Genomic DNA, 71,673 nt, shown 5'->3' with positions numbered 1-71,673 from the left:
GTTCCCGTCCTGACAACCAGATGGCGCCGCTATAGGCTGAGTTTATTTTTGCGTCTCTGCTAGCATACGCTGAAATAAACGTCGGAATGTGCCCTCTCCGTTCGATGACGTTCTACGTCACACCTGCGGTAACTCAGGACGTTCTACGTCCGCCGCTTACGAACGTGGGCGGCGCTGATGAACACTCTCAAGGTTAGGTTACTTGTAAACATAAATACCCCCGAAAGCAGAAGGTTTGACAGCCGTCGCCGTAGCTCAGCGGTAGAGCACCGGACGCGTAATTCGGAGGTCGTGGGTTCGTATCCCACCGGCGGCACGTGGTTGTTTTTTCTTCTGCTTTTCTAATCAATTAGCTTTAAGCGATAGCATATTCAGTAATATTCTAAATTGATCAACACCACAAAATAAATAAATTAATTACAAAAAAATTCCCCTGTGCCCCTTGGTTTCTGTGGCTGTTGGCTTCTGTCATAAATGTTCATGTGATTTACAAAATAAAGCGAGCGGTACGCTTTCTACAGTTTACTAGAACAAAACGTACGTTTCTGTGACATTGGGGCATACTAACGGTACTTAGTATATTCACTTATGCTTCTACAAAAAAACACTACCTCCTGCACCAACAAAATGAACGCTTGGGGTCGCCACCATGCATTTTTACGCGACTTTCAGCGCCGAAATAAAATATAAATTCCTGCCTAAACTGGGAGCAGATCCCTCGTTATTGATGTTATAGGGTGCCAACTACCAGAATATGCCATTATTTATACACTCATCTCGGTGAGTAGACTGACCCTTTAACGTCCCAAAGGGACTAAGGCCATGAGGGATGCCGTAGCGAAGGTCTCCGGAAAATTCGACCACCTGGGGCTCTTCAACGTGCACTGCCATCGCATACGGGCCTCTAGAATTTCGCCTCCATCGAAATTCAACTGCCACAGCCGGGATCGAACCCGCGTCTTTCGGGTCAGCAGCCGAGCACCATAACCACTGAGCCACCAGGCATCAGTGGAAAGGTCGAAGCCATTTCTTTGCATTTTTGCTTCTAACGATATGCACAAGTTCTTCTGAGGGAATACTCTCGTTAGACATCATTCGCCAGAGGGGAAACCGTTTTCATGGCCACCCTATGCCGCGTTTATAGTCCGACGTTCGCGGCGCGCTGGCAAGCGTCGCTTGCGGTGCGTCACGCTAGCGGTTTCGCTAGGCCAGAGGAAATGCGAACCCTTCTATGCTTCGGCGCTGCGCGCCGTCGGCGGCTATCCAAGGTCAATATAAATAGGTCGTGAAGCCGGAGCTTGAATGCGGTCCAGAACCAAGTGCTAGCGACATCAAATTAGTGGTGGAACTAAAGCTCCAAAATGAAATGAGTGGACAAACACGACTAGAAGAGGAAAATAATTAGACATATTTTGTGTTTCAAAAGCATTCAAACACAATTGCAGTGATTCATTTTTAAAATGTTTTAGTTGTGTGCATTTTGTTGGAAAGTATAGCGCTTGCTTTGTAAAAATTTTATGACAGCGTTCGCTCAGACCAGCGGCAATGGCAGCGGGACGATGCCAAGGTTGACGGTGCTCTGATCCAATATTCTGGTCGTATCTTTTGACCATTCTGCTTGCTTTTGTTTGAAACTCGAGTCGATTCTGCTAGCCCTACTTTTTCCTCGTTGCTTGTTGCTCGAGTTCTTGGTGTGCATCGTCCGTGTACACTTTCCGCTTTTCCCTTTTGCCAGCGCTTCTGTGTAGTTTCGTTCGGTTGGGTGCGGTTCTGTCGCTTTTGCCCCAAAAGGGCATCGTCTGTGGCCATGGGGCCCCCGTACGCAAAAAAAGAGGTGTGCGGTTGCACGATGTGCGAGCGATAACCTGTCTGGCAGCGTCACATTTCATCGCTTTCTCAAGGACGTGACAAGGTAAGCTCTGTGTCTCCTGCGCCTGCATGTTTGTGCGGTCATGTCTTGTTTTGAGTGCAGTTAACTGCTTGAGTGCGCTTAGTGTATCGAAGTTGCATGTGCACGATACACAGCCGTGAGCCGGTGCGCACTTTGAATGCATGCCGCTGTGTCATTAGAAGTAATGAATGCTTAAAACAATTCAACTGCATTTTCTACGTTCGTGTCCTCTTTAAACTGCGCCCGGACTCTTGTGTGGCTGTTTCATCAGTTGACGAATGCAATGCATGCCGCTATGTGACGAGTACTTAGTGCTGAAAACGATTGACATGCATTTTTTACGTCTATCGTGTTTACTTTTAAACTATGCCCGGACTTTTCTGTGGCAGCTGCAAGAGTTGACGATGGCGCAACTGTAATGCGTCTCGTCTATAACGAACCCTGAAAGCATGTGTAAAGTTTACGTGTCCCGTGTACTGTCCCTCATTGTCTTGTCACGTTTGTCTCTAACAGATATCGGTACCGGCAATCTTGTGTACGTGCGTCAAACCTGAGACGCAACGGCATAAGTGCCGCGGCCTAATGGCAAACCACGCTGGTGGGCCAGAAAGGCCAAGCAGTACAGTCGTGGGTAAAAAAGATTAGCGCACAAGACGGAACACCAGAGCGCCGGAATGACAACGCGTGGCGCTGCGGGTGGCGAAGAGGCTGATACCGAGAGTGCCGGGCCGTTCCCATTCTACAGTATTAGGGGTGTTCAGCGGACTGTCACTGACAAGCAAAATTACTGGCTAAAAACAGCGTTATTATGTATTGTTCCCGCGAGTTCTTTTTGACAAACCATCGCGGACATAAAAAAAACGTAATAAAAAGAAGCTGTCTTTCCTCATGATAACCGAGCCAAAATAAATGCCGCATGCGCAGTCACGTAGGGTCGGCACTTCGACGCTCGGGCGGTGCACGCTTGATAAAGCTTACTTCCTGCCTTCCCCCCCCCCCCCCCCCCCCAGGCTGCAAACATGGAAACGGCCCGTTCGGCAGGTCTGCGTACCGCAGCGCCGCATGGTGAGATATACAAATTCTAATCGCCAGTGATCTGTGCTAATATTTTTTGCTCGCGACTGTACATGTACGTACTATCGCGCTCAATATGAGTTGCAACGCGCGGTCATCGACTGGGGCTCGTTCCGTGGTGTGCCTCCTCCAAACAGTCGCTCGGAATTCTTGGAGAAACTTTTTCCTGAGCGGGGGTGCTGTTGTTTCCTGGAACAGCAGTTTCTCCCAGAATTCCGAGCGACTGTTTGGAGGAGGCACACCACGGAACGAGCCCCGGTCGATGACCGCGCGTTGCAACTCATATTGAGCGCGATAGTACGTATACATCATCGAAGACGACACGACGGCAGCGGAGGCACGCGGAACACGGTCACCAGAACATGAGTGAAGCACCAGTTCCATCTGCTCGTCGGCACGTGAAGCCTGCAGTTGAAACAGGCGGACCACGAAGCATGATACGGTTCCAGTGAAGACCGGAAGAGTGGAACCATCGTATTTTGTGAGCATCTGTGTACCAATTCTTTCTTTATCTGTACTGACTGTTTTAATGGGCTTAATAGCCGCCGTTTCTGTGTGATAATTGTGTATAATGGGTGTTTTTCTGGTGGCCTTCCATTTAGTCTGTATCCTAGCGTTAAATTGCTAGATTTGTAGGCTTACATTCGCATATATTTTTGCGTTCCTAAAGACGGAAAAAACGCCGCTTGTCGAAGCGTGCACTCACTCTGTGAAAGATGTGATGTGTTGTCAAGCAGGCCAACTTATTAAAATCGCTTAATTTGTTTTATGAATTCACTCCCTAACTGATACACACACTGTAATAACATTTCCCGTTTAGGTGCGTGTCATTTCATTTGCATGTCTGGATGGGGCAATGGAATGTTGTTAATCTCTTAGACAAGAAAATATGGCCCTCCACAGATTGTAGTCGTCTCGAGCAGTTGATGCGTAAACTGTGTGTCATTGTTTCCTGCTGCTCATTTTACACTTCACTTTGAAAGTGCATACAGGTTCTATGACAAAATGCTACAAAAAAGGGCAGAAAGGAGTGGGTGCCATCTGCAATGCCTGCTATGTATCTAATGCGCCTGAGCTACAGCCAGCCTGACAGGAAGTAGACAGGGGAGAAGATGGGATGAATAGCGACAGAAATCATTTACTAGTATATTGTAGCCGCCGCGGTGGCTCAGTGGCTATGGTGCTCGGCTACTGACCCGAAAGACGTGGGTTCGATCCCGGCCGCGGCGGCTGGAATTTCTTTGGAGGAGAAATTCTAGAGGCCCGTGTACTGTGCGATGTCAGTGCACGTTAAAGAACCCCAGGTGGTCGAAATTTCCGGAGCCCTCCACTACGGCGTCTCTCATAGCCTTAGTCGCTTTGGGACGTTAAACCCCATAAACCAAACCAACCACTAGTATATTTTAAAGGCTAACGATCTTGAAATAGCTCAGGCACCGTGTGTTCGCTGTGCCCCATGCACATGTATGTCAGTAGTTCAGTAATCGCTCGCATACGGTGCAGAGCATTGCCAGAAAGCAGGATTGTTGCCATGGTTATATTATTAGCGATATGTAACATTTCACATCCCAAGGTTGCGCTTGTGCTATGGCAGATGACGTAGTGAGCTGCTCCAGATTACTTTCGATCGTCTTGCAACATCAGCACAGGCACAATCAGGATTTCATCTGAGTACCTGGTTTCCAACAGCAGAATGACAACCACTGACACAGCACCATGCGTGACTGCAGATGAGGTGTTTGCCATTGTGCAGATCCGCGGCCTGGGTTCAGTTCTGTGCCAACGCAAGCCTGCAGCAGTTACAGCCGTGCCAGCTGCGGGAACGTGTAGTCTGTTCGCTGCACTTCAGGCCATCCGAATTCTCGCGTCCTGGACGGCTACACCGCGCCGCTTGCCCATCTGTTCCTTACAAGAAAGATAACCAACAGTGCAAATGGTATTTCCAATCAAGCATAAATGTTCCAAAGTATAGCCAGTGAGAGAACATTTAACATGTCTGTGCCATTATATCTTCGATGTATTTATGCCGATTATGTGATACATTATGCAGACTGGTCACTCAACGAAAGAAGCAGCCCCGCTGCTGGCCTCGACATTGCTGCCTGCCACAGCAGGTTCTTCTCCCTATTTGGTAATTATGTATGAAAAACCTGTGAGAAAAACCCATTATCCTCAACCAAAAAGTCGTCGAAATACATTGTGCTATTAGGCTACCAACCGCCCCTGTGTTAGCAGTAGCGCTTTCTGCTATGGTTGGTGGTACTGTTTGACAGCAGTGGTGTACCCTCAAGCGTACGTGACCATGTTAGGACCATGGGGGGACGGACCAATTATTGAAGGTTATTTAGTTTCCTTTCTTGGTGTGTAATGCAGCTGGTACAGTGGTAGCATTGTTCATTTAACTTACAATGTGTGTGTAGGCAGCCGTGCTGCTCCCCATTCAGACTGATTTGTCCTTTGTTCTCTGTGTAGTTGTTCACAGCTATGCGGTGAGCGCTGAGGAGGCCGAACCGATGGATGGCGTAACATGTTCGTCTCCTACACAGCCCCGGGTAGATGCTTGCCCTCACGCCTCTGCTGCAGCTGGTGATAGTAAGTAGCGTTAATCAATAACCAAAACAGTGGCATTATACCTTTGGAAGTATGAAATACTGAAACCGCTTGTGTCAGCCCTTATAAAAATGGTCTATAGACTTTCTATAGACTTTTTATAGACTCTATAGACATCCTATAGACTTTTACTTTTGTCTATAGACAGTCTATAGAAAATCTATGGACTAAAGTCTATAGCTGTCTCAATTTCCTTTTGTCCATAGACTATCTATAGACTCTCTATAGACTAAAGTCTATAGCAGCCTCAATTTCCTTTAGTCTATAGACGGTCTATAGATTCTCTATAGACTTAAGTCTATAACTATCTCAATTTCCTTTTGTCTATAGACGGTCTATAGACTATCTATAGACTAAGGTCTATAGCTGTCTCAATTTCCTTTCGTCTATAGACGGTCTATAGACTCCCTATAGACTTAGGTCTATAACTACCTCAATTTCCTTTCGTCTATAGACAGTCTATAGACTCGCTATAGCCTAAGGTCTATAGCTGCCTCAATTTCCTTTTGTCTATAGACTCTCTATAGACTAAAGTCTATAATTGCTTCAATTTCCTTTTGTCTATAGACGGTCTATAGACTCGATATAGACTAAGGTCTATAGCTGTCACAATCTCCTTTTGTCTATAGACGGTCTATAGACTCTCTATAGACCAATGTCTGTAGTTGCCTCAATTTATTTTTGTCTATAGACGTTCTATAGACTAAAGTCTATAGCTGGCTCAATTTTCTTTCGTCTATAGATGGTCTATAGACTGTCTATTGACTAAGGTCTATAGCCTCAATTTGCTTTCGTCTGTAGACGGTCTATAGACTCTCTATAGACTACGGTCTATAGCTGCTTCAATTTCCTTTCGTCTATAGTCGGTCTATAGACTGTCTATAGACTACAGTCTACAAATACCTCAATTTCATTTCGTCTATGCACTGTACACTAGAGATAGTCTGCTGTCTATAGACCAGTCTATAACAATCCTAATTTTATCTAACAATGTTCGATACACTGACTTTCGACTAAGTATAGAACAATGCCAATTTATTTTTGCACTGCATGCTGCGGGACCTGCATCTGGTGACCGCAACTATGTCGGGAGTCCTCCACCTCCTTCGCTATTACGAAAATTAAAAAAGTATTGCGTGAGGACATTACAACACCCACCTGTATATTTTCAGGAGCCTTGACAAGCTCCTTTTCGTTATATCGTGACGTATATTGTCAATGCAGTTAAATATTTAATGCTAACAAGTAAGCCGCGGAAAGGCAGCCGTTCTTGAAGAAAAGGCGCCGCAAACTGTACTACATCGAATGAATACGCTGTCCCTTAAAGGAATCGCTCGACACAGTTCCATTCCATCTTTCGATCGTTACTGTCCAACGCGCTGAAATCAGACACATTTCATCAACGCTTCTACATTTCTCTTTTAAAACGTCCTGAAAATAAAGGGGGAAAGACGGGTGTGAGAATTCAAGGAAGCGCCCATCGCTTAGAAACACCTCAGAATAGTCTCAAAGAGCCTGGTCCTCTGTGCGATTAACATCTCCCATTTATACCTTTGCAGTTTGTATTCACGTGAATAATTTCACCGACGCAACAATCAGAAAGCCAGTATTTTTTCGTTCCTACCCTTGCACCTGTTGCTTCGGAGCCGATGACACGCTGATGTCGAGCATTTCAGTTTTCTAAACACGAATACACGCAAAAAAGACGTTATGCTATGCAACATTATAATTATTATTTCAGAATTGTACCACATACTATTCGGTGGGAGATGCGGCGCGTATACAGTCAAGCAGTTAGATTTCGGTTCTCTTTTCACGAAAACAATAAGGTTTTTAGAGGGTATGCGAAGAATTCACGCTTATAAACCAGTTACCTTCTGTGGTCTTGGATATCAGATCAAGCTCCACACGGAAAGAGTGCGAGCGATAAAGATACGACCGTGAAATGGGTTTCTGTTTCACGTTTTACCGTTTTACCACGAGACGGCGGAAAATCATTCGGGCTGCAAACAACCCTGTGCGTGGCTGCATCGGTGGAGTCGGCGTTTTTTTCGCGGATTACGTTTTCTTCAAAATCCAGCTGCATCGTCCGCTTACGGTAAGTCTATACGTTTATATTTTATTCATTTGGTCTCCTAAACCACTCTAAGCAGAGCTGTGTGTGCAGAACAGATTATGTGCGCAGTGACAAACGTCCTATCATCGTTTCTAAGGCGGAAGCCATCGGGTTCTCGACTAATGCCGCTTATCTCTGTGCCGCTGTCTTTACTAACGCGCGGAAAGGCAGTCTGTGCGATGCCCTTGATGATAAGCCGCTCCTCGCGAGCTGTCTACTAGAGTTTTCGTGTTTCAAGGTAGACGCGCGGCCAGAAATGTCGTTTAGCCTGTGAATGACGGCCGAAATGGAACTGTGCGGTAGTTAGCGCCGTGTGAGCTCAATTTACTTTGCACCTCCGAAAACGTACTTACATACACTCTCGTTCTGTGGTGGATTACATTTATTTTCTAATCTTTGTGTTATCGCTTGTCTGGACCTTGGAGTGCTGTTCTTTTTGAGGTGTGCATTTCCTTCCTACGTATATGGACGCTCGCTCGGTGCGCGTCGTGGGCGCCGACGTTTCAGCAAAGGTGTCTTGTAACGCTACAGACTGGAGCGCGAGACGTTTGTCAAAGTTGTAGTTAAGCAGCGCTGAAGGAATTCTTTTAGTGTGATGGTATAAAATTCATTGCCCGCGCGATTGGCCGGCGTGCTCAAACACCGCGAAGAACCCACGAGCTCCATCCCGTCTCCCCGTCGTTGCACACGTACGGATTCCTCCATGTCTGTCATCAGAGCCGTTGGCCGCCACCGCTCGCCTGCGGGCACTTCATTTTGAAAGCTGGGTAAAGGTCGGCTCGACAAGAGGTGGCTTACATTTCTTTCCGAGTGGTTCGTTCATGAATCCCGCTCACGCGTGCACAGATTTCTCTAATACCATTTGCGCGAGAGGCAAAGTATGTGTTTCTGATTTCAGACTGCTAAGTTACGAAAGCGCCGATGTAATTCGCCGCTTATTTGCGCCTAAAATTAAATTAAAGGGGCCCAGAAACACAATCTTAATTAACTGTTTTGCCTGTTGATTGCATACAGTGAGTTATAATGGTGCTATTAGCGTCGGTAATACCGCGTACATTCCGTTTTTTAATATTTTAATGTCCTCCCAAAAACAACTTCATGGCTCTGATGGCGTCGCCACACAGTGGCGGGTTTTTAGCAGCGGATATGACATCACCTGGCGCAAGCTTGATGACCGGACAAACAGTAAATATACTACAAATTGCGTGAATAAATAGAGACACATTTTTTCACCTGTCTGCGTTTTATATTAGATCGACAAAAACAATTTGTTTGTTTTAGATAAAAACCCTGCAAATCAAGTAAAATAAAAATACACCACCAGGGGCGCTCTAGCATGGAAACAACGCTGCCAGTCTCACAGAGAGCAGGCAACCATGGTGTACAAACTTCCGCGACGTGCTCTGGCTGGCTGTTTTGATTGGTTGCGCCAGGTGCCGTCATTGGGAGAGCGAAATAGGAGTGGGAAGCCCCGCCAAAATCGAGTTGAGGGCAGCGTTTTGTTTGCTTGTATTTTGAAATTTCTTCACTGAATAACTCCCGTTCCTGTGCATCGATTCCTGTAATTCTTTTTAAGTCAGCATCTGTGTGACACAAAGAACCCACCTGAAGTATAGCCGGTATTCCCCCAGGCAGTGTTTCGCAGCCCCTTTAAGCTCTCGTGTTACTATAGCTGCACCTCTTGAAAGCGTTAATTGCTTCATTTAAATACTTCGTACTTTGAGCGCGTACGTTCAATGCTTTCGTTGATTTTTCTAGCAGCGTTGGGTTAGGCTACCTCCATGCAAGAAACACACCTCTTTACGGCGCTGTTGGGGCTGCACTTGAAGGAAAGACTAATTGAATTTCAGACGGTATTTTATCGTGACAGTAATTTGTTGTCTTAAACTCGCGACTGCTTTTGAAACGGCGCAGCTGCAGCCTCTGTGTGCAGTATGGGTTTTCTGAATAATGAGCGCGGCATGGAAGCGCTGCAACCCGCTTGTTTCTAAGAGCACGCGCAGATGTATGAGTATGCTGTTCCATCTTTGTGCTTCAAGTTATAGGCGCAAATCTGTGGTGAACTGGTCGCTTCTGCCTGCCGGTTTTGTATAGCTTGTGCCCGTTTGAGTATCGACTTACGTACACCCGGCCAAATCTTTAACTGGCTCTGGTGTTGCATCGATAAATGAACCTTGTAAAAAAGGTGCCTTTTGGCTACACTGCTGGCATATTCATGTTGTAATTTGACACGTGAGATGGCATTTCATAGTTTCTTTTTGTTAATATAACGTTTGAGTGGAGTACTTGCGTGTTTCGATCAAAGTTATCAGAAATATTCATCGTCTGCTGCTACGAACAGCCGAAACAAGCGGAATACGCACCAATGGTTCTGGTGGCGCATTTGTACTTACTCTAGGTAAACGACTTGTCCACCATGAAAGGAGTGGTAGTTTACCCAGAGGATGAGGCCATATGGACCAGATTCATTGCTGCGTCGGCCGCTTGTTTCAGCTGTTGTAGTGGCAGACGAATATTTCTAATAACGTTGATCTAAACACGCAAGTACTGCACTCAAACAATATATGAACAAAAAGGAACCACGAAATGACATTTCACTCGTCAAATTACAGCATGAATATGCCAGCAGTGTAGCTAAAAGGCACCTTTTTTACAAGGTGCATTTAGCGATGCAACACCAGAGCCAGTTAAAAATTTGGCCGGGTATACCAGGCTTCACGCAGGGTATTTTGAAGCGCTTCTTCTATAGCGGTTATAAAAATAAATGCTGCAATATTCTTCTTTTTGGATCCCTGTGTAAGGTGCGCTGAATCTGTATTTTATGGAGGTGGCATTCTTAACACCTCCTTGCGAGTCAATGCAGATATGAGGCACAATTGTTCAATGTCTTCTGTTACAAATAATGTAAAAGGATTGCCATACAGAAATCAGTATCAGTACTGGATTCAGAGTAGAGTGCTACAGGGATTACGGGTCTTTGTTACAATGTTTTATGAAGACACTTATAATCTGTCGTGTATTTACTGAAATGATTGCGCCGGCGTGATAGCTCAGTGGCTATCATGTTCGTCTGGCGACCTGAAAGATGCAGGTTCGATTCCGGCCTATGCGGTCGCATTTTAATAGAGGCAAAATGCTAAAGGCTTGTGTACTCTGCAGAGTTGGCCGAAATTATTCCGCAGCCTTTAACTTCAGCGTCTTGTAGCCTGTGTCGCCTTGGGTCTTTGAACCGCATAAAACCAAACCAAAAGATCAAGATTGCCTTTCTAGAATGGCATAGCCAGGATATGCCTTTCATTGTAAAGCACATGTGTAGAGATGGTATGGGAATTTTTTTTTCAGTTCCTCTGTTATTTTTTTCCTTTGTGCTGTACAGGTGAACATGCCCGGATGATTGACTGCAGACAACAGGCCGCAAGAATGCTTCTGAGGAAACTAGCGGGACTGTTATTTTCAACATTTATGTTATTGTGCATTCTTATGGTCCATGTATTGCATATTCCCGGCCTGGATAGCTTGGAAATAAAACTAAATTTGTAAGTATATTGATTGTGTCATTTGTGAACTCTGGTGACTTTTTTCAGTGGTTGTAGACTGTCTATAGGCAGTTTATAGATAATGGTCTACTAATAGTTTAGTAGACAGAGGTCTATAGACTCTATAGACTGTCTATAGACAAAGGTCTATAGCACTGCCAGGCCACACACCTATGGAATGTCTATAGACAGTCTATAGACATATGTCTACTGGACCAGTAGACTTTTGTCTGTAGACTGTCTATAGACAGTAATCTACAGGAAGTCCATGGCCATAAGTCTATAGGTCGTCTATAGTCCGTCTATAGACAAGTGTCTATAGACGGTCTATAGACAACTCTATAGGAAATGTATGACCATAAGTCTATAGATCGTCTATAGACTGTCTATAGACATGTGTCTATAGACTTCCTATAGACCTATAGACTTTCAGTAGACATTTGTCTATAGACTGTCTATAGACAAAAGTCTACTAAAAGTGTATGGCCATAAATCTATAGACTGTCTATAGACCAGTCTAAAGGATTTGTCTATAGACAGTCTATAGACTTCATAGACTAAAGTCTATAGACAGTCTATGGACTTTCTATAGAAATTTTTATAAGGGAGTAGGTCCCATGGTTTTTACTGTTTCAAATTGACAACTCTCTGTTGTTATGAGCGTCTCTTTGTTATTTGTTCAGTGTGTGATACGTGTGACGTGGGAAGAGGAGCTGAGCAGGGCGAGCTTATGGATGGCATGGCAGTTTCGCCTTCTGCACAGCCGTTGGTGGAGGCTTGCCCTGCTGCGTCTGCTGCTGCTTGTGGATGTAAGTGACATTACTCAGTAAGCAAAACAGTTACATTGCATATAGAAGTGCGAAATATGGAATCCGTTTGTGTCTGTATTCCAGTGACTTCTCTTCAGCATAGTACTGTCGGAAGTATGAAATATGTAAATCATTTCTGCTGGTGTGCCCAGCGATTTGTTTTCAACGTGGTTTATTTGTTGTGGCTGTTCTGAACATTGAAAGCCATCTTCCTTGTTGCTTTCTGTGTACAGGTGACCACACCTATGTGCTGCCTGGAGGGGATGAGAAATTGTTGGCGCCTGGGCAACTACTAGTGGAGGCTTGCATCGGCCCCTCCACTGTTTGTTGTGGTGAACGTAAGTACTGCTACCGATTCAAGAAAACTTTCGCGATGATGTTTTGCTCTTACAGTACTATTTCAAAAGTGAAATAATAATCATAGTATACAATTTTCCACAGCGCACTGGAGTAAGACGCTTAAATATACTGTGGAGAAAGAACTTAGTCATTGGGGTAGGGACATGCAAACATAATTGTTTCAATCAGGCATGGTTATTGAAATTAAATATACTTTAGAGATGTGAATTTTATACCTGTATGTGGAAGATATGTGTTTCCTCTGATGGCTGCGATTTCTCATCTTGCAGCGTGCCATGCCCACCGTTGCAAGCACAAGCTACATGCGCTGAAAGTGAAGGCGCGCCGGTTCTGGGACCAAAGCATGAGGCTGCAACGAAGGCTCCAGCCACAGCGTCAGATGAGGACTGTCGCCGAGATAGTGGAGGGCGTTCGTGCCCACGTTTTGCCAGCCTTCGCATCACTTGTTCAGGCGCATCACTTGAGACGTGACGGCCGCGTTTTCCGTGCTCCTGCAGCTTATGACGAAGCAAATTTGCGGAAATATGAAATTTAAGCGCAGGCTCACAAAGCCCGTGCATTATAATATTGAGCTTTCCGCAAGTTTGATTCCTCATAAAGCGCAGGAGCGCAGAAAAAGGGGCCGACGCGCAAGCCAGCTAAAGATTTGGGCGGCTGTACAGTCGCGGGTAAAAAAGATTAGCACACATTACGGAACACCAGAGCGGCGGAATGACAACGCGTGGCGCTGCGGGTGGCGAAAACGCTGATAACGAGAGTGCCGGGCCGTTTCCATTCGACAGTACTAGGGGGGTTCAGCGGACTGCCTCGGACAGCAAAATTACTGGCTAAAAGCAGCGTTATCATATATTGTTCCCGCGAGGTCCTTTTGACAAACCATCATGGACATAAAAAAACAGTAATAAAAAGAAGCCATCTTTGCTCATGATCACCAAGCCAAAATAAATGCCGCAAGCACAGTCACGTAGGGTAGGCACTTCAACGCTCGAGCAGTGCACGCTTGATAAAGCTTACTTCCTGCCGTCCCCCCCTAGGCTGCAAACATGGAAACGGCCCGTTAGCAGGTCTGCGTACCGCACCGCCGCGTGGTGAGATATACGAATTCTGATCGCCAGTGATCTGTGCTAATATTTTTTGCTCGCGACTGTACCTCCACGCGCTCTGTCGCATTCGTGTCATACTCGCTGGAAGCAGTTTTTTTCATAAATAGACAGAGGTGCTCGTGGACTCGAGGCGCGCATCTATTGCGCTTCTTGGGGATGATGAAGCGAAGTCGAGAGTTCCAGTGGGCAGTCTTTTCTTTCGCGCATTTTCTAGCACCTGGTTATGCTTATCGCGTCTTCGAAGCAGTACGATTACATTTGTCTGTTTCTTGTCTTTTGTGGGTACTCTGTCTGTAGCATACATCAATGCTAGAATGTGGAATGGGCTCACCTATAGCATCGCCTATGTTGTCGCATGTCTGAAAGGCTTTCATTTGGTTTGGTTTAGGGGGGTTTAACGTCCTAAAGCGACTCAGGCTATGAGAGACGCCGTCGTGAAGGGCTCCGGAAATTTCTACCACCTGGGGTTCTTTAGTGTGCACTGTCATCGTACAGTACACGGGCCTCTAGAATTTCGCCTCCATAGAAATGCGACCGCAGCGGCCGGGGTCTTTCAGGTCAGCAGCCGAACACCGTAACCACTGAGCCACCGCGGCGGCTGCTTTCATTTGGTTAGTGAAGAACGCCTTTGATTTCTAAATTCTTGTTACGCGAATACTGTTCCGGTTTTAGAAGATTTGTTTGCCATTCAAGTAGGCCTTGTTCAAGCTTGGGAACTCTGCCGAAGGGTGTCATGTTCTTTCTTCAAGACGCTGTTTTCAGCAACTGCAGCTTCTGTATAACGGTTGGCATCTTCAAAGCTTTTGCTGATAAATTCCATGCGTTTCTTAATTTCCTCCAACTCGGCACGAACACTGCGTTCCTGCGTACGCATGTTCATATTGATTGCTTTATTAAATGCTTTGTATTCGGATTTAAGAGCATCCTTTAGATTGTAAAAAGAAACCTTTAGGAAGTCATGTCCCACTGAACCAGAGCGGCACATTCAGACAACAGTTAAACAACCATGCATTCTTATTTTGCAACAGTGACAGCAGTGAAATAGTACACGTGAAGACAAGAAGTTCTAACCAGCAATGTGTAGCGGGCGTGGTTAGGAGCAGCAGGTATCGCAGTCACTACTGCCAACGCCGCTTCCAAGAAATGCGCTGAATTTATGCTCAGGAATGAACACGAGGTCGGGCCAGCATGTGATCTGTCTCGATGACTAGGTGGGCTGTTCGGTCGAAACGCTCAGCTTTCTGCGGTCGCTGGCTGGTGATGGTTGTCCCGATCGATGACGGGCGAAGATAAAGGAAGACTCACGGAAGGCACGTTTGCGCTTATCCAGCGGTGATCCAGGTTCCGTAGGTCTGCGCTCTGCAATGAGCAGATGTGTACTACAGTAGGTATCGCCGCCACCATTGATGACACCTGTGCAGTGTGTGATAAATTGACAGAATCAATTGAACATGTCAACCCATAATTTGGTGGTATCCATCCAGATGTCCATGCAGGCACAGTGAATCTCAATAAGGCCCGAGGGTTTAGAGATAAGAATGGTAACGCGAATGAATCTGTGGTAGAAGTTAGCAAAACGCGATTGGAAGATTTTGTGACTCAGTAAGAGAGAGAGCTGACATAAGGTTAGAAGTGTTGTACTTAAAACGAATTTTAAGACCAATTCATAACAGTTAAATGACAACAAAGAAAAAAGGCCGCATGGTGGCAAATCCCACCAATTCCTTCCTTCCTTCCTTCCGTCCGTCCGTCCGTCCGTCCGTCCGTCCGTCCGTCCGTCCGTCCGCTCGTTCCGTTTCTTTCGTCAACTATGCAGCTCGCGCCGAGTACCGCCGCCGCCGGCTCCAACTCCGTTTTCTCCCTCGCGCTCTCGCTTCGCAAACCGCGTCTTTCTTCCTCTGCTGCCCCCCGCGCTCGGTTAGGCCGACGAGGCACGCCGCTCAACACGAGGCACGGGCGCCCAATAGCTGCGCTCTAGAAAAGCAGAGCGCTACTGCCGCCTTAGTTTACTCCAATCACTGCACTCCGAACCTAGGGAAGAACAATAACGTGAAGGTGGGGCGCTTTCTGAAAACAGTTTGCCGACGATTACGCCTCTCGGGAAATCGATTTTTTGAGCGCAGCTGCTGCGGTGTTTCAGCCTTGGGCGACCGCAGACAGAACACCCAGTGCTGAACGGAAGCGCACATGGTTAAACTTGGGCAGCGCGCACAGCGATCCGCCGCCACTGAGCGTATAGCTCAACCTCTCTTTGGGAAATTGTCACAGGAAACATTTGCAAATGATACTGCAGCTTTAGTCACGTGCCAACGACACAAGCAAGGATGTCGTCTCAGGCTAATGTCATTTGTCGGAAATGCTAATAATTCGCCGTCTTACGAAGGGCAATTGTAGTTCCTTGCAATTCCGTTAGTTCTGCAGCGATATCCAGTGCCTGATTCGCCGTCTCTCCTCTTTTCCTCTAGATTCCTTAAATTTCGAGGGATTGATCATCAATCACACACGTAGGTGCTCACGTAAGACGCGTTATTACACACCATTTGTTCTTACGCTACGCCATTAAACGCAAAATGGCGCACGTCACTCTTTCAGTAAAAACGGTCGAAGAAAATTTGTCGAAAGGCAATTAAAACGTTACGGTAAAATGCCCGGGCAACTGCCGGTACAGCTACTCTTAAACGTAATAATTTCGATAAGTTCATTCAGACAGATTAAGGGGGGGGGGGGTGGAGGAGAGAGACGATCGCCGCACGCTGAAGGAGGTAGCGCATCAAGCAGTGTACGCGTGAGTACGATCCGTTAGTGCTTTCTAAAAGACAAGCAAGAAGTTTCTGGTAGCTAGCGGCGGGGCCAAGAGGGAGTAGGCGTCGCTGCTGACGTCAGGCTACGTCTCCCTCCCCATGACTTCTCGAGAAGGCTTTAGCCATCTCGAACCGTAAGCCCGCGCACGCCGGTTCGCCAAGGCCGCGGGGAGAGGAGGAGCAGGGCTGTGAGCTGAGTCGCGCTAGCGGGAGCCCCAGGCTTCGAGCCTGCTCCAAAACAATATTTGCCTTCTTTTCTATTTGCCACGGGTTCCCGCCGCGCAACTTGCTTTCCCGAGAGGGGTGGCTGCTCCTGGCCTCTCGCCAGTTGTGGCGGTGGCCCCTTGCACAGGGGTATCTGTTGTGCGTACTGTCGTCGCACTCGCCGCTTCGGTGGCTAGACGACGGCTGTTGCGACGCCATCTTTTGGAACCATTTGTCGGCCTCAGCAACGACGGTCGCCGACGTAATTTCGTGTAATGAGGCTAGTTTTCTTTCTCTTTAAAAACTCTCCGCCTAGATTGGAATAAAGGTCGTATGTGTTTATGTCCCGGTGTTAAATTCATCGGCGTGGCGGTGATGTGACCACCTCCCAAGGAGCTGGCGTAGGTGCGTTCCAGGTGAGTCCCCAGAGGCACACCTTACAGAAGCACACATTTTAGTGAGGAGTAAAATGAATGCCATCCAAGTTCTTGTGAAAAAACACTACGTTGCGAGACCTACTCGGGATCTTCAGCGAGGTGAGACTGCAGCTTGGCATTGAAACACAAGTGGCGGAACTTAAGTCATGAGGGAAGGGTACCAAGGAAGCGATTAGCTGTGCGGGACTTAGAAGAATAAGCAAACACTTTCCGCGGATTTACTCTTCAGCAGATTAAGTGGACGTTGTCGCAATTTTTATTTTTTGGTTGCATTGCCCGAATTGGGAAAGTTGTTGCGCACTCATTTTAAATAGAAGGCAGTTTCACACACAGCAGAACAGGCAGCTTGTTGCCAGTAAGATGCGCAGCCACGACCCCCGCGAGGAACATAGGAGGTCGTGGGTTCGAATTCCACCGGCAAGAAGTGGCTGTTTTTTTTCATCTACTTTCTAATCCATTGTGTTTCAGCTGAAAAGTAATTAAAATATTGTTTTTCAATTGATTAACGCCAGAAGTTCAACGCCAACATGCTCAATTGATTCTGCCAATTTATCACGCACTGCACAGGTGTCATCAGTTGTGGCGGCGATACCTACTGTACACATCTGCTCATTGCAGAGCGCAGACCCACAGAGCCTGGATCATCGCTGGATAACCGCAAACGTGCCTTGTCATTGTCCATGGCATTGTCTTGTCCGTAGCTTTGAACGCGCCATTTGAGGTAACCACGACGAAGTGCTAATTAAAAATGTTGATCGGGAATGTTACTAATTATCGGGATAATTATTCTTATTGCTTATATAACTGATGTCCGTCGCGGCTGATAGTACGTTCCTGAAAACATTTTTTTTTCTCTTTGAACTATTCTATATTAAGAATTTTTTAAAGTGTTCTCTGAGACACTCGGTATACATAGAGGGTGTTCCACCTAGGATTTATGGAATTAAAAAAAAAGTACGCTGTTCAGTTAGAAGAGCGCTTTCTTCGGCACAGCACTATCAGTGGTGTAGTAAATCAGAATACAGATTAGACGTGCTTGCCAACAGGGTGGTTAACGAATAGTTATTTACTATTACTGTTAGGCTCTAATTATTGAGAGGCGTGTGCCAACCGTAAGATATATCCATATCAGTTTTTAGAACTTGCCCTCGGTGCTATGGCCCTAAAAAATTTGGCTATGTTGACGAGTTACGTGCACTGGAGGGGATGCTTTGCTTGCAAGGTTCTCGAAAGCGCGTGTATTTTGGCGCAATGCAGCCAGAATTTGGTTGGCCACAGCGCCGAGTGTAGCCGCGTTTTAGAAATTCTGAAAATTGACATGGATATTATTTACGGTGGTCTACACGCCTCTCAGTAATTTAAGGGACAATAAAGCACTTCTTGTGAAAATCGGGCTGGCAGCGGCGTCCTACACGTTTTCATGGTGCATAGTTGAATACAAATCCAAATTGGGCAAAAACAAGCGTCAATTGTCTTTTTTAGCAGAAATATGCGGCTGGCACCGCGGGGCACAGCTTGAGGCGCGCCGCCGCCTTTGATTGGTCAAGATGTCGTGAAAACACATTGAGGACGGGGGAAGCTGCCGATATGGATCCGGCACTGCGTTGAGTGCAGATCGCAGCTCTGCGTGGTATTGTAAAAGCGATTATGGGGAGTATATTTTCGATGACATTCAAAGGAAAGGACACCACAGGTGGTTCATTGTTAGTATGTATGACCTGAAAGCAAAGAAGACGCAACCAAAACAATTCTAGGCCTAGGCCAAGCATACGGGAGCGTGAAAGACGCGTGTGCATTCTGTCGCCAGCACAATCTCAGCTCGTATACCGGGAAAGGAAGGGGTGCCGATTACCACCCTGGACGCCCCCTGCCTTGCCTAAAATACCGTTATCCTAAAGAATAGGCAGAAGGTGTTGTGTACAGAATGTTGTGCTCTGAGTGCCCGGCGTTGTACACTGGGGCAACAAAGTATTTCAGGGAAGGGATGAAGCAGCACAAAGCTGACGTCGAAGCGAGCCAAGCGCAGTGACCGAAAACTGCGAGACATGTGACCCCATGATAGACTGACGGAACTATTGCGCTGGAGACCAAGCTAAATCCGCACTTAAGGCTGCTGCTTCAGCTATGGCGCATTCAGCACACGCCAGGAAATATTAATCGCTCCCTCAGATCCCTTCCCCTCCCTAGATCTGCAGTTTAAGTTGAGTGACCTGGCCGTCAGCTGTGCGTATGTTTAAAAGCCAAGATGCAACTGCCCCGCAGTCGCACGAGTATATTCTATGAATATATATAAAAATATTCCGTTCAATCATTATTTGTATTCCAATTGGCATGAAAGCTATACTACAGTATACAAGTATATTATCGTAACCTCTAAATTCTTGTATTCTGCTCACAAAGGACAATAACAAAATATTTGCTTATGGAATCACAAAATATAGATGTATGCCTCGTTGTCTTGACAAACTGCCTTCCATATCCACTTTCGTCTGTAGTGTTTCTTTTTTTGCTCCATCTTGTTGTTTGGTTCATTCGTTCGTGTTTTCGCGGTGTCGATGGCTTTGGCGCATTTGGCGTGGTCACCGGGAAACTGCCTCCAATGGCTTTATTCGGCGTGCCAATTTCCGCCGTCTGTCCTAAAGTGATTACACCTCACACAACGGCATGACATTAGAACTTCAATGATGAATTGCGCATATTTTCATTTTCGTTTCATTTTCTTTTTCAGTTTATTTTCATTTACAAATACAGGATGTATCGTGAATACCTCTCTTGCTCAGAGCAATATAGAGAACATATTTTTTGGTTTATAATGCGTCGAATACGGTTTGTAGGCAAACACAAAGACTTGAAGGGCAGTCTCGTACAGTTTTCCTTCCAGTTTAATTATTTGTTCCACTGTCAGCTCCGCTCAAAAGAAAGCCGTCGCATTCAGAGCTAAACCTAGCCGGACAATGAATCCCGGAAGTCGCTTGTGGTACCTGATGAAGGAGGCGCGAACTGATGGCATGCTTAGAATTGCGGCCCACGAGCTTGTGCGTGGGCTCTTTAACTCACCAGTCTTATTCGGCTCTGCTATTCTCCGCTCGAAATTGCGAATATTCACGCAGTTCACGCGAAGGCCAGCCGTGCTGTGCGGTACGTCGCAAACTAGACGCCGGGTCGCGGCGCATGCAGCGCACACCGCTCCCGGCCACGGGTCCCTGGATGCGGAGGGTGGAGCGGCAGGGGAGGAGCAGCGGTTGCTTTCAGCTGTTGCCTGGGCTTCCGCACGCTGCACAGCCGCCGTCCGGAGGGGCTCTTTATAAATCCGCGATTAAGCGTGCAAAAGGTTACAAGCTGTCGCGCAGCGATGCTCTGCTGGGCTAGCGAGAGCAGCGTGACCTGTGGGTGGGGAGGGAGGATTTAGAAGCCGGGCCCCACCCAAGCAGCGTGAAGCGGCGCCTGCTGGATTTAGCTTCGCTGCTCTTTTCCTGTTTTCTTTGATTCGCTCTGCTTGCCCCGGAAAGCGGCAGTTGTACGCGGAATAAAGTTATGCGTGACGAAGACGCCATTCCCTGCCAATTGGCTCAACGTTTGTCCACCGTAGTGGTTTGCCGGGGCAGAGGCATTTTTTTGCTATCTTTGGCGCGGAATCAATGAAAATGAGTTGTATCCAGGCGCAGTTTGCCCTTCTGGTGGTCTTACTCGAATCGATCATTGTTTTGGTAAAGAAAGAGACGGGAGAAATGAGGCAATTTATAAAACCCTATATAAAAATAAAACTATGCAGTGACTCAATTTAAGCAAAAAGTACGACTTAAAAATGGCTTCGCTACAGCACTCAAGCTGACACTGGGTAAATTTTTATGTCCTGTCTTTTGTATAGTTTTTTCACCGCATCGCCCAAGGAAACTAAGCCTGCGACATTTAGCGAGCGGCCTAACGCTCACAAACAAACTTTCGACCATTTCAAAGAGCAGGCATCGGGGAAAAAAAACATCCACGGAGGCAGACGGTGAAGTTCTCCACAGCTTTTTTCTTTTTTCCGCGCTTTAGCCGTGAAAACTACATTGACAACTAAGCAGCCCGCAACTCTCTAAGTGTTTTTCGTCCTTTTGGATCGAAAGTTGGCCCTTTCGGGAAACTAAGTGAAATGTCACAACCATTTGTCCTTCGCGAGACTAAATGCTGCGAGGCTAACTTTTAGTCTAGCCACGAGTCATCCCTAGGGCTCAAATGTTCGGTTTGGTTTATTAGAGTTTAACGTCCCAAAGCGACTAAGGCTATGAGAGACGCCGTAGTGAAGGGCTCCGGAAATTTCGACCACCTGGGGTTTTTTAACGTGCACTGACATCGCACAGTACACAGGCTTCTAGAAAATCGCCTTCATCGAAATTCAGCTGCCGCAGCCGGGACCGAACCCGCGTCTTTCGGGTCAGCAGCTGAGCGCCGTAACCACTGAACCACCGCAGCGGGGTCTACTGAAATGTTCGTCCGGAGGGAGCAATGAAGGGGTGCAACCGTTCATTCTAAGAGAACAACAGCTTGCCAAGAAAAGAACAATCGTACCGGCCGCTGGAATCAAACCGCTGACAGGTAGATTGGGAGATGGGCGCCTTTGCACCAGACCACCGCAACTTTTTGTCTTTTTGAAAATGGTATTTATTGCAAAGAAATTTTATTTTATTTACACGAACTATTTAGGAAGCTTTTAGGTATTACACGAAAGACGTCCCAAAAAGACAGAGGGCTTGGTGGGAGCTTAGGCTGAGCATATCACCAAGAGGGAGTGTCAATCTAAATTAAAGCCAGTCCGTTCGTACACATGTCTCACATGAACAATCATTCGACAGAAATCGGATTTCGTTGATGCTACTACTGCCTCAGCCTTCCTAATACATGGGTTATATACAAATGTGATATGGACAAGGCAAGTAGCACAGTCACAATTTGTAGCAGTAATGCTATTATTCAAGCAATGGGCGGCTGTTTTTACTGTGTAACGCTTTCACACATGTTTTGCTAAGCCTTAAAACATAGAAGACGCGCTTATAACGGCCTTATTCGTGCAAGAATTGGCTGCAAAAATGTATGAAACCCTATACTTACAGTAACGAATCGAAATGAAATAGTCAATATTTTTTCGCGCCACCATTTAACTCATACGTTCCGAAAAGCGTCGTGTACATACCGCCGCACTCTCTGCCGATCGCTCTGATGCCACTGAGCCTTTCCTGAAGCAGAAGTCTTAGCCTGCGCACTGGTAGCCATGGCGCTCTTGTTCATAAAGAACCACATATCATTGTTTTTGTTTGTTGCGTACTTTCGCGGAATGAAATTGCAAAAAGTGACAGTGTAATAAGCAGCAGATATGAAAGTTGGTAACTTACAGCAGAGCAGAGCATGGGAGCGCGGTCTGTAAATGACTTCGTTCGCCTCCTTGCTACCGACGGCTTAACATTTAGGCCTTGAAATCTGCGCATGGCTGCCTCTCCCTGTAGGTAGTCGTTCCGCTGCTCAATCTTTGTTTCCGGGGACGAAAGGTCGTAGTTGCTCCCGAAAGGACGAAAACTCGCTCGGAGTGTAATCTCACTCTTGTTCAATTGTGCTAGGTGAATTGTTGGACGCCGCGCCTTTCAAACCGTGATACCAGACACGCTAGACTCCGGTCTTAAATTCCGAAATTACAATTTTCCTTCATCTCTGATCAAGAATGCCTGTGAATGAAAGTGCTTGAGTCAAACATTACGAGGGCCCTTTATGTTTGGTTTCATGTTTCCTTTGTTTTCCATTCGTATTTCTTTGTCACATTTTTGCACAACTGCTGCGAAGGTCTCCTCCTCACTCGATGGATAGTACAGAAGCGCGCATCCGTCAAAGTCTGTCGTGTAATTAGCTTAAAATAATATTGTGGGGATAGGGGGCAGTCTTCCGCCCCTGCGTTTGTGCTCGCTAACCACAGAGGGGTCCGTGCTCGAGGGAACAAAGGACCGGGGAACGACGAGACATGCACAGAGGGGCGATTGTTTCCACCGATCGATCCATCCGTCCGTCCGTCCATCCACTTGCCCACCCACCCACCTATTCACTGACGGTGGCAAGAGGTACTATTTAGAAAACGCGGTTACCTTCCGGGGTGTGGCCCAACAAATTTTGGCTACATCGCGCTAAAGAACACGCCCTTTCGAGAAGCTTGCAGGCAAAGCAACCTTTCCATTGCATGTAAATCGTCGAAATAGACAAAATTGTTGGGCCACAGCGCCGAGGGTAACCGCGTTATAGAAATTCTAAGAACTGATATCGACATTACTTACGGTGGGTTAGTAATTATGAAGCCTAACGGTAACAGTGAAAAGTTAACGATTCAATATTGGTTAAACACCCTGCTAGTTAGCACGTATTATCTTTATTCTGATGTACTACACCGCTCGCAATGCTCTGCCTAAAAGCGCTCTTCCAAAAAGCACAGTTTAAAAAATTGTGTAAATCTCAGGTGAGGACACCGTGTGTGTTTTAATACATATTTTTATAAGCAATGGGCGGACAGTGAGGTGCACGTAATGTCTTCAAAGCTATACAAAATGGCAATTATCTGAGGCCACGCTCTGGGGTGGAACAGCACCAGTTTTTCATGCAATTCAGATTAGCGCAGTCTCTGGCTTCGCAGGTTTTGAAAACACATCGAGTCAAAGGAGGTTTTCCTTTCCGATTTTAACTCGGACACCTCAGATTGAGCAACCAAATTGTGGACAAGGACAGTGGTAATGCGAGCCAAAAAAGCTCTGGACTGTTTGTTATCGCCGAGGTGTAGAGCATCTGGGATGGTTAATGAGATGGACACACCTACTGCTGACTTCCAAGGATATTACTGGCAAAATGCACAACTATTTATACATGCTGCACTGCCGCGCCGTTTCCAACGATGTGGCCCTAGTATGAGGTTCTACACTGGCTCCGTGAACTGTGGGAAATCATTTGCGATTTGCTGAGCTAAAGACCAAGAGCCCACCTGAAAAGGCGCACACCAGTAAAAAGAATTGGGCTTCTAGGATACGGTGGACAGAGGAAGAACTGTTATGGTCAACTGACCAATGGAGAATTGCGATTTCGCTAGACGAATGGAAGTTGTATGGAAGTTACGAGGTGCGTTGTACAGCTCACCCCTAACGCACCTGATATAGAGTGGTTATCAACTTGCCACGTGAAACCATGATGCACTAATGCAATGACATAGGGCTGGTCTCCTTCCTGAATTTAAGTTACCATGAGCAAAGAGGTCCATCACGTATTTTTTCAGGAGGTAACAGTGGCTTAAGCAGCCAAGAGTTTTATTTTTTGAGATGTGTATCAACACAGCGAGGACTCGAAGCCTTCTTCTACGCTTACGAAAAAGTTGTTTGAGAAGAGCAGCGTTCACCTTGTACTTCGACGAGGCCAGTCCACTGCCATTAATTCAATACAAAGCCCTTGAATATACTTCGCGCTTCGCCCGAGAGACAAAAAGGCCTGTAGCGCCGATGCGAAATTCGACCAGGTGCTGCATGAGTGGGGAAGCATAGCCTTGACTTTCTTTGACAAGTTCCTGGACTGCAAGCATTGTCGCTGTCAAGCAGTGATTGACGCAAAAGGCTTGAGTGCGTAGAACTGTCAGCATTAGGTCCTTCTGTAACTTAGGTATTCTTAAAATTGATGCCTCACGCTGTAATAAAGAATAATCATAGAGGCATATCTTTATGCATTTCAGAAAAGAGTGCTGCAATCTGTTCTGATTCAAGAGTACCCTCAACAAATTGTCTCGATCAGACTGAGCAATGTTTTCACCATCAAGTCGATAGGTTAGTCGTTAGTCGCTTCCAGCTGCCCACTTCACGTCCTCTAGTCAGTGGCACAGGGGTTGCTCAAAAAGGTGAAAACGCATCTCAACAATCATTGAAAATCCTGAATGCTGACCAACAAAGGGTGTGGCAGTTTTACCGTACCTAGACATAGTCGCACATAGTTTGAACAGAGTTGAAAAGAAAGTTGTGCTTGTCGTCGTGTTGTCAGCTGCAGAACGGCTAGCCAGCTTGTGCATACGTGTCGAGAATCCTGAAAAACCTCCCCTTAAATGGCCAATACAACACTAAGATAGTTATGTGAAGTGTTAAAAAAAAAATCTGATTTATTCAGTTCACCTCTCTTGCAGCAATTTTTCCAGTGGGCAGACGGGGAGAAACCTAAACTATAGGCTCAGGGGCACCGCAGTAGTTTTGACAAAGGAGATTCCCGGAACCTCGGAATCTATTGTCGCGATTTCCAATGCGTCCCATGACGGATAATGTTGCTTGACACAAGTGGCTCCTGCACGTGTATGCCTTTGTCTGCCTTGCTTTTCAAGTGACTTGAGCAATATCGGCTCAAACGGCCCAACTGATTGCGTCGTTCTGGCTTTTGAAAAGATAAGAACCGTGATAATAGCTGAAGTTTCGGACCTCTCGACAGAAAGCAACACTTCCTGCGGAAAGCAAACATGGCTGATGATAACAGGATGCTTCAAATGCGATCAGCGATGATTGTGGCGACAGCGCAGTGCGAAAAGCGATTACGACCGCTGTTCACTCTGATCATAAATAATTCATAGACTATCTCGCCGTCGAGAGTAGATATAAGCATGAAATGCACTGGAGGAAAGGCGAACCGTGATATTAGGACGGCCCACAGATGATAGCCGCACACGGGTCTTGGGGAGCGTCCCTCATCGGCCACTTTCGTTTAGCTTTTCGTCAGAAGCGACAGCGCTCCCGGCTTTCTTTGCTGGTTTTTATGAATGGCTGCCCATGCGCCCAGCGCTCGACACGTGCCTAAGAAGAGGGGATGGTGCCAGCACGTGCTACACACAATGCTGGAACATTTGCCGCGGCTGGACGCAGCTGCCACCGCCTCCACCGACCGCCACATCGAACAACAAATTAGAGCTGGTTTCTGGCCGTGCTGATAGATGGCGCCACCGCGCCTATAGTTGGTTTCGCGTGCATGACGTAATGACTGCAACTCGAGCGGAGCTGTCGCCTAGCTGTCCAAGTGCCGCCACGGCTGCGCTTGTGCCTCTTTGGCTGGAGGGAAAAAGGTGGGCCCCTTGGCGCCGCGCGATAGTTTCGCCTACGACAGGATGGCGGGACCACGAAGACGCTGTTGTTGACGCATGCCATGGGGGAAGTGATGCATGCACTGCTCCGGCGCGTGCGTCACCAGGAGTACTGGGAGCTTCGCCAATGTTCTTTCAGATTCGCCTGCGTGTTCGGGCGGGCGCCACGTTCAACCGCGGCACGCCGACAACGGAAGCTACAAGCATTTCATGCATAATATTCTTACTGCCTTAGCCCATGGTGGTCCCTCGGTTACACTACAAGCGGCGTTGCACCGAGATGCTGGGCGCAAGTAACCGCACGGCGCGTTTACGCCTTAACGGAAGCACCGACGACGGTGGCTTGCTTGCAAGGAGCCGTGGCCGACTGCGGCAGTGTTTGTGCGTTTAGAAAGCCCCCGGACTGTGCTGAAGGCGCATATGGCGCACAAGACGCTGCGTAGTGTAGTACATGTTGTCGTGAATAGGAGGCCCTGGGGCCTAGTAGTTTAGGCCAGAATACTATACGGATTCTTTTGCTCTCATACTCCAGCTAGCGCTCAAAGATCCGCGTTGCACACTCATAACCGTCCCGTGTTTTTTTTTATTGAGCCTCCACCGAAATCAAGCCTCCTAGGTCCAGATGGAACCCGCGACCTTGAGATCAGCAACCGAAGGCTATAGCTAATGTTCCACCGTGGCTGGTAGAGAGCTTATTTTCCTGCGTGCACGTTACGCACGTCTTATACGCTTAAACAAGTTGTCCCAGAAAAATGAGCGAAGAATCTAAAAAAAGAGCTGAGTATGTAGTGAAATTAACAGCTAACAAGCATTGCTAGCTCTCGGCCAGAGCGACTACGAGTAATCTGTAGTTGATACTGGCGTGATACTTCACCTAGTAAACCCAGTAGTTAACCTAGTAAACTTCCATGCCACGGCAAACGTGCAAAAATACTGCAGTTAGAAACTAGCAGATCGTCAAGATTTTTTTGCCGTATTCTGAAGGAATGGAATCAACATCGCGGTGAAGCACCAAATTGCAGCGCCTTACGCAAGCAGTTAGCGGTTGCGGCAGCCCCTACCTGGGCTTTCGAAGTCACCAAGAACCAGGGGGCGCTGCTAGGCACTAAACTATCGGCATTCGCGTTCCGGCAACCCGTGGAAATTTTCGATTTCACGCGCTTTGCTGAAGGAATGAAAAACGATTTCAGTTAAAGCCACATTGGGAACAATAATGGGGTGGGTAGTTTTTTTTCTCAGGTCTCCTACTTTCCAATTTTAATTGTTCGCGCATTTACAGGGGTTTAAAAGCTTACTGATTCTATCTCATTGATGAGAGTAGCTTGAAGTAAGATATACTCCTGCCTGCACTACGCGACATTCGGCACTACTGCTCAAGTTCTATGTCCATTGCACGGCGCAGTTTTGTTTAGCAGTTGGCGCTCTCTGTGTGCGGTAAAACGCCTATTTACAGCTGCGTAGAGCTTGATATATGTTTCAAGCTTTGCAACCGCTATAAACTCTAACCTCTTCTTGGCTTCCTTTGTCTGCAAGGTATGCGAATGAAGTGGATGTATGGAATGACGATGCCCTCATTAGGAGATTTAACTCTGCTTTCGGAAGGCAAATGTTCGGTATAAGACGCACCAACAACTGTTGGATCACAATAAAAAATCGAAATCGTTTTCTGTAACCTTTCCCTCGTACTAGAATAAATAAAGAATGGTTTTTCTTTTATTCACTAACTGTTCAAGTAGGCGAGAGGAAAACTGCTTTATCATAGCCGGAAACGGTGTCGCGTACTTTCATTAATTGCTCGGAGCTCTCTCCGCACGGACGAACGACACTTAATCATTCGAAGGCGCGTCGGGTTTGAACTATGCTCAGAATTATAGAACCAATATCCGCGGGGCGGATGATTACTCATACGCTGCAAAATGTACTCTCTCACGCTTCGTGGCATCCGCCACTGCATTGTTGTATCCGCCTTATTCTGATAGCCACATCAACAGGCACAGTTGATGCTGCCGACATTAATACAGCACCGCCTTTGTTTCTTTGGTCAAAGCCTCAACCGAGACTACATAAAGCGACAAGGCGGCCGCTGACCCGTCGTAAAAAATACAATCATATCAGCGACACTACAGTTGTCCTCCAAGTTACTATCTAGAAAAATATGTGCGATAGGATGGCAGGTGTTGGGTAACGGTAGCCATGTCATCGCCGTAGACCAGAATCCAGAGCCCCTCCCCGGCGCGACCATTTTCCGCCGAATGGCGCACCGCGGTGCGGGCTTTTCGTTGGGGACTGCGGGGCTGCGGCAGCTCCGCGCCCGCGCCTGCATATAGCCGCGTTTAATGGCCTTCGGGCGCTAAAAAAAAAAAAAACATTGCCGAGCATACTTCCGCAGCGTGGCTGTGTTGAAGGAAGTATTTACGTTATCAAAGGGAGAACATTGATGAGTTGTAATGACGTTTAGCTTGACATTCACATGAATTGTGTCGGCGCTTAGAACGCGCTGCCGTTTTGGTGCTCCAGCACAAAGAAAACTTTTTGCTCAATGTCAATCATTAGGTGTGCGGCTAGCATTCAGTTCCAATTCCCATGTACTCCTAATCCTTCGTGCCGGCCATAAAGCACCCCCCAAAAACAGCTAGGGTTTTCTTGTCGCCAGCGTATGTGGTGCGCCAGTTTATAAACAAATTACCTCTGTTTAGCTCAACTGAGTCGCAACGCCAACAGAAAACAAATTTTGTCATGGTTTATGCAACCTGGGGCATAAACCATGACAAAATTTGTTGTGCATAACAACGTACTTCCGCTTATTTTATCAACGCTTGAATAGATATGAGCAGCTAATACAGCTTTCACGAATTGTGAGGGCCGAAGTGGCGTTTATTTTATTCGGGAGCTCTCGCCGCGTGTGTGAGCGTTGCGTAGCCGTTCGGCTAAGTGTGAAAGAATGCAATGACATTGCGCATATTTTCCTATGATTAAGGTAGATACCAACAGCAGAAAGATACTACGGTAAACCTTTTACCCCCCCCCCCCGATCCCTCTGACATACGTGCAGAAAGAGCGACTGAAATTGGTAGCGGTCGTGCTTACAGTCCTGTGCATGAAATGTGTTTAATGGGAACAAGAGCAAGCTCAGCGCAAGGGTGCGGAACACGTACTGGTGATCGAAAACGCGCGCTTCCCTTAATTACAAAAATGGATATTGAATTTCTGATATAATTGTGATATCATCCTGATGAGTTATCAGAAATTAATCACAAAAGCAACACCAGTTGTGTTTTTGCATCAGACTGACATCATAAATTCTTGATGAGTTTTAACATTAACTTTTTTGCATCAGATGCACATCATAAATTCTTGATGAATTTCAACATCAAGTTTATTTTCATCAGATTGTCATCATAATACCTGATGAACTTTTGCATCAGTCTCACATCACAAATCCTCAAGTTTCGAGCTTCTCTGGAAAAATTCCCAGAATAATTTTTGATGCATTATGGCATAACAGTATGGTCCCCGCACTGTGAAGTCTAAACTCTTGCGCTGTCTAATTTGTGTGTGCTTTTTTTGCACATCTACGTAAGCCCAATGCATCATAATAAGTGCATATCTTTGGCTAATTCTGACTCCATGGCACATGCAATGGCCGGTGAGGCACCATTTCCACAGGGCCATAGCAGTGCCCAAGTGTTGCAAAATGTCTATGCATATTAATGAACCCCAAGTAGCAGATACTGAACTGAAGTTATCCATTCTGGTGTTTTTTAACCCTAACTGCAAACATATACTTTACTGCAAACACATACTTTATCGATGTTTGTAAACCGTACCTCTAAATATTTGCTAATCTGTGTGAAATGGGCACATCCTAGTTCGAGAAAAAAAGGGCATGGCATGGTGCATTTATATACTTTTCTTGATGGCAATCAGTGTGTGTAAAAAGAATTTATACATGTAATTAATGTCCTACAGCTAAAGACGCATTTGACAAAAAGGTTTACAAACAAGAGGTACTATGAAAACAAGCGGCATACCATAGCAAAAATTTATGAAATTCTATTACAAGGAAACAACAAAGCACCATACTCCCATTACAAAACTCTACATACACAAACCCACATTGCCATGACCAGCTAATGCACAGTGTATCCATGCCATAAATTTTGGGCACCTACATATTAGTTTGATACAAATCTAGCAACATGGTACCCCATGCAGAGAAGATCCTACGAGCAAGATGAGGGTGACGCACTCAAGCATGAAATTATTTTGCTCTCTAAACAATGGTGCATGATCACTTTAGAAAATGATGGCACGATGAATATATGCCAACTTGCATGTTCGAAGCATACAAAAAAATTGTAAAGCTTTGCAATAAGCTTCATATTGTTTGTCATATGGATCACTAGGCAAGCATTACATTGTATGCCATATACTCTACAAAAATTATTTTGTAGCTACTGTGACATCAATAACTTTAATAAAATTTTTATTGCTACCTAATAAATCTGTGTACGCACAAAAATGCTATTATAAGCTCTCTAAACATGAATGATTTCTCTGCAAGTAATTGATAATCATGTTCAATAAGTGTGGAAATCAGGACTACACATATGTAAAGCACAGCAAAGCAATAAAAGCAAATGGAATTGCAGAACACAAATTTACTCTGCAAAAACAGTGTTAACTTTACACTGTAGAGAGGTTATTACACTAACAAAAATATCCATCAGTGCTATATTAAATTTGGTTGCTACATAACCACTCAGTTTCTACACACAAAAACATCATGATAAGCACTGTAAACATGAATGATCTTTCTACATGTAGCTGATAGTAATGTTGAGCAAGGGTGGAAATCAAGACTATACACACATAAAGCACTGCAACAATAAAAGCAAGTATCCTTGCATAATAAAGTTTGCATTTAAAACTACATAATACTAATTTCACGCTACTGAGCATGAGTAAGAGCATGGGGTGACACTAGTGCAAAGTTCAATGTGCGCAAAACTAAAACTTGGTCTCCTTCAGTACCGGAAGACACTTTGCGTGAACGCATGAAACATATGTAAAGCTATAACATAAACATAACACTAACAGTGCAAGAAACATTACTGCATGTCAAGGCAGTGAAACGTTCATGAAATGAGCTCATGTGTGAAAGCGCATTGAAAAGAACAACTTGAACATTAATTTGACTCTAAAACACACTGTTCAGGAACCGCAGCCAAGACTGTTTTTCCCGAACAGCATAGGACAATACACTTCCTTATATCCAAGGCACTCACAGTAGCAAACTCATCTCTTTCCTGAACACTTACAAACTGAACAGAGCCACAGTCAGTAATGCAAGATAGAAACACATTGAGAATGCTAAACTTCCTGATTCTAAATTGTACATGGTCATTTTTCATACAACACCGTTGAGCACAGGTTGTCAGGATATCTGTCACACGCCCAAACACGTTTCCATCAGCAAGAACATAGGAATTCTTTCTTTTTGATTTGTCCATTGACTGTACACAATATGTAAAAGTACCAACTGTAGCTTTTTTGTATTTCACAGTGCGCCCTTCACGGCTCCCCTTTCCATAGTGGATTTTGCCGCCGCACTGTGAACTAGCCTTGCGTAAGTTGCATCCTTTCAGCAAAGATCTAACAAAATGCCTAAGTTCACTATTTTTCCAATTCATTGTCTTCGACAAGATCTGTGGAAGGCTTTGTATTATACAGAATTTTTCTACGATCTATAAATGAGCATATCTTGTGCCGCTAACAAAACGCACGAGTTTCCCATTGACGGATTCAAATGGGTAAGCGGAGAAACCCCAAAGGGGTCCCACTGCATCACGTGATCCACCATGTGGATAAGGATGTGGGCATTATATGTCATAGCATGAATTCCATACAGTTCTTTATATTCTTCTAAAAAGTCTAGCATAGCTTTCTTCACAACCTCAATCTTCTCCATTGGTATGCATGACTGCAAACAAAAGTGCAGTATATTTACGAACTTAACCCAGTTCTTGTAATAAACATTGGGCAAAAACTCCTTCAGGACGACAGGGGAAAAATAGAGCATCCACTCTCTCCACTCAGACTCCTTCCAGAATTTCATGTCAGAAAGGGACCGTGGGAGCCTACTCATCTCCCATATTGGAGTTAGCTGTCTTAGCTTGTCATTAATCTCTGGCAGATAACATCCAATGCTGTATTCCGATCGTCTCTTATGCCCAAACCACATAAATGCTGTGGTTCTGACAAAACCGTTGCACACAGTGTGCATATAATCAACAACAAATGATGAAGGGAAGCTGAAAAATGCCATTAAAGAAACAATATTAGGGCCTTTCACGCCTTTGTAAGGCTCACCCCTCTTCTGTGCCTCTTCGGCCTGCTTTTCGAAGCGTTCTTTACTTCTTAATTTTGCAGCAGGCTTCTGCATTCGGTACACACGAGTATGACTTCGACCTTTATCAATAACCTCTCCACACTGCTCACACCAAGCACACCCATGAGCACCATTGAATTGGTGCATATTCATCACCATGCAGCGGGCTACAGTGCACTACATGGCCCAGGATAGACACGACATACCTTGTCCACTCCAGCCGGAGTCGTCCAAGGTATGCCCTCTGAACAAAGCGTATTCATTGTTTGCACAAAGGGCCCAAGAAAGCTGTTCATATTTGGTTTTTTACTTCCGTACCAAAGACCAAAAAGCAGCAATTTCTGAACCCTTAATTTGTATGGCAGCTCATTTATCTGGAGCAGTAACCGCCACACACTGTGTCCTGACGATTCAAACAATGGCACGCCATCAGTATTCCAGGTAACTGACACATCATCATCAGTTATTGGCAAACTGCTGTATCCAGCACTTTGGGTGATGTCACCCACAACATACCGAGGACCTGTGCGGTTCTGTGCGGTTCTGTGCAAGCTTGCCGCTCAAGAGCAACTCTCTAATCTTTGACTCAATGTCCACAGTAATGAAGAAGGATCCTGATGCCAGAAGGTCGGCACACTTGTATGCTGAAGAACATTTGTGGCACTTGAAATTTTCTGCTGCGCACGGAAGTACAGCCAGGTACTCGCCGCAATTGTTGCAATACAGATGTGTCGTGCGCTTGCACTCTGACAGAGAGGTGAAATGTTTGAAAAAAAAGATACTTAGATCTAGGAAAAATTGCACTCTCTGGCATGTGTGCATCAAGAACTTTGAGGAGGCTGTCTGTTGCTTCTTTTGATGCATGATGTCTCAATATGTGGGCCATCACCATCACAAGGCTTTGGCCCTTTGACAGCTTCGCTCCAAGGTAGAGTGGCTCTTCCTGAAAAAAAGTTAGGATAACGGGTGAAAAATTAATATCCTTTAGTCACTTGGTGCACTGCAGCAATAATTTGAACATGCTTGATGTTATATAAAGTAGAGCAGTGGCAAAGCATCTAACATTTCAACAATAACCTCACCTTAGAACCAAGGTGATTCAAGAGAGCCAATATGGTCAAATCTTGTCCCACAGGCAAATTTACCGACATGTGATAGTAAGTCACAGGTACATATTACAGAGTCACTGCACTTTTCCGAACATTTGTTGCAACAATGTCCCGGGGCATTGACACCGGCATTGAAGAATTCTGCATGCAGCCCCTAAAGCCATTCTTTGGTGGCTTGCTGAATTCTGTACTGGGCACCTGCGAAATATGTCAACGACACTGGTGCTATTTTTTCTATTTATGTATGAAATTCTAGCAGATTCAGTGTCACATATGTAATTTGTTCTGCTGCTTTCAGAACAGAAATCAATTCTAGGTTAGCTGTACAGGCTATATGAGTAGTGGCAATTAACGCTACTGTTAATGCTTTATTCCAGGCCTTTTTTAATTTTTATGGTTTGCCAGCTTCCTTAGTTCCACCATCCCACTTGTTGGCCTCTTTCAGGTGTTGTAAATCATTTTCGGATGATTCAGCGAACATGATCATGGGATGAAGGGGGGAGGGGGGGGGGGCAAAGCTTGGGGGCTTGCTTTGATTTTCTATCGCACACAGTGACCACGGCGCCAAAGGAGACAGAACGCGTGCATCTCGTCGCGGCTTACTGCACACATATATCAAACGCGCCTCCGATGCGTACAATTGGTTAGTTGTTTGGGGAGTGGCCAAGACAAAGGCGGTGTTTTGCTGGCACAATTCTCGAAGACGGCACATTTAAAAAGCGTCATTTTCTAAATTTTTACTACATGCTTCAACGTGACATTCCAACATCAGACACATGAAGTCCTGCAGGCTTCACGAAAAAGCGAAAACTGGACGCGCAAGGCTTACTTCTAGAATTCAAGTGCAGCAAAGACAGCCCATGAGCTGCTCGCAACTGAACTACCGCGAGGCTTACCATTTCGTTCCTTGCTTCGGAAGCGTCCTCATTCTCTGGGTTGCAGCCGTCGTCGTCACTCGATGACGAGCTGTCCGAGATGTCAACCAGGCTTTCGTCTGCAGTGTGCAAGTGCTCATTGTCCGAGGTCACGGCCAAGTCGTCACTATCACTAGGTTCTTCTGCTGTCACGGAAGCAGACAACAAACTTCTATCATCACTTCTGCTGGACAGTGGAGCCAACGGCGAGTCACTGTCGCTGTCCGATTCGTTGGAACTGCTTCCTATTTCGCAAGCAGTACGCTCGGCTCTATCATCCCGAAATTTATGCCTGTGTCTCGTACGAGTTGGCACCTCACATGCGGCATCAAAAAGATACTGCTTATACTTTTTCCTCTTCGGCATTTATACACGTACCTATAAAAATAAATGGCTGATTCACAAGGACACACTGTGGTCCCTGTACTGTGGTTACAAAGAGCACTGCAAAGAATACCCGCATGCAAGTGGAAGAAGTCCAATTATAGTAGAGGGGACGGCTGATGGTAAGAATGAAAGGGGAAGTAGCATTGGGGGTAGGGTTATATATAGGCGGTAGGGAGGGCGATGGAGTGAGAACCCTTTTTTAAATAGGGCTGGTAGACTCACTCGATAAACTTGCATAGTGGTTGTCACCGCCACACGTACGACCGCGGCCGCAAGAGGCAGCACGTTTGTTCTATACCGGCATTCCTACCGCAGTCGGCCACTTCCAGCCTTTCGCCATTTAGTCACCTAGCAGTTAGCATTTAGTAGATTTTCGGACTGCGCACTATTAAAAAAATTGTTGCTGCCCACGGAGGCTTCCGCGTCGTCTGCTCGACGCACACGCCTCGCCGTCGCCTCACCGAAGCGCTCTTTTATTTTCGTTTACACGCGCTCGGCGTAGAGTAGGTATGATAGCACGTCTCATGATACATTATTCCGCTGTGTAAATGCAATGAGCAATTCCAGCAAGCCTGAGAAATGTCGCGAAGTTCCCGTAAGCCACTGCTGTATTCTTACGGCCATGCAGTCGAATTCAACCCCCTGGAAAAACTGCCAAGCAGCTGCTAGAAGCAGCAACAGTAGCTATCAAATGAAGCCTCAATACAGAGGAATGCAAGCCAAGATTAAAAAAATAGCTGAGGCTTGACTTGGTTTTGGTTTATGGGGTTTTAACGTCCCAAAGCGACTGGGGCTATGAGAGACGCCGTAGTGGAGGGCTCCGGAAATTTCGACCACCTGGGGTTCTTTAACGTGCACTGACATCGCACAGTACACGGCCCTCTTAACTTGGTTAACCCTGGTCAGATGGGAAGCATATTGATGGCTAGGCTTGTTAATACATGGCTTTCCTTGGTTGAATACTTGATCATTTTAATACAACCAGTAGAAGCCTTCGTCGTGGGGGAAGACAACGGCATGGCTACAGCGGAACGCCGACTAACCCCGAGACGCGCGTTGGGTGGGCGCCTGGATTGCCACGGAAGCCGCATCCGCCTGCCCGGTGGAGCGAGCGTTTCACCTACACCGAGTGTGAACGCGCGTTCGAAATGCGCGGGAATGCCGCTCGAGGACATTCCGGTGTCTGGGCGATGGCATCGTTCTCCCTCTCCCAGCGCGTGACGGCGATCTGTCGTGACGTCATGTGTCACGTGGTATGTCACGTGGTGTGTCGTTACTGTACCACGTGGTCTGCACGGCGTGCAACCACAGCGATGGCGCGAGGTGGACCCTCATCTTCCTCTGTCGTGACGTCATGTGTCACGTGGTGTGCACGGCGCGTAACCACGGCGAAGGGCTGTAGTGTACCTCTAGTAATATGCTTCGCATAATAAGATATACTGTTAAAAAGAAAGAGTTGTTCGAGCAGGCAAGGCGCAAACTTCATCACGTGCAAGAGTGCTGTGGTGCTGTATCGAAACTAAACGTGATCCAGTCCGAGTCGAAAAAGCGTGGGTTGTGCCCTGGCCAGCGGCTACTGTTCTGTTCAACGTTTATTTATTCTTCACTAAAACTCAGAAATTGAAATAAAATACTAAAAACGCAAATAAAGTACATTGTTTGAAATGAAATGTAAAAGTTGCGGTGTTCGTCTTACGATGAATCGCAAGTACGTATCATAGCCAAAGCCTGTTAGCACGTGTTTACGGTTCGGGCGGGAAGCGTTGCTTATTCCGCTTCTTTTTCTTCTTCTTCACCTCTTGTGTTCCTCTTCTTTTTCGCCATGTCGCACATCCTTATTAAGTGGACCACTGAAGAATCATGGGACGTTTATCCCGTACGTTCGATAGTGGATGTCAGTCTCGGCTTCCGCCTTATGAGCGAAGAGAACGCTATTGAAGAGCTTCGTGGCACGCATGTCAGCGTGAACTGGAAAGCTGGGGAGCCACCAGCTACAGCAGAGCTGCTCGATTTCGGTAAGCGCAAGCGTTTGCAACCGTTATTGCTAGGCACCGCGAATGCTCTGGATTTATTTCTTCTGGTAAAATAACGCAGGCACGCTGAAAATGATGGAACGGCGACGTTCGCGGGCCGTGAAAAGTGCCGGCGCCTCGAACAGCCGTGGCAGTGAAGGTGAAGAGCCGCCTTCAAAAAAACCGAAGGTAAATCTACCCATTATTGTCGACGTTTAGTAGTAACCCTTTCTGCTTTCTTTTTCTGTATTACAAGGGGCCACATAACGTCAGCACATCGTAATCATTGCTGTGATCTATTGTCTATTGCTACAGATTGTAACGCATAAAGGTTGTTAGCTGCAAGATAGATTTAAGAGCATTAGAATTCTTTGCCGTTGCTAGCCGATTTTGTGCCTGCTTTTATTTTTCAAACGCACACGTTTTCATATAAACAGTACGTATTTTTATGATAGCTTAGGTTGACTACCAAGCGTCAAGACGGCGAAATTTTATTTTCTTACAAGAGATTAGGGAGAATGGTTTAGATGTCTTCGCTAACTGTTTGTAAAAAAATACCGGCCTCGTATCAGCATGCCATCTTAAATTTGTAATTACGAAATTGTGAATAAGGAATAAAAGGCATATTTCCTGGTGTGAAATTATTAATTTTTATTTTTCAAAGTATTGAGACATTTAACAAGAGAAACTCTTTATTTAGCAACTGTGTTTGTTTTCAAGCAACATAATATAGAAGGAAGAGAATTTCTTTACTTTAGTGGAGTAACACATGTCAACATTGCCTGGAAGCCCCCTTATGTAGGTTGTGCCTTAGGTCACTTGATATGAGGTATATGTGCATCTGTAAGCTACAGATGCATTGCAATCAAGTAACTGTACACAGCTGTGTTATCACATGAGTGATGTGAAACAAGAAGCATGAAAAGGCTGTGTGCAAGCAGGTATACTACTTGATTAGACATTGTCATCCATGACGCGTGAAACAAGATGTGGTCCTACATCACCCTGTTTTTATGTCTTGTAAGTATGTAATGAAACCTGCAGGCATGCAAATTTTGTGTTGCTTTCATTTTGACCACAAATCGCAGCAATCACACTAGCCAAACTTGCTTTGGGAGAGAAGCTCCAAGTGCTATTTGTGGTAATGGGGTTATAAAATTTATGGTTTATACAGTTTCATGTCCCGTGCGACTCAGGCTACAAGGGACATCATAGTGCAGGGCTCCGCATAATTTCGGCCAATTGGGGCTCTTTAACATGCACTGACATTGCACAGTACACGGGCCTCTACCATTTCTCCTCTATTGAAATGTGATCGCCGCATCCGGGATCGAACCCGTGCCTTTTGAGTCAGCAGCCAAGCACCATAACCAGTGATCCACGATGGCGGCTGGTTTTAAAATTTTCTGCAAGTCAGGAGTAATGGAAAATAGACATCTAATTTTAGTTGCTTGTTTTCTTCTTTAGAATGAATACGTTAGACACTAGGATGCACGTTTCACCATGTGGCATTCTTTTGCTACCTCTGAGTAATTTATAATTAAATTTCTTCTTGATGCTGTTTCGGTTTCATCAGCGGAATGATGGCCGTGATGTGTTGGGAGTGTTATAGGTTATTTGAGGCACAAAACAACTGCAGTATAATTGTTGATTCTTAGTTCTGTTTCAACACGTAGGCCAACCTGCTTCAAAAGCTGGAATAAGAAGCGACATATCAGCAGTAATATTTCAGTTTTTCCATGCCTCACATCACCTAAACACTCCTAAGCGTTACAGCCACCGTTTCATTGATGAAACCGAAGCAGCATCAAGAAGTAATTTAATATTATAAAATTTAGTGGTCATAGGCAAACACCATGTGAAACACCATGTGCATTCTAATGTGAAAAGCATCATTTGAAAGAAGAAAACACGCAGCTGAAATAAGGTGTCTGTGGTCCTTTAACAGTGTTGCCAAAGCTGACTCCAGCCTCTATGAAGTATGTGGTTTGGTGGGCACTGTCTAAGGCTGCTTGGCCGCCACGGTGGCTCATTGGTTACGGCGCTCGACTGCTGATCCGAAAGACGTGGGTTTGATGTGGGCCCTGGCGGCCAAATTTTGATGGTGGCAAATTTCTAGAGACCTCTTTACTGTGCGATGTCAATGCATGCTAACCCCAGGTGATTGAAATTTCCGGAGCCCTTCACTATGGTGTCCCTCATATCCCGAATCGCTTTGGGACGCTAAACCCCCATAAACCCACAAGGCTGTTCAAACTAGTCTGTAAATAAGCTAGGTGACAAAACTTGCCAGTAAATTCAGTTTTTATTGCATAAGCAATACTGCGCCAGGTTTCGAGCCGTCGTAGCTCCCGTCGTTGAGCTTGTACAGCTTTGCTTCAGCCAATTACGCAATTTACCCGGTTTAACAAGAGCGAAACCACTGCCAATTTTTTTTATAATTTCTTCTGTGTGACATGGGGGTTGCCTGAGGAGAGCAATACATTTGTAAAGTGCAGAGCCCCGTGGCTATGGTGAATTGGGGCAGAAAAACGTGATGACTAAGCTGAGCAGGATAGTAAGTTTCGAGTAGTTGGTAAGGATGGTAGCAGCATTGAGGTGTTTGTGATGGCAGTACTCCTGTCCACTGCACCTTTTCCTTACACAAGTCATGTGCTCTATCATATTTGTAGCCCAGGTAAAGACTTGGAGGCTGTGCTTGGGCAGACCACTAAAATCAAAACAAAAAAAACTATGGCACTGTGTTGCTTCTGGCATCAAAACATTTTTTGATGCCCGACGCTGGTTGTGCCATACCAAACCTTAATTCATTTACTGTGGTAGTCCAGCCTGCTGTGCATTATGCATGAAAATTACAAGATGGAAGCTAATGTTCTCTTATCAGCCATTATTGCTTGTGCTGATGCAAGAGGTCAATCACCATACAAACAGCATTGTAGTGGGTCATTCAGTACTGCGGCTTCACGCGTAGCAGTAATTATAGAGACAATTGTGGTTGCCGTGAATCAACTAAGACAATTCATCCTACATCAAAATTCTTCTGATCACAACTGTGTAACATATTCACCAATCTGCATACAAACGCAAGGGACCGGGGCCAGTTGGATCCTTTCAACATTAGCCTCTGCCGTACCCATGGCCTAGTCACTTCGAAACAATTGCCAAGCTTTCCAGCACTACAAATAGAAAAGTTAAGATGAGTGGGCAATTACACCCTGAAAAGCACAACTGATTACACTTGAAAACGGGAACATTACACTGCCATCGGTTCCTATAAAGCCTAGACCGCACGTGTGTGTCTAACAAAAGAGAAAGCTAAATATTCACGCCCACAGCACATGCCGTCCACTTAATCTTGGCAGCATTAAGTTGCAAATGATATTAGGCAAAGGCGCCATTCAGGAAAACAACTCCGAGGATATTCACTGTAGTATTACGAACTCGGCCGTAGGCGCCTTTTCCACCATGTACACCGCAATAAAAGTGATCGCTATTCAGAAAGCTTCGATAAAGCAGTACAGGTGGGCATGGTTAGCTATTGGAGTAACTAATTTTTTTAATCTCCCGTCCAGTTTTTTAATCTCTGAGGCAGAAAACAATAAAAATTCATTTGGGAATGCGGTCTACTTCACGCCAAAGGGCGAGCGTTGGGAGTGTCTGCTGTCTGCCCCCGGCCTAGGGGCCATCACCGTCAGCGCCTGGGATTAGTCAAAAGGAACGCTGGCATAGGAGGAGGAGGGAGGAGATGCCGTTACTTTTAGTTCATTGAGGTGCTTTATGCATGTGTACTTTTCACAGCCTCTTTGAAAAAACTTAAGCTGTCCCATGGCTTAATCACGCAGCACACTATTCATGCAATCACAGAGTATTGGCACAGTATTCGGCATGAATACGTGACATGACCCACTAGTGACCCACACTGCAGTTATAAAACACTAATTAACCCCAAGGCATTGTAACAAACTATTTTTGGAAAGTTGTGCTTGTGCAACACATTGTGTCTTCCATTGCGCTTTACTGCCTTAAAGACCCCATCTTTTTCTGATATCCTAACTAATTATCCCATCTGTTCCTTTCCTTTTTACGCCCCCTCTTCCTTTTCGCTAATTCAGGGTAGCCATCTGGTCTGTGCTTCTGCTTAACCTCCTTGCCTTTCCGTTTCGTATATATATATATATATATATATATATATATATATATATATATATATATATAAGTAAAGAGTTGAAGTACACTTCTTAAAGAAACATTTATTTACCGACGGTTTCGGACGGTGGACCGTCCTTCATCAGGGTAAGGAAAAACAACCTTACCCTGATGAAGGACGGTCCACCGTCCGAAACCGTCGGTAAATAAATGTTTCTTTAAGAAGTGTACTTCAACTCTTTACTTATGTTGTTAGCAGTCGAGCAAGTTTTTTCATCGTAATATATATATGTATATATATAATTTACTGCTCACAGTCCAGTGCGTTCTATTTATGCTTCTTTTGGACTTGCGCAATGTCCTGCTTAAACAGTCATGTTTATAGCTTGTTAATAGTTTTTACGGTATGATTTTTTTTCTGTTCCATTCCTAGCAGCTGTAACTGCATATGCATGCTTCGCATATAATGGTGCAGCTTGAAATTGTAGGCAGTTAATATTCCTTATGGTAAGATACCACTTTGGTATTAGCTGCAGCTCCGTTTGAACATTCATTAGCGAGTTTGTTCATTAACAGGCGGACCCTTAACCGGTATGGTCCCCCTATTCTGAAGCACCCTGGTGACTCGGGAGTTCAGCTGGTTGTGTAAGCATGACAAGACAGAAAATAACAACTGCATTGCAGTGGATGCTAGCTGCCACTACTATCAACAATGGTAACTCAACTGGTGCTTGATGGTGTGTCGTCTCTCTTTAGAATGGAACAGAATGCTCCTGTGACGCCGACAAAAAGGTGGAGCAGTTGCAGCAGCAAGTGAAAGAGCTGCAAGAGCGCCTGCAGGTTGCGGAGAACAACTACGGTAAGTTGCTCTTTGAAGTAAAAGACACTTTCGCTTGTTGCATTAGTGCACAAAAAAGGCACTGTATACAATGCATGCTAATGCACTTATTTGCAATTACTGCCATGAGAGCGCAGGACAAAAACAGCTTAGCTTTGCTCCTGATTTTGTGATATAATAATGTTTTCTCCAGTTATAAAAGCCGATAGCTGACTTCTTTGTTTGTGCTTGCTGTGTGTTTTTAAATGTTTGTTTCCTTCTGTGTTCAGATCCCTTCAAGATGGTGAAGGGGCTGAGAAAGATAACCCGCCGCCTCGAGTCTTCGCCAGCTGCCGCTACCGCTGAAGCCGAGATGGTAAATGTTTTTTTCCTTTTTTTTTCCGCCGCGGTGGCTCAGTGGCTATGGTGCTCGGCTGCTGACCCAAAAGACGCGGGTTCGATCCCGGCCGTGGCGGCTAGAATTTCTTTGGAGGAGAAATTCTAGAGGCCCGTGTACTGTGCGATGTCAGTGCACGTTAAAGAACCCCAGGTGGTCGAAATTTCCGGAGCCCTCCACTACGGCGTCTCTCATAGCCTTAGTCGCTTTGGGACGTTAAACCCCACAAAACCACAAACAACCTTTTTCTTTTGGTGCTCATGATGCCAGAAATATGGCTGTGACCTAAGACTGAATTCTAGGCTAAAAACCAAATAAATAAATAAGTAGTATTTTGAGATCTGCAACACCCATTCTATTGCAGTACATGAGGCCACTGTTTTGCAGCTGCACAAAATCTTTTGGTATAACTCAGTATAGTGACACAGAAAACTACAGCAAGCAGCTTCAAGTACTACATTATTGTGCCTCATACACAGCATTTATGTGATTATAAAAGTGCTGATACAGCAGTGCTGGGAAGTGATTAACCAAAGCTACAAAAACTACAAAATAGTGTGTTGCTCATCATTCAGTTGAATGATAATAATATTACAAGCTGGGGTTTATTTACATTCTCTATGCTAGCTCGAGTTCTTGTATCCAGCCACATGTTGAAAGCTATGGCTGCCACTCTCAAAGGGGAGCAAATCGTTGCCTACGGATAGAGTCATGCCCTGTTTTTAGAACTACCATTTATGTGGGGTATTAGAGTTATGGACAGTTTTACAGGCTCCCAAATATTTTTAATGCATTTACGCTTTCTTTATATGCAAACTAGCTGTCTGGACAATGGACAGGGCGAACTTACATGGAGCCGGGCTCCATTGGGGTCCATGTATGTCTCTTGTGTTAATTTGGACAACGATAGGAACGTAACTTTGACCTTCCCTGTGTTATGAACGCTCTAAAGCATTGTGAAAGTGTAAATGCCTGAGTGAAGGCACGATTTTTGCTTTTTCATGTTTTCCGAGTTGCCCAGTCAGCATCTCTTCCCTTTGTCATATCGCATGAAGTGATGTGACTCTCTCAGGAACTTGTGCTCTGCTGCATTAAACAGCTGTCAGCCCACCTAGTACACATATGTACTAGCGATTCATGGTATTTGAACAGTCATAGCAGATGTGCCATCGCACAGTGCGATGCCATCACTTGTCAAATGGACCACTAGATGCTTCAGACTGCACCGCATTATTTAAAAGGAAAATGGCTACCAGAATAATGCCCCAGATTGTCTAATTTCAACTTCACTGCCCACCACTATGCACAGAAGCAGACCTTAATTAGCTTTCTTTTTCAGAATTTTTTCTTCACAGGACATTATTACGCATGACTTGCTTTACAAACAATTTGTCTCAGGAACCAATATGTCCTATTAACGAGGCACGGCTCTATTGCCTTGTCTGATATACAGTCATGCCCTTTTAATATGGATGAATCGAAATGTGGACAATCTTTATGAGGACCAATCTGTTCTAACATATTTGCGCCTGGTTAATATGGAACTACTTTCTATATAATGGGCACGACGAAAATTCACAGAACCGATTGAGTCCCATGTATGCACGCTGTGTCGTATGCACAATGAGCAAAACAAAAGCTAGCTTGACTGTAAAACTGAATGGTTCTTTCCTGTCCAGTGTTTCGTGCACAGAGCACCAGTAGAAGCCTGTTAATGCAGTGGTAAGATGTGCAAGCTTGGACAGGTTTGTACACCAGTTTACTGACAGATGGCGTACATAGACATTTTGGTATGACAAGCTGTGTTGTTCAGCCTCCCCCTTGCTTCGCATTTTTTTTTTTTGCAATGGGAACTGCACAAAAAAATTCTGTTGTGTTGTCGCACATACAGTCAGCTTCTGGAGAGGGTGCTAAAATACGAGTTTGAGAGCATTTTCTCGAGCTAAAAATTTTATCACACAGTGTTCCGCCCATGCAAGTGAATATCTTTTCTTGTCAAAACTTTTATTCTCAAAAGCGCAGGGCAAAATTTTCTGAGAATAAGCTTAGGGGCGTCATTTTTCAAAGCTGAAGAGCAGTGCCTCTACTAGACATGTAGCATCCTGCTAAATAATTTACCGATTTTTAAGGCACAGTAGTTGTTTTTATGGATTTGATATGAGAGATGGGACTATTAGCCGTCTTAACAGTAGGCACATTCTCATGAGATTGCATTTTAGAAGTATACTTATGTAGAAATAAAAACTACTTGTTGGCTGTGCAGCTGTTCATCTTTAATTTTCTCTTCCCCCACTTTTAAATCGCAGCTTACACACTATTTGCCTCGTGGCTATCATATAGGTTGGAAGGAACCATAAGGTCATCCCAGGTTTCTTATCTCAATTTCTTTATTGTGCAGGTGAACATCGGCAGTGGGGTGATGGTGGAAAAGGCCACCCTGCAAAGACTGCACTCGCACTGTCGTGGTGCCCCGACGAAATTCGCGAGGGCACTGATGCGTGTCTTGTTTACAAAAGAGGAGATGGAGGGCAAGTCTCTGTATGGCAAAGGGTGCAACGTAAATAAGGGCGCCCCACCCAAAGAGGCACTGGACCCAGTGCGTGTCGATGCCCTCATTTGTAAGTACTGCCCTGAGAGCTCAGCACAAAGCCAGCATCGATTTGTTCCTGATTTGGTTAAATGCAGCCGCACTAGGATCGCATGGTGAAGGTTTTTAGGTGTTTTCAGTGCGTTCCAGCAAGTTTAAATTGAAATAGCTGTGGAACGCATTAAGCTGGTTAGACACTGTGGGGTACAGTCGTGCTCAGTATGACTTGGAACGCTTGAGCGTGTGGCCGGAATGCTTCCTGGATGCATGGTGAGGTCAGCATGCAGAGCGCTTGAATCCTGCTGCTTGAAGCAGCATGATTCTTCCATTGTGATAATCAGCTCCTGCCCCTGCATCATCTAAATACTTTTCTTGTTCCTTTCGGGCAACCCCAGCATCGTCTAAATACTTTGGGTTCCTTTCGGGTAGTGCTGTGCATTGAAGCATTGCGGCCACACGCTCTCACATTGCGAGTCATATTGAGTGTGATAGTACATATAAAATGTTTTAGGAGTGCTTGCAATCAAAACAAGAAACGAACACAAAGAAAAAGAACACAAGGCAAGAGAGACGTGCACTGACTACCAGCTGATTTTATTGGACAGAATTCCCAATGGAATAGCATGATCAATGTATCACTTTTTTAAGTACCGTATATTGCCGCGCATAAGTCGACGTTTTTTCTTTAAATGTCCTTCCAAAGTTGCGGCGTCGACTTATAATCGGAGTCTTAAAGCCGGCCTATATGCGGGGTCAAAAGTAATTTCGACTGAGTCACGGATAATATCACGCCCCGTGCGCTCGTAATTCCATAATACTTGTCAGACACGGTGCGAAAGTGGATTTGCTTAAAAAATTTTTGAATGTAATTGAGATATGCACCAAAGGTTTGTTTTAATACGATAGCAACTTGTTATCGACAAACCGTGGGCATTCCACGGAAAAACAGCCAAAGCTGGGCGCGCTGGCAATGTTTAATACAAATGGGCGGCTACAAATCCAATCCAATCCAAAAGTAGACCACACGTGACCAGTCACATGATCCGAGAAGCATTTTCGCGTGTTGTTGTGTGCCTTTCGCCATTTCTGCACGTCGTTTTCCACGAGCAGCATCTCGGCGCCGCTTCCGACGACCAGCGGGAGCAGTGGCTCATAAGATGATGATCGCGACTGTGTCCTCACAAGCGACGACGAGTCAGAGATGTCTTGTGAACGAATAGATGTTTCTTTATGACTCGGCTTTCTGAAAAACTTTTTGGGCGAGCTAGGACCGCAGGGTGTGGCAGCGCCGACCTAAATTCAGAGCCTAACTTTTTTTTTGCACAAAGGGGGTGGTGAGTTGTGGGGTCAACTTATTAGCAGAGTTGACTTATAATCGACAATATATGGTAGTCACTGAGATGCAAGGAATGCATCCAGGAATTAATCGGAGCCCTTGGCGACCACAAAGAAAAAGAGCAGGAAAGCAGAGGAACGTAACCAGCTATCCGACATCAAAAAGCAGATGGACTATAGAGCCATGACGCAACAAATAACATGAATGTGATGCAAGTTGTATTGGAAGATGTGTCAGTAAGGCCGTAGCAAAAGCACAGCATAAGTATAAGTGGCTTAATTTACAGACACATTTTTCAGTCCTCCCTGTTTCACATACTGTCCCATTACTGATTGTGTGCATCTTATCTGTATGTGATTGCCAAGGGTTTCGATGGGCTCCTTAGTGTATTTCTTCTGCATGTGTCAGTGAATGCTTGAAAAGAAAGAAGTGAAATGTTTAGCATGTGCTTCGTTTTTTGCATCTCATTTTTTCCATTCTAGCGTTGGATCAGCTTGCCCAATCCACTTTTCAGCTTAAACGTATCAACTAGGCAGCAGTTTTTTTTCTACTGTCTTTGCACAATAAGTGATTGAATGAGTTACGAAAAATCATGTTCTATTGATGAAATATCCGTATAAAGGTGCTTTTATAGCTTCATACTTCGTGTGCCCTTGTGTGTTGTTCTGGCTTATATACATCAAGCGTTCTGGCAAATGCGTCCAAAAATTTCTAAAGATAGGGTGGTCGAAGTGGAAAGGCAATTTTTTCAGGAATGTTGTTAGCAACAGATGAAGGTAGTTATTTTGGAAGCAATGCTAATTAGGTAGCCAGTTAAATTTGATAATTACCTTTTTGACACACCAGTGGTTAGAGCAAGAGATGTGAAGTTTCAAGAAATTTTGCACCTTTAAATTGTGCCTTCACAATCACAATATTACTGAATGTTGAACATGGTGCATGCGCAGGTCATGGTCAAAGTTCTGCATTGTCGTCAGTATGTACCCATTATGTCATTTTAATTTTTTCTATTTCAGCATACGTCTGCGGCAAATTTGATACTACTGTGGTCCAGCTGAAGAATACGCTCTCGTCTATGATTTCGCGTGAATTAAAGTAAGAAACCAGATATTTTGTTTGTCAAGTGTTGGTGGCTAGTGTCATTTCGTTTCTGGATGCACTTTGCCACTGTATTATACATTAAGTGCATCAATCAGAATCACAACTAAACAATGAGCATCACGTCTTAATCAGAAAATCAGTTGCCAGTTTTCATCACAAAAGACGCAGAAATGTATCATGAACTCAAAGTAAATGCACCACAAATACATCAGAATCTCAACAGGAGAACAGGAGATCACGTCTCAACAGGAGATCACGTCTTAATCAGAAAATCGGTGGCCAATTTTCATCACCAATACATCACAAACTCAACACAAAAGTAATCAGAAATTCGTGATGAGTGTGATATCTAATGTCATTGACTTTTAATCAGAAACTCATCACCCATTTTTGTAAGGGTTCGTCGGGACAACCTTCAGTCTGCAGCCCGCCTATCTAGTTACTAGTCCACTGAGTCAAATCAATAGATGTACATTCTGATGCATAAAATTATCATAGATGATAGCGTACGTAAAAGGCGACAACAAACGATACGCCAGCGCAGAAATCTGCTTAGAAGTACCGGTTTCCAGTCGGTACCCTACCTGGGCTACTACCCTCGGTTGTCCCGTTAACGAGTAACTGCGCGCAAGATCACCGCAGTACTGTCTGGTAGAGGGAAAATGTGAGTAGTGACGCACAGCACACACCCTCATACGTTAGCTGATGGAGCACAACAACGGCAGAAGCGAACACGCAAACATGCGTTCTACGCGCGGCACCGGCGCGACCCGCAGTCCCTCAGGCCGCGCGCGCTGACAGATGGTGACTGATGTCGACAGTACGAGCGCTCCCGCAGCCTGCGTGCGAGGGTAAAAGAATCTGGTATATTGCTACGGCCTGCATGAGGGCCAATATTTTAGGAAGGCTTAAGTTCTGAGAAAGTTGACAGGCCCCACCTTGCCTCTTCTAATTTTAAAGCAACTTCGTCGACCCGACACAAGCGAGTGCACATCGCAGAAGTGTAAAAGAGAGCTCTGAAACAACATTTTTGAAGCGAAAAGCTTCACTAGGCTAGTCAACATCGCGCTTCGCGTGAGCCGGAGCCCTGATTTGCCACTTCTGCGCATGCGCGAAACCGAGCGACGTCATGCACGGCGCAGGTGGCCGCCGTCGCCACCGCCGCCGCTGAAACAAACAAAAATAAAAAAGATACGACAGAAATAGAATATCACAAATAAAAAAAGTAAATGAAAGACAAACAGTGCACCAGGAAACTCTCATATCTCGGTGGACACCCGAACCGCGCCGCAAGGGAAGGAAAATGAAGAGAAAATTGGTTTTAAGGAAAGGAAACGACGCCTGTCTCTCATATCTCGGTGGATACACGAACCGCGCCGTAAGGGCCTTAAGGAAAATGAAATGAAATTAAAATTGCTTTTAAGGAAAGCAAATGCCTGTCTCTCATATGTTGGTGTACACCCGAAAGGAATGCACACCACAGTACATGTCTTTAAAGCAACCTTGTAAGACAGCACCGTATTCACTACACGCGCGTCTCCTCCGCCTCCGTACAAACTTTGTATACATAAGACAGTACGTTTGGGAAAAGCCAGAAAGCGATACCCTAAGTGTAACCGTAAGTATAACCTTAAGCTAAACCACGATTATCGCCGCAGCTTTTCGCTTAGAGATTCCAGGCTTAACTTTAGCTAAGCCACAGCCAATTTTTTCTAACTGAATCTTCAAACCGGAAAGCACTATCGGGCACTAAAGTCATACAGGAAGCGTGTTCTCGGAAAAAAATGACCGACGATTTAGCGTGGTTTGACCAAATGGCAATTAGGTGTGCTCGCTCTTCGGTTCAGTCTCTGGTTCGGGGCTCCGAATGGATGGTAGTTGATGAAGACGTTGACGTCCAGAGCACAGCGCGACAGACTAACAGTTGAGCACGTGGGAAGTTCGGCTGCGGCGACAACGCAGAGGTCTACTGCAGTGGCCAGCGAAGCTGCTCTAATCGCGCCGCCGCGTTTTTGAAGCCCAATCGTGGCTATAGAGTGTTTGCCAGAGCATGTTTAGCATAGTTGGCCGTAACGCCTGCTTGCAGGTTGCCCGCAACCCGATTGGCAGGTGGCCCACAGGCCAAATGCTTCGGACTGAAAAACATTGGCGAAATATGACATAGGGGGATTTAGTGCTGGCGCAGTAGAAATAATTATTGCAGCGCTGCCTTATCATCCAGCTGCTACCGGTCAATGAAGCATGCACGTTGAGACATTTTGGGCAATTGCCATGGGTGGCTGCGCACACGCGGATCCCTAAACTATTGCGAGTACTACACACTAAACAATTTCTCACCCTTAAGGGTGCAAAAAAGGGTGCGCCATAAATTTACACCCTATTTCACACCCTTTGAGCACCCTATTGAGCTGCAGCACCCTACGAGCAGGAAGCAAAGGGTGCATTTACCAGAAGGGTGTAAACGAGGGAGCAAGAAGGGTGCTACAACTAATGGGTGCTGAAGTGCTGAACAGGGTGTACGTGGAACTGAGTATATTTATTAATGTACACATAGATATAACCAAGATATAACCAAATATCTAAACGAATAACAAGGCGAGAAATACAGCCAATATCCTTTGTACAGAATACATATTTATTTGCCTTGCAAAATGCTAGTTTGCTTTGTCATTCCTTATTGTTGAAAATGCATAGCGATTATGTGTACATATTACTCATGTAATTTATAGTAGCAGCAAATACAAGCGATAAATGTTTGCACAGTGGACAGTACAACTTCTGCTTCCGATTTCATAGGTTCCCAAAATCTAACAAAGCTGACATCTGTCATTATTGCACGCAATGTCATTAGTGAAGTTTTGTGAATGACTCACAAAAACAGTTGTCACCTGAAAACTAGTAGGATGCAAGCAATTACAAGTGTGCATAACAAATGAAGTTAGACAATACAGTTCAATGTTGTAGTTTTGCTTAAGCAAGTCCTGTTGCATTAAGACTCAAAACAATGAATGGCGAGTGTTTACAACACTCCGGCCCTTGTGTTCCAGAAGTACTTTGATTTGGGCTAGTTGGTTCATATTTTGAAAGTAGTTCGGACGGCGCGAAAACAACAAAGACAAAGGAGACACGAACACAACAGGACGGGCGCCAACTTGCAACTGAAGTTTATTGCACCAGACCCCTACATTTTATGCATCACCCCAGCCATATCTCGCAAGCCTATCACACATCAAAACGAAATTGTCATCAAAAGTCCTAACACCGGAAGTAGGCGCAACTATTACAGACAGATATGCATTCTGCACTATACACATGATAACATTTTCCTTATTTTATAAGTCTCGAGATTAGAAGAGCGCGCAACCCACATGAAAGCAATTCTTTCTGAAAAGAAATACAAACGCTTGAACAAGGCAACCAGAGCGCAAACTCAACAATCCTGATTTAACACAAATTGTGATAATGAAAGAATGACCAACAACAAACGCGGAAAATTTTTGGTGGACATGAAAACGTAAACCTTCGGGGAAACCTCCCAGCGTCAATGAACTATTTCTAGCGTCAAAATCATTGAGAAAACCTCCCAGCGTCAAAGATAAAACGTAAAATCTAAAGACAGCCTTCGAGAAAAGCCACCTCAGCGTCACTAATTGAAATTGAAGGCCTACTCACGCATGCGCTTCCCGCTTTCTTAATAAAAAATGCCTCCACTACTTCCCGCTCAAATCTGTCTTTACCGCTCTTCAAAAAAACTGTTTTGCTCAAATCCGGACTACACCCTTTGCAAGTCTTGCAGTGGTCAGCAAGGAAACTTCCATGTTGTTGGCGCACATTCCGCATGTGTTCGCTGGCCCGTTCATTAAAACATCGACCGGTTTGCCCTATGTACACAAGACCACAGCTTAGAGGAATCTGATATACCACTTGTGATCTGCATTTCGTGAACTGTTTTTGATGTTTAATAGGGCAAACCGGTCGTTTCTTCTCAGGTTTTGACATAGTGCAAATTTTTGACAACTTTGATGGGGCCGAGAACACAACCTGCACCTGATGTTTGCTTGCTACTTTTTTAATGCCATGGGAAACCTTATGCATGTAGGGAATCACAGGGACCGATTTTTTTCTTGCTTCTAGAAGTTTCTCATCCCTGTGTTCCCGCATGTACAACGGCTCTATGTCAAACTCTGAAAATGAAATCAGAACACTGTACTCTTCAACAGGACTGACAACATATACATGGAAATGCTCATCAAAACAGACAGTCTCGAGCAGTTTAGCCATAACCAATAACACCTTGTTCACATAAAATAGTTGACACACAAGTAAAAATTCTGGGAGACTATCTTCTGGAACACTTCTGACAAGGCAGCATCCTGCACTGTATGTCCTGCCATCAACAATCACAGATTTGACAACCAATGTGTTCGTGGATTCAAGGTTATTCTCAGTTATGAACTCTTTAACACAGCCAGGAAGATGCTCATACAGCACACTCTTCACGCCTATATTACGGGGAATATTGTCATCACCTGCAGCAAATAAAAAACTCTGCAAGAACTGGTGCCTCATTGCAAGACTGTGAGAGAGATTCTTCCGGTTCCGTATTTTTCTAGCAATATCTTTAAAATACTGGTGCTTGGCTTCGAACCGCATAGCCCATAGCAGGCTTAATGGTCCAAATTTCTCTATATATGAAGGGTAGTGTATAAGGTAGTGCATTCTACACGGAAGTGATGCTGATGGAAACAATTCCTTAAAGTCAAGACAAAAAAAAATGAATCTTCCTTTGCAAGTAGGCAATATGTGAAGCAGGAATTTTGTGGCTCATGACGACATCAACAATTTCTCGGAGAAGTAGGTAAAGCTGCCAAACTGCACTGTCTGAAGGAACGCTATCCCCAACAAAAAAGGTTAGGTAGCGAAAGAGGCAAAATACTTGTGTTGCCGACCCCTTTAAAACTGCTTTTCCTTGAAGATATGGCTTAGCAATGGGCTCTGGTTTGTTGCGGATGTCATGTGGATCATAAACCCATTCTGAAATGCTTTTGTTCAAATCAGTGAGTGAAAAGAACCGTTTTTCAATTAATGATGATATTATATGCCGCAGAGCAAATGGTAGGACCCCTTCATGAAGGTCATGCATTATATCTGGTGGAAGGTGTTGTGTCGGATCAAAGCCAGGGCACGAAAGAGCACATGGCGCCTTGACCCCATACAATGGCAGAGTCGGCAGCCCTGCGCTCAGCATACTCAAGTGGTGCTTGTGCCCTTGAGGTGAGCGAAGCGCAAAATCACCTTCCAAATGTTTATAGTCAGTTTCGGTCCGCAGAGCCATGCAGTACCTACAAATTCTTCCTTGACTGAATGTACATTTGAAGCCTCCAATTCTATGGCTAGGTAAATTGTCACCAGTGAAAATGAAGACAGATCCCTTTACAAGGTTTCCGTTCACAGTTATGCCGTGATTTGCTAGTGTCCTGATATCTGTGATGAATGGCTCAAGAATTTTAGAAAATCCATAAGTGGCTATGTGTTTATCTTTGACAAGTAGTATGAGGTGAATACCTGACAGTGCTGACCGCAACTTTGCATGAAAATTTAGCACTGAGAAGTAGACAGCTGTCATTTTATGCTTTCCCCTCTTGCTGCCCAGTGGGTTGCAGACTTCGAACTCATCACTGTACAATTGCAAACAAAGTTTACTTGTATTGCCTGCAAAATACTCATGGTTTTGAAAAGCACTTCCATCAAATACTGAATGCATAAAACCATCTGTACAGGAGTCAATGCTGAACTCATTTGGAAGTTCTGAACGTTCAAGAATGCACTTGAGCACTTCACAGAGAGGAACGTATTCCATGGTGTCACTTCCATGCAACACTACCGTACGGGATTCAACAAGTGGAAAATGCGCCTTCCAATAGGTTGTTCGGCCAGATTTTGTACGCAGCTGGTCAAGTTGCTGCTCGCAAATTTCTTTTACGCTGATGGCTGGCCCGTCTTGATGTTGTGTGTGCTGGTGGTCTGCAATGGTTTCCACGAAATCAATAATATCGTTGGCTAACTCATGCACAGTGGATTCAGGTAGCCGCCTTCCTTCCTTCCACTTGAAAAGTAGCTTTGCCAGTTGATAACCAAAGTCACTTGAACTGGAGTCATGCTGTTCAGCCTCCCCGCCTAAGGGTTCTTCATGATCTGGAGGCACGTCAGGTGCTGCATTTGTACCACTTCGTGCCATCGCCGCCTGCACAATGCCACGGGAGCATATTCCTCCCAAGCAAGAAGCATGTTTTCGGTATACATGCTTCTTGCAGAAAAAGAAGTGGCGAAACGTTTGCATGCAGCCACTCAAGCCACACACCCAATTTGTCTCATGGCCATGGGCAGTGCGCAGGTGCCTAAAGAGTGTCTTTAAGGAGAATTGGTGGCAGGCACATCGTGGAAAACGAAAGAAGCGGATTCCTGGCATCTGAAAACACAAATGATTGGTTTAAACAAAAAATTTTCATGGCTTTTACTGCCCATCAAAAAGAGTTATCAATGTAAACACCGGTCCGTTTTGTGGAATGGATTAGAAATCTCCATGAAAGCAAATCATTTTCATGGATGAATTTATGGTGTTGCAATACAAAAAGAATTCTGTTATCAGCTGAAATTGTTTTTGGAACCATGAGCAAGCCGCTGTGTGCGAGTGCTAATCACATCGTCATTTTTGTAAATGCCTCATAGAGCAAAAAAAGACAAGCAAACATTTCCCGCGACATTCGCTGAATAAGGAGGCCATGTGCTGAGCTCCTACCAACAGCACGTGATTATCTTTTCTTCTACCTTCCAAGCAATTATTTTTGAGGTGCAAAATTATTACACCACATATTTCCATTCACCAAAACAAAAATTAAGAAAAACATCTGGCTATGTTTTCCTTAGTTGCAATAATGGCCAACTTCCTTTATATGCATGTAGTAATAGTCTGCTGACAAAATTCACAGCTGTCATACAAATAACCAAATTCTGCACAACATGACTGAGGTAACACTCAACCTCACATGAGCATTGTATGCTAGCACATGAACACAAAAATAAAATTAACAGAACATGCATAATTTACATTACTGTTTGGTTTTTCCATGCTGCAATATAGCAAAATTCTTTACTTACTACCCTATTTACTCGCATACAGGCAGACCTGACTTTTTCTTTTTTTCTTAACTCACACTGTTGAAACTCTCTTGTTCAGCCAAACTGGCTACAAACATGGAAACGGAAAGGTGGGACCCTCAGTGAAGCTGCTCCATGAATTTTCAGGCTGCTATCAATCAGGTTGGTTGGTTGTTTTTTGAGGAAAGGTAGCAGTATCTGTCTTGCATATATCGGTGGACACCTGAACCGCACTGTAAGGGAAGGGAGGAAGGAGGTACTGAAAAAGGAAAGGTGTCGTAGTGGAGGTCTAAATAATTTCGACCACCTGGGGATCTTTAACGTGCACTGACATCGCACAGTACACGGACGCCTTTTGCGTTTCGCCTCCATCGAGACGCTGCCCCCGCGGTCGGGTTCGAACCCGCGTACTCCAGCTCAGTAGCCAAGCGCCCTAACCACTGAGCCACCGTGGCATGCAGGTTGAAAGTCCCCGGTTCGGGCGACTGCCGCTTATCCCACAAAGCAGGCGGCACTTCCCTACTCTCGGCCCAACGGCAGCGGGGAAGAAGGCGCTCGCTGAAGCGCGCTTTCGGGGCGTCGTTGGCGTCGTCGCGGGAAACGCGGAGTCGGGAGGGGGAAGGGGAGATGGGGGGGGGGGGGTGGAACCACAGGCCATGGAAAGCAATAAACACCCACCTATAGCATGCCTCGCACGGTTGTGCTATTTATGACGATGAAGAATGTGACCAAATTGACCAATATGCAAGTAAACACGGTAACTCTGCGGTCGTACGAAATGGCTTCAACGCAAATAGGAGCAAAAGTTGACTTTCACGATGCTTACCTTAGTTGTATCCCTTCTAAGGCGATACTGCTCGGATCGTCTTAGCTTTGCAAGTCCGCCTGCGCAGTTTGAGCCTTAATACACCGACGACACTGCCCAAGAGCAACGCACCAACCCATGATCGGCCTTTCGAGAACAAAAAGAACGCAAGCATGTAGGAAGGAAAACCCGGGAGAGGCCCTCGCCCTGGCCACGCTCGCTTTCGCAAGGCCTATTGGGAGTCTTAGTCCTCTCAGTAAAGACTCAAACTAGTTCCATAGTTCTCTATCAATTTTAAAACTTTAAGGTTGTTGCGACACCTATGGACGGATTTGTGAAACACTTAATGCAATTTGCCGCAAAAACTGCGCAGTTGTGTTTTTTTGTTTTAGCTATAGATGGCATAAACATCGGTGTAGTCCTAATATTTTCAAGTTTATTTAATTTGCTAATATTCTTTGCATGCTGTGTGTGAGAAGTTTCGCGACTACCTCTTGTTTTGCTACGGTCACATGGTGTTGTTTTCTTCTTGGTGCCGTCGCCGCTGCAACAGGTTGCTGCATCTGTCAGAGCCTGCTGTTTGGAAGTGCGTGCAACCGCGTGTGTACGATTCTGCCCCGCGATGCCGCGTTGCCTAGTTAACGTACCTCACCTTGGTGCGGCAAGAACGTACACGCTTCAGGGCGACACCCTCAGCGCACTTAAAGACGCAGTGTGCGCGTGCCCGGTTCTGGGCGGCAAATTGGACCTGGCGTCATGCTCGTTCCAGGCAAGTGCACGTGTGTTCCTTTGCTTGTTTTCAGCTGCACTCTATACACCTTTGCAATAAGGGCTCCCTGGGCGCTGCCATATTGTTCACTGGACTGTCGTGAGCACCCCTCGCTAGCACGGTGGAAGCGGCGGCGAAACCGGTTTCCGACAGTCCAGAGAGGAGGCTTTTCGACAACTCCCTCGCCCGATGCAAAGGTCTATATGTTGGCGGTGTATGGAGTTTAACGTCCCAGAGCGACCGAGTTTTTGAGGGACTCCATAGTGGAGGTCCGCGGACAGTTTCGACCACCTGTGGCTCATTTAACGCGCACTGACATCGCACAATACACGAGCCACTAGCATATCGCCTCCATCGAAATGCGACCGCCGCGGCAGAGATCGAGCTCGCGTCTTGTGGGTCAACAGCCGACTCAACAGCCATCGCGGTGGCAGCCGATAAGAGGCTTTTCGCCAGATGTTCGAATCCGGATGGTGTTTACATCGCTAAGAGAGGCATGGCATGGCACGTGAGGACGAGAGCTATACATTTTGCAGTGGAATATATGTTTCGCGCCTGGTTCGCGTCGTGTTCCGCTTGGCAACTGCTGGCCGAGCTTTTACATTTGTTTGTGTAAGAGCACATGGCGCATTTTGCACTCTTCCTTCGTGTTCTTTTGCGCAACTTATGTGTAAGGATTACATGCAGCAGTTATTATTTTTACTATGGCCTTACGAGAAGTGGCACTGCTGAGCTGTGCTATTATTTCTGGCGATGGTTTATGTTACTGTAAGTAACAGTAACAGTCGCGTTTCGGGCTTTGCGGCCGAAACCTATGTGCATGAACCTCAGGGCGACGGCGGCCAGCTACGAGGCGTTGCCGTCGAAGCGTTTTGTCCATGTCTTTCTTCTCGTAGCTTATTTTCCCAGTCTTCCAAAATTGTCCTTTTCGCCCGGAGATGGTACTTATATGTAGTTTGACTAATCAGGCAGTCACTCTCGGACTGTACACGTTAGCCCTTTGCCATGTTGCTGCGCCTCCTTGTTCTGGCTTCGTCTTAGCAGTCGCGCCGTGCAGCCTAGCTACATCGCCGCTGCCTTGCACAGTCCGCAATAGGCATAATATTCCATTTGCCGCGGCTGGCTGTGAAGCATAGCCGAGAAAAAAAAAGAAAATAGATCTATGCTTGTCAGTAACAAGAGGCTAAAACACTTCTTGGGGGGCTACATGCGAGTACACACAAGAGTGAAATGCATTTCATGCCAGTACAAGCACTTCATCCACTGTGCTGATTTTTTTAGGGGTCGGTGGAGGATCACTCACCATGCAAATGCATATTAGTGATTTTGCTCATGTCAGAATAAATTTAGGGCACATTACTGGTATGTTTTCTAATCTGAATGCATAGCTCAGCGGTTGCACATTCACTTTGTTTTGCTGCACTAGGCAACGGAGGCAGTGACGGCAGTCCTCGCCGCACCAACTTGTCTTGCATGGAGTTTCCTGAGATTCGTGCACAGTATAAAAACCAGTTGTTATTTGCCATTTCCAGATTTTGGACAAGACGTTTGACGAATACGTCAACCTTTCTGCTGAGGACAGTATCCCAGATTTGTCCAAAATTCAGCTACGTGCACATGTCAGTGAGCAGCAGTGTGCACCGACATCTTCAGAGGTAAATTGATTTAGTAGCTGTGTAGTCAATGAAATCACAACTCAGTTTCGAATTGATGAATGAGCTATTGGATTTTTCTTGCAGCCCACTGTGTCTGACAGGACTCTGGCCAGTGGCGGAGATGAGCACGGAAACAGGACTCTGGCCAGTGGCGGAGATCACCACGAAAATGGCCTTGATGTGTCCTTCAATCTGTAAGTGCATTGAATTGAGTGGTACAGTACAATCTCAATAATGAGCCTCACAGGATCGCAAAATATTTGTTTTGCCTTTTAACCATGTTGTAAAGAAAAATTTATTAAGTGTATAAAGGCAGAGAAGTCGGCCTGATGGACATGTCTATATATTAACCTGCTACTCTGTGCTGGAGAGGGGAGGAGGAAAAGAGAGTTCAGAAACAAATGAACAATACACTGTAGCATGGGAAGTGAAACTACACCTATCCGCTATGGCTAACGACATTTGTCTGCTGCCCACTTTATCGGTGCTTGCAGTGTGCACTCTTCAACTAGCAGTCATGGCGGTGCTGATGTCAGGATAATGCTTATTGCTCACTGGCGCATTCACCGCTCCCATGTTTTATTGCCACAGTTTCAAGTAAGACTTCTCTACACCTCAGATTTTAAAATTCATACACACTACACTTGTGGTATGAACTTTTACGATTTCGAATCGTATCGAAATTTGTTACAGATGTGATTGTATTACCAAGATTCTGCTTGGATGTAATTCTGCTTTCCTCATCATAACACTGGCTTTGAACATTAAGATTTTTAGAGTCCAAGCGTCATAAATATTCTGAAGCACAACGCGCTTAACATAGGCATCCAGTATGGGCTTTTGTTGCATTTAGAATAGTGGCTAACCTTAGAATCCTATCCAACAAATCCATGAGAATGTTCATTACTGATCTTATGCATTTCAATGCCTCCTAATGTATATACTAAACTAGTTCTGGAACCTTGACAGTGAATTTAGTGCTGGGATTCGCTGGCACAGACATTATGTTACTAAATCTTACACAGAAGGCGCACAATTAGGGTGCAGTAGTACAGCCAATGTGAATATTTTTTCCCTGCAAGCCCGTTGGTGATGGAAGGCACAGATACTTTGTTCCTGTAGCAATCTGTTGAGAACTGAGCTCTAAACTGCAGCTTTCTTGTAGGCCTTCTCACTCGGATGACGATGGCCACAACTTCAAGTTGCCATCTCTTGGAGGCCTCCATGACAGCATCACCAATGGCAGCCCACTTTCTTTGGCAGCTTTCAAAAAAATTGTCAGTTTGCTGTTCTAAGAAATGAAGAAAAGCACGCTGTAAGTAAATTACCCTCTAGTTTTGGCAACTGTGAGGTTTCCAATCACTGCTGAGTTAAGATCAATGGGAACGAAATGATATATTTTGCAAAATTCTTGCTATCATAAGTAATGTGCACAAATGTAGCCACCAGGTTTCTAAATTTCTTTCTGTTCTTTGGGAGAATGAGTAAAACCTCGATAACTACAGGTTCGGTAGTTTAAAAACTGGGGTAATTCATAAAAAATTTTCATGATCTTGTAATTAGTAGCCAAATTTTTCGGGCTAATTTGTGCTAGAGTACGCACTGTCTCGGCAAATTCAGAGAAGTGGACTGCGAAAACACGCTTATGCTAATATTTTATGTGGTCGGTGCATTAGAGGTAAAGCCATAAACTATCTTTGTGGGCTACAGTAACGTTAACTTTGTCAATATTTTTCAGGTTCCCAACTCGTAATTTTTACACAGCAGTCACTTCACAGTTGCTTCAGAAATATCCACAACTGAGAGACGTCGTTGGGAGTGGAGCTGTAAGTATATTGTGATTTTACTGGTGGCAGCCTCTTGTGAGCATTCTAGATAGTGTGATTCTGGGAATATTCCTTATCATAGCTTAAAATATACAGTAGCAGCATTATTATTTAGTTGGCACTTTCAGTGGACTGAAATTGCAACATGTTTGCGGCTTGTCGTATTCATATTCCATCACAGTGAAGAGCCCCTCCCATTCTGCAGTGTTGGCAGCCAAACTGCATTGAAGCACATTTGACCTGCCTTCCTTTTTTCTCTTGTCATTATCATGTGCGCTGTTCTTGTAACTACAGCTGCACTTGCTTCTGATGAATGCCAGTTTCGGCTAGCTGGTTCACTAAACAAAGGTAAAGCAGCACAAAAGCACAGACAACAGAAGCGAGATAAACATGCAGTGACTACTAATAACCGAAGTTGGTTTTATTTGCATGCACAATAAATACCGATCAGAAAGAGCTAAGATTATAGACACCACAAGGTCTGAGGGTGGGAGACAATTTCTGAGACGAAGGAGCTTAAGAGTTCAGATAAAGCAGTTCCTTCTTCAAGAGTGATCGAAGACGTGCTGACACAGGCCTCTCCTCTTGTGTGGATGATGAAAGTTCCATAGATTTTTTGGTTGTTTTCTCTTGATATCTTCTTAAGATGCATGCATGTCTGATGAAGCGTCAGTCTGCAGTTTTTATAGCGTTTGCAGTGTATAGAAAGAATGCTTCCTTTGCCACTGCTCAGCAAAGTTGCATGCTCTAATTCGTATTGAATATTTGATTCGGCGTATTCCTTATTGATAAATGTCTGAATTTGAACGCAGTGGGTAATATTTTATTGCTCATAAAATTTTCAGGACTCCTGGAAGGTAGCCCTGCGCTACAGGTTTAAAAATCAACGAAGGGTTCTCCCTAGTGATGGTCGAATAGGAGAGAACCGCACAAAGTTTGCAGCTCAAAGAAAATTCAGCGAGTCAGCAGCTACAATGGAGCTTGAGCGGCACAAAGTTCAAAAGCTGGTGAGGGGCATTCTGCAGTAAAATACTTTTTCATTTCGATTTTATTAAAAAGGATGATATGTAGCTAGCTAATAAAGAGCACAATTTTAATTCGCTAATGCTTTCAAATATTTACATTTTTCTGTGATCATATGTGCTCAGAGTGTTAGTGTTTATTTTTGGGCTCTGTAGTGTTGTGATTTGGTGTTAAAATATTTTGGATGCATTGATTTGATATTGAAATATTTTGGATCAGTTTAATTAGGCCAGGCTAAGAACCATAAATCAAAAACAGCAAAAAGGTAACAAAAATCAAGGCTACCCTTTTAATGGGGCCCTTGGGGCACTAATAAAGTTGTTTGAAGTTGAGCCACAGTCCTTTGTGGGTTGGCTGCCAGTCAGCAGGTGGGAACAAGGCCAAGTGTTAAGGCAACTATTCGGCTTTTTTCGTGACCCATGCAATTCTAGGTGGTCGTCAGTTTGTGAAGATGTATCGCATAAAAGCGCAGTACATGAGACCAGCTTTTAGACAATACTGCTCAAACATTAGTATATGTTTATATGCATTGCACACGTCTATTCATGCCACAGTTGGTTATGTTGCTGTTTTTTCTTTCAGGCTGCTGCAATCGCTAATATTTCTGGGGAGGACGAAACCAGCTTCGGCATGCACACAGAGTGGCTTCTGTCCGAGTGCCGAAAAGCCTCCCCAGATGAAGGGCAAATACAGGAAAGGATGGCGCTGACTTCCCGCCACAGGATTTCTGAGCTTGCAACGAATACAGTGCAAGAAGCCAAGGAGAAATACCCTTACTTAATGAACTTTGAAAGGGTAAGTCAACTCTTGCTACTATATTTGAGAGACAGCATTTACATTATGTTAGGCTGCTTCTTAGGTGAGGCAGCATTTGTTGAAATAGTAATATAGGTTCTGTGACTGGTCAAAAAACAAATTTTTGATGCACACTAAACGTGAGTGCTTGAATAAAACTTGAAAAATTGAAGAAGAATGCCAAATTTCGAAGCTCAATTTTCTGCACAGTAGCACCTCACACTATATGCACTATAAAATTTTGTCTAAATGAGCTGTTTGGGAATCTGCTATCCACATTGTGGCTATGTCTTTGTAGCAAGCGACTGCTGACGTCAGTCATGTGTCGGCTACTCCTGAATCCAACGTTATCTGTGCTGTGAAAAAAAAAACTGGTCACAGTTCGGTAATGTGCACACTGAGCTGCTCTACGGGGGAATGCATACAAAGCGTTGTGTACCTACATGCTCTCGAACCTTAATGCAAGAAAAGGTGCATGAGCGTACATTTTTTTCCCCTAGCGATGACGTCATAGTGATGCAATAATTTTGTTACTGCTACACTTCTGCTAGCACTTCTACTACACTTCTACTAGCTGTTCCTGCATTTAGCTGTTGTGTGTTTCATAAGCCAGGGCTCACTGCGTTACCTCCAGTGGGGGACGCACTATGGGTAATTTATGCTGATGTCACACATTCAGGTGACTAAGTAGTAATCACCGGGCAGGTACGAACAACATAGTAAGCAAGAACCACCACGCAGGTGGTAATCAGGTTGTAAGCTTGGACGGTAACAGGTGGGGTGGGGGTTGTAGCACATGAAGGAAGACACACCCTACACTCCTCAGCGTGGCAACGTTTTAAGATGCAAAACCAAGCGAAACAAAACGAAGCATATCAATAAAAGCAGCTCGAACTACCACGCTGTTTTGACTTCGCCTAGCCGAGGAAATGACTGCCATTTTTTAATTCGAAAGCATTTCTTGGCTCATTACGCGGTGTTCTGTGCGTCAAGTGTGTGAACAGAAAGTGCGCACTCCTAGTAGGAGAGCAACATGGGTCGCATGATCCGTATGGGTGCTTGTGGCAGGCAGAGCTACTTGCCAATGCATTGGAGCTTCGCTTAACTGCTGCACCACTGCACTGGCAGTGGCATGAGCTCTTACCGGCGTCTGTGAACGTTCAGTAGAGAATGACTAATTCTGCATATAGTATGGGGATTGGCCCATGGAGGAGCTCTGAATGGTGTGCGGTTTGGTGGCCACTGCGAACCAAATTGCACAAACGCACCAACAGAAACAGCAGTAGTGCACATTGCTTTTGCATTTCTCCACTAAAGCAGACTTCAGTGCCCCCGGTATACTCTTTTGATTATGAGATTGAATGTTCTCAAGCAAGTCAGGGCTTTGAAGTACGCGGTATTGGAGGGCTCCGAATTAATTTAGGTCATCTGCGATCCCATAGCAGACGGACGTTTTTACATTTCGCTTCCAATGAAATACAATCACAGTGGCCGGGGTCGAACTGCCGACCTTGGAATCGGCGGCCGAACGTTAGTCACTGAAATGTCATGCTGGGTAGACTGATGCTGTGCTTTGCATCAACTGCTTTCTATGCATTGCCACTAACTTTTCCTGAAAAGGATTTGCAGTAGCTTTGCTCTGGTGCCAACAAAATTCTTTACTTATTTCTGATTTGCAAGATAAGTTTGTTGAATGAAAATGTTTTTTATCGTTTTTTTTCCAATTGTTGCATTCTTCTGGGGAAGAAAACAAAAAATTGCCTTTTTCCTAGCTTTCAAAATTTCTTGAGATTTGACATCTCTTCTACGAACTCATGTTTTTTGTAGTACAAAAAAACGGTCAGCTACTGCTTCCAAAACATTGATGTAGAGAAGAAGCTAGTGCTCAAATGCATTTGGGCAGAAGACTCATTTGCTGTGTCATGAAGGCTGTGCTTGTGCCAAGATTAAACTGTGAGCACCATAACTTTTGGTTTTCTTTCGTGTGTGAATCAAAGTTTTCAGGCCCAAGTACACCTCCAGAAATAAGGTTGTGTTAGTATTTTGTGTGGTCAGAGTGCTTGTTTGAACTGCACATTTGTCAGTTCCTTGCCTTATATTCAGTTGATGCCATTATAAAGTAAAATCACTGCTTTGTATGTGTTGGGGTCTTGTTGTAAAGCACTTTTATATTTTTTTCAGTTTTGCAGCGACTTTCAGAAACTGACAAAGGTCAACCCTTCAGCAACCATAGCAGAAGGAATCAACAAAGTTGTGAAATTAGCACATATGCAGCTGATTGCTTGCGAAGCTACCATCATGGAATCTCTCCGAAGTGCTGGAAAGATGGCACCAGAGAGGCTGCGAACGCGACGTGAGTAGTGTTACAAAGGCTTTATTGGTATATTTAAGACGTACACTCTCTAGCAAATTATTTTTCAGGGTTTCATCTTATAGGCATAGCAGTAGAGTTCATCCATGTTTAAAGGTTTGGTTCTTTCGATGTTTGCAACTCGTGTCTGGTCCTGAATGGAAAGAATTTGATGGCATGTTGCTTGGTGTATGGAACAGAAATAAACTGTTGTAATATAGCAGAGTTACATGTGTAATAAGGAACGTTTTGCACTGTGTCAAGCACTAGACAATACCTGAAGACCCGTTAGAATAGCCTTCAAGATGCAGCAGACATAAATAATATACTGTTAACCTAGCAGCAATGTTCCGTTACTTGTGGGCACAGGTTACAGAGCAAATCACTTTCTAAACAGCCGTTGTCACATACTTAGGAAACTTTAGGAAGATACTAAAAAAATGCATTGAAGCGTTCCCTATAAATGTATTGCTTTTGCAGACATCCTAACAGTCGAAGTTTTGCGCATACTGTCTGCAAATGTGAAAGAGGTGAACGGGCTCTCAGCTTTGTTTGTGCGAGAGGAGATAAGTTTCTTGATTTTGTGCTGCTATAATGCATGTGTAGAACTAATGGACTTTACTGAAAGCATTGGTTTAAGACGTTGCTGAGCTTTACTGTGATGCAATGAACAGAGGAAGCTTAATATCAATGTAGTTACTTTAGTGTAATGGTGTTATTTTGGTTAGCAAATGTATTATAAATAAATAAAGGTAATGAAGTTGTCATCTAATAATTGTGAGTGCTGCTGGTTGGGGTCCAAAAATTAACGTTGCACACAAACCAAAATTGCATGTGTAAATGTAAGAGAAGCCATTTTGTACTGTTAACATTCTTTGTATTGTACTGAAAAAATGTATAACGTACAGATAACTTTACGAAGGGGGTGACTTAAGCATGGAGAGATGGGATTGAATTAATCTCTTGTGGCCTGTTTCTAACAATGAAATATGTCTTGCCATCACAGGACTTGAGCGTTCCTGCAACGCCTTGCATAGTTTTTACGGGACGGCACATTGAAGAGGCGGAATTTCTTCACATCAAGGTGGATAGAGAAAAACTGTTTACTGTAAAGAACGCAGAGGAGGGGCTGGCGGCTGTTCCGTCGGCCTACTGGCTCTTTAATGTCCAGTACAACCGGAAGTTGTTCAACACCCTTGTAATGTTAGAGCGCCTTTTTCTTGGGCTCACACTGAGCACACCAAGGGTGGTGGCAACGAAATTTCTCAATAAAGTTGCAAAAAGTGTGTAATTAATAGGTCCCGGAAATTTAGGCATTAAAGATCCTCGCAAATAGGCAGGCATCTAGGCTCTAAAAAATATTGAAATAGGCGCTATAAAGCAAAAATAGACGTTTTTAATTATACTTTTTTATTTATTAGTACAGGATTTGTCAGTCAAGCACGGAGCGTACGCTGTCCTCAATTGAATCACGCGACAATAAAGCACATTCTCAGATTTTGAACTTGAAGCTCCTTCGGTTTTCGCTAAGCATAGCTTTGTTGTTTAAAAAACTACTTTCGACGTCACATGAAGTTAGTGGGGTGAACCTAAAACATAAGAGTTCACAGGGGCTCAGGCGTTCAGGTGATGTGGCCGTATCGTCTCCATCTAGAAGGTCTCTGATTTGCGAAATTGTTTCCAGGTCTCTGTTTTTTTCTACCAGTTGTTGCATCTTTGTAGAATAGTTTGGTTTATGGTTTATGGGGCTTAACGTCCCAAAGCGACTGAGGCTATGAGAGACGCCGTAGTGAAGGGCTCCGGAAATTTCGACCACCTGGGGTTCTTTAACGTGCACTGACATCGCACAGTACACGGGCCTCGAATTGCTCCTCCAAAGAAATTCAACCGCCGCAGCCGGGATCGAACCCGCGTCTTTCGGGTCAGCAGCCGAGCACCATAGCCACTGAGCCACCACGGCGGCTTCTTCGTAGAATAGTAGCGCCTTTTCCTTCCAGTTTTCGAAGTGCTGCCTGTACTTCTTCGACTGCCTTCAATGATTCATCTACTGAGAATCCGGCCTTTTCCAACGTTGTCATCCTTTCTGTAAGCGTTTAGAAGTTTGCACTGATGTATGTCAGGTCACTTTCCACGCTCGCCTCCTGGAACATAGCTGTTGTTTTAATCACACGCGCAGCGTCATCCTTGATTTCCTAAATTACAGAACAGACCACTTAAGAGTGCCGTGTCTATTATACTGCTGCGTCTATCCATGTTCCCCATTGAGTCAAAACAGGCTTTGGCAGCAGAGGAATGTCAGGTGCTGTGGCGCTAAAAACAGCAATTGTTTTGTGCTAGATACTAACTCGTCTACTTGGGGAAAAGAGAGTCGGATACATTCGGCCACACGATGCATTTCATAGACATCGCAGGCCAGGTGAACCATCTTGAAGCATAAAAGCGTGTCCCATTCCTGCCTTGCACATGTAGTATGCACCATCCGCAACGAACAAAGGTATCATCTCATACTGAATATTTCCTGGCCATAGAGGCTCCAGACATGAAGTGAAAAAACGCGCTGTCGTCGAATGGCTGAAATTTTCAAGAACATCTGAGTTGAGCAGGATTGCTCGTCTGGATTTCTCTGGGCTCAGTGTTCTGACGATGAAGGTGGCCACATACCATCCGCTAGCGTCTGCGGTTTCGTCGACTGACACACAATTTCATCTCTGATTTTGGCGGGAGTATCCTCGTAGCACTCTTTCACGTATCTCTTACGAAGCGTTGATTCATCTGCAACATGCTGCTTCGTGTACTTTTCCACAAAAATCCGAAAACCACTGTTAGTTTCCATTACAGGACATCTGCCTCCAAAAATGCTTGACACAACTCTGTGGCAAATGACGATTCCTTTGCTGCCGAACTACTGCTGAAAGCCTCTGCCAGTAGGAGCTGCGATGTCCCCTCCGTCGTTCTCTTCAGGTTTGCAATATGCTTGTTGGTAGCGACGTGTTGCGCTACATGGCATCGCTTCCCTCTTGGTACTGAAGCTTCTCACCCTTTGCAGAACGGCAGAGTTCCATCAGTTTAAAAAGCATTTACACACTGCGAAACCCAGTGCCTGCAACGAGCGCCTCTCGATACCTTTTCTTTCGGCATGTCAATATGAAATGAAATGGAGAGCGCTGATGAAGCAAAGTTTGTGAGGCCACTCAAGTCAATGTCGCATGTTTTGGAAGCGGTAGGCAGAGAAGTGGCCCTTCCTTGTGGAGGAGTAGGCGGTCGTGAGTCGACCGAGTGACGAGCGAGCAGTGAGCGCAAGAGTGTGCTAGTCTTGTGCGCGCTGAGGCTACGGTTGCCGGCTGGACGGCGCCGGTTCGGGTGTCGGGTTACACTCAAGCAGATATACAACCTGCTTAGTTGCGCCAGTTACACTTCGAGAAAAAGGTTTGGCTAGACCTGCCCCTCTTGTGCGTGCATCGGCGCGTGCCTTTCACTGTACTTAGAAAGATGTCTAAAAATTTACTTAGAAAGATGTCTAAAAAATTGAAGAACGGCACCTAGGACCGAAATGCCGGATTTAGGCATTTATACATACATACATACATACATACATACAGGAATTTTATTGCAAGATATATATACACAGTACATAGCGTGTGCCCGCAGAAGCGCAAGCGCTTGTGGGCGGGCCACGGCAGTCACAACAGCATGCGGTGAATACAAATTTAGCGCTGAAAGTGCACACTTTACAATCCATAAAGAAAAAGAAGAAGAAGAAAGAAGAAAAAAAGCAAGAACACAAAGTCGAAATATTACATATAGTTCAGTCAACAAATTTAGCGATTGAGAATTATGTAAAGCAAAGAAAATCTGCAGTTAATAAATGGAGCACAAATTTAAAAACAAGATAGAAATTACAAAGCAAATCAGTATTTCCTTTCTTTGAAACTTTCAAACCACGCTTGCAGTCCAGATTTCACAGCCGTCAACGAATCACAACCAAACATCTGAGCAGGTAGTTTATTAAAATGGTAGGGTATATAGAACTGTCGTGTCCTTTTACCATAATGTGTGTAAACCCTGGGAACTTTATAACGCGCTATATGCCTAAGTGACTCTGGTTTTTTATCTGGCTGTTTAAACTGTGCTGAAAAGTAATTTCTCAGAACTACCACCTGTAAGTACAAGTCATGCAGAGGAACAACTCCTGCTTTAACCATTCTGGTGTTATGGTCGGACTTCTCGTGAGCAGTGCCATACAATAAATTAGTGGAGATTCTGCACAGGAAACTATCTACCTTCTTAATCTTACAAGGTGCACAAGAACCATACACTGAAACGCCGTATCTAAGGATAGATTCTCCTAGAGATCTGTACACAGTCTGACGCAAGTTTATAGGTGTAGTGTATTTTATACGATAAAGCTGGACAGAAAGAGCACGGAGTCGTTTTAATAAATAGTCAATTTGGGAAGACCAACACATGTTGGAATTAAGATATAGGCAACAAGTACGGTCAAATAGGTATTATTTCTTAAAAAATGCCAAAAAGGCAGGCAAGTGCTAAAATCCCCCATTTAGGCATTTATAGGCATGTTTAGGCAAATACCTAAAGTTCCGGGCCCTAGTAATTAAGTATAGTCGAGGTGATGTGTATTTTTCTTCAGTATGTAGTAGTATTGTGTGAAGTGTTTTTTGGTGTTTTTAATAAATTTGCTCTGTTATGCCAAAACTGTAGCCTCATATGCACTCACTCATCTCCACTCTGATATGCATATATACAAGGCTCCCTGCGCCGCACATGCCCCAAATGAGGAAAATGTGGCCCAATGCTGCATGATGTGTATTATCTGCCTTTGTCAAGGGAGTATATGTTACCTTTGAAGTGGTCAGCATTGTTTGCCATAATAAATTTTTCCTTGCAGGCATGTCTGGATGGTGACCAAGCATATCCAGCACATGCATGTGTGCATGAAGGGGCCATCGATTGATGCACCGCATGCATGATCCAAAAAACTGGGTAGCTATAAAACATCATACAATGCATCGCAGTTTCCAGCAGTGGCCTGTCAACCAGCACTGTCTGCAGATCCGACCGTTCTAAACATATGGGCACATTTGCTCTCGTGCATCAATCCTAGCCTTTTGCTTGTTCGGGTGAATCAATGCGGAGCACCCTTCCAACACCCATTTTGAAGGGTGTTATTGCTAAAATAGCACCCTTTAGTAAGGGTGCAACCTTTACACCCTTCAAAATTTCATGCTGTGCACCCTTTCTAAGGGTGCTGATGTCTGCACCCTTTCTCAGCACCCTTTTTCAAGCACCCAGTTGGGTGCAAAGGGTGTTCGTCTGGGGGCAAACTGATTTGCACCCTTAAGGGTGAGAAACTCTTCTGCTTTTCTGATCAATTTAGCTTTAAGCGACAACATATTCAGTAATATTCTTACTTGGTCAACACCACAAAAAAAAAAAAGTTAATTAAAGAAAAAAATCCCCTGTGCTCCTTGGTTTCTGTGGCTGTTGGCTTCTCTCATGTTTAGTGTGTAGTACATTATGGTGATGCCATGACGTCCCGCCTGCTCGTCACCTTTTCTTTTTTATTTCAGCCAAGCTAGTTGAAGTTACACTTGCTACATTTATTCTGTGTGTTGTTATTTATACAGATGGCTTCCAATTCCATCAATCCATCTTAGCCTCATATCTGTCCATTTTGTTCAATAATTTTGGTCGCCGACACCTTGGTGGCGGTATGGTTCCATGACGGCATTTTATTCAATTAAATCAAATGCTTCTGCATAGTCTATAAGCGCTATCAATAGGCGCACAATGTATTCTGCGGAGTTCACTGTAAGTTACTGACAGCGTGTATGTGGTGTACTGTTGAGAATTCCTTCCTGCAACCTGCTTGTTACATTCGCTGGGTCATACTAATTTCATTTGGAGTTATACGATATGCGCCTTCTGCACAGTACACAAAGAGCTCATGGGTGCACAGCACTTATAATAATTGACATAATGTTTCTTAAAGATCGATCTAATGCTAGCGTTCTTCCTCATTTCTGTTTCCTTTACCGCCGCAAGACAATGTGTGCACCATTGACTACATCTGCTCGCTTTTTCACGAGATGTGCAGACAGTTCCATGCCACTTTTTCCTTCTTTGCTCTTTGTGAGGCTTTTCTTATTTATTTCATAAGACCGGGGCTCCAATCGCGGTGCCGCAAAATTCTCCAGCATATTAAAAAAAAAACCGCGTGTCGATCGATTTCCATGACCAGGCATGGAGTGCGGCCTGATCTCACTTAACGAAATCGACTACGGACAGGACGCTATTAGAAAATGAACCTGGCAACGTTTAACACTAGAACCTTATCCAGTGAGGCTAGCTTACGAGTGCTGTTCGAGGAATTAGCAGGTGTTAAACTTGATGTCATAGGGCTTAGTGAGGTTAGAAGGACAAACGAGGCGTATACAGTGCTAGCGGACACGTACTATGCTATCGTGGATTCGCCGAAAGACGAGAACTAGGCGTTCGATTCATCATCAATAGGGATACAGCTGGCAACGTAGAGAAATTCTGTATTAATAACGAGAGGGTGGCAGTCATCATAATTTGGTTGATAAAAGGTACAAGCTGGTGCAGGACTACGCGCCATGAATTCCAGATCCTTGGAAGCTTCTATGAAAACGTAGTATCGGTAAAAAGCAAAGTAAAAACAAAACACAATGTACTAATGGGTAACTGCAATGCAAAAAAAAATGAACAAACGGGACTACGTATACGCTTTGAGACGATGCCGTTTTTGGCAAGGTTTAAAGACAAACGGGAGCGCCTCGCCATTGAAATTTTTCGCGACGGCACCATGGGTAATTGCGTTTGAAAGCATTCCATTTCCTTGTCATCCAAAGAATTTTCATTTTTGGAAGACTCTGTGTAAGTTTCTGGTTTTTGGGTGGCCTCATTTAAAGGCGTTCTTCTGTTCGTATTGGTCTTTCTTTGTTGAACGTTGTCTGTGTTCCGGAAAAAGGTTCTGTTAGGCAATGTCAGCTATTGCGATGGTTTCGGCTTCTTTCACGCTTTATGAACGTTTTAGAACATCACAGCTTTTGTGTGTTTTCTGTTTTGATTTTAGCTAACTTGGTGCCTATTTTGTCTGTTTCTGTTGTTTCATCACGTAGCTTTTCTGAGCTTATACACTGTTATGGGCTGTATTTACCTGCTGCCTTTTTCCACTGCATTGTTTTTTGATGGCGTGCAATGATGCGGATAGTGTTCTGCTTTGTTGTTTTTTGAGAGCCTATCTAGCTGTTATGGGTGCCTCCACTTGTGCTTGTAGACTGATTGAAGTTGCTTGTTCCCAGCAGTTGGTTGCCGCTCTGCTGTGTGCTTTCGCCGCGCGAGGCTTACGGTTTTCTGTTTTCTTATAGTCCGCCGGATTAGTTTACGGCTATAATTTTATACGCGATAGTTTGGCAGCTGTTTGATTTCTTTCCTGGACACTTTTTCACGTGCCGGCGTTTATTTTATAAGATGCTGAGATTACCTTACATACGCCTTGTGTTCCTTCAAGTAATAAAGTTGTTAGTCTGCGTTTGTGTGCGTCTTTGCCTCTCCGCCGTCCGTGTCTTGTTCGCGCAGTTTTTTTTTTTCGCATCTATAGTGAACCAACCAGCCCGACAAGTTTTGCTATTCATTGCCAAGGTAGGCAAGAAGCAGGCTGAAAACCAGGCAGTAGGCGACTATAGCATAGGCTCCAGAAATGGCAGGGGGGGTGGGTAGTTACAAAATAAGTAGAGTTCGCAGAGAGGAATAATTTACAGATCACGAATTTCTTATTCCGAAAATGTAAGAACAGGAAGTGCGCGTCAGAGAGCAGCAATGGTGAGACTAAAAATGAAATACTGTGCACCCACCCTGGCATCGTGCATGACGTGGAGGTCCTCGGAAAAGTGAGTTGTAGCGACCACAGGATGGTGAGGTCTCGGTGAGCTTTGACTGGAAGCGGGAACTGAAGAAACTAACCAGGCGGAAGTCAATCAATGAATTAGCAGTAAGAGGGAAAGTAA

The 71,673-nt window shown here is 44.8% G+C and overlaps 3 protein-coding genes and 1 pseudogene across 3 annotated transcripts; 2 read left to right on the top strand and 2 right to left on the bottom strand.

Moving 5' to 3' along the window:
* Window positions 1–26,061: 26,061 nt before the first annotated feature.
* Window positions 26,062–34,827, bottom strand: LOC149356721 (uncharacterized; annotated as a pseudogene).
* Window positions 34,828–36,670: 1,843 nt separating this feature from the next.
* LOC149356720 (uncharacterized) lies at window positions 36,671–47,242 on the top strand. The gene is made up of 6 exons (XM_089576421.1): window positions 36,671–36,863; window positions 36,943–37,049; window positions 41,763–41,865; window positions 42,114–42,199; window positions 44,619–44,838; window positions 47,160–47,242. The coding sequence occupies exons 1-6, from the start codon at window positions 36,671–36,673 to the stop codon at window positions 47,240–47,242; spliced, it is 792 nt and encodes a 263-aa protein (XP_089432547.1).
* Window positions 47,243–49,644: 2,402 nt separating this feature from the next.
* LOC149356719 (uncharacterized) lies at window positions 49,645–53,713 on the bottom strand. Its single transcript, XM_089576420.1, has 2 exons — window positions 52,181–53,713; window positions 49,645–49,662 (listed from the first exon to the last, which is right to left on the bottom strand). The coding sequence occupies exons 1-2, from the start codon at window positions 53,711–53,713 to the stop codon at window positions 49,645–49,647; spliced, it is 1,551 nt and encodes a 516-aa protein (XP_089432546.1).
* A 5,216-nt stretch (window positions 53,714–58,929) lies between these two features.
* LOC149356718 (sterile alpha motif domain-containing protein 3-like) lies at window positions 58,930–64,916 on the top strand. The gene is made up of 7 exons (XM_089577813.1): window positions 58,930–58,946; window positions 59,370–59,457; window positions 60,303–60,464; window positions 61,063–61,275; window positions 63,457–63,628; window positions 64,106–64,189; window positions 64,630–64,916. The coding sequence occupies exons 1-7, from the start codon at window positions 58,930–58,932 to the stop codon at window positions 64,914–64,916; spliced, it is 1,023 nt and encodes a 340-aa protein (XP_089433939.1).
* The last annotated feature ends 6,757 nt before the right edge of the window (window positions 64,917–71,673 follow it).

The sequence above is a fragment of the Amblyomma mixtum genome, chromosome 3 (genome assembly GCF_055824585.1).
Source record: "Amblyomma mixtum isolate Tamu chromosome 3, ASM5582458v1, whole genome shotgun sequence".
NCBI classification, from domain to species: Eukaryota; Metazoa; Arthropoda; class Arachnida; order Ixodida; family Ixodidae; genus Amblyomma; species Amblyomma mixtum.
This window is presented reverse-complemented; position numbering and strand designations above follow the sequence as displayed.

Excerpts from the sequence above, each read along its gene's own strand:
- LOC149356720 (XM_089576421.1), top strand. The coding sequence starts at position 36,671 with ATGTCGCACATCCTTATTAAGTGGACCACTGAAGAATCATGGGACGTT. Across the intron at positions 37,050-41,762 it reads CGCCTTCAAAAAAACCGAAG|AATGGAACAGAATGCTCCTG; the intron begins GTAAATCTACCC and ends GTCTCTCTTTAG. Across the intron at positions 42,200-44,618 it reads CTACCGCTGAAGCCGAGATG|GTGAACATCGGCAGTGGGGT; the intron begins GTAAATGTTTTT and ends TTTATTGTGCAG.
- LOC149356719 (XM_089576420.1), bottom strand. The coding sequence starts at position 53,713 with ATGCCAGGAATCCGCTTCTTTCGTTTTCCACGATGTGCCTGCCACCAA.
- LOC149356718 (XM_089577813.1), top strand. Across the intron at positions 59,458-60,302 it reads ACGTCGTTGGGAGTGGAGCT|GACTCCTGGAAGGTAGCCCT; the intron begins GTAAGTATATTG and ends TAAAATTTTCAG. Across the intron at positions 61,276-63,456 it reads ACTTAATGAACTTTGAAAGG|TTTTGCAGCGACTTTCAGAA; the intron begins GTAAGTCAACTC and ends TATTTTTTTCAG.